The sequence below is a fragment of the Juglans microcarpa x Juglans regia genome, chromosome 4S (genome assembly GCF_004785595.1).
Source record: "Juglans microcarpa x Juglans regia isolate MS1-56 chromosome 4S, Jm3101_v1.0, whole genome shotgun sequence".
NCBI lineage: Eukaryota > Viridiplantae > Streptophyta > Magnoliopsida > Fagales > Juglandaceae > Juglans > Juglans microcarpa x Juglans regia.
In genome coordinates this window covers 6995515-7067603 of record NC_054601.1, presented here as the reverse complement: position 1 = coordinate 7067603, position 72089 = coordinate 6995515, and the positions used below count along the sequence as shown (strand labels likewise).

General features: G+C 38.4%; 4 protein-coding genes across 5 annotated transcripts; 3 read left to right on the top strand and 1 right to left on the bottom strand.

Annotated features, from left to right (window-relative positions):
* Positions 1-5717: 5717 nt before the first annotated feature.
* Positions 5718-7489, bottom strand: LOC121263194 (deSI-like protein At4g17486). 2 transcript variants are annotated; one of them, XR_005940193.1, is made up of 2 exons: positions 6497-6732; positions 5718-6374 (listed from the first exon to the last, which is right to left on the bottom strand). XR_005940193.1 is itself a non-coding variant. In XM_041166026.1 (2 exons), the coding sequence occupies exons 1-2, from the start codon at positions 7213-7215 to the stop codon at positions 6154-6156; spliced, it is 348 nt and encodes a 115-aa protein (XP_041021960.1). In that variant the 5' UTR covers positions 7216-7489; the 3' UTR covers positions 5718-6153. The 2 variants fall into 2 exon arrangements, 1 of the variants encoding a protein (XP_041021960.1); XM_041166026.1 differs by lacking the exon at positions 6497-6732 and adding an exon at positions 7089-7489.
* A 23462-nt stretch (positions 7490-30951) lies between these two features.
* LOC121263048 lies at positions 30952-32863 on the top strand. The gene is made up of 3 exons (XM_041165831.1): positions 30952-31165; positions 31278-31613; positions 31717-32863. The coding sequence occupies exons 2-3, from the start codon at positions 31287-31289 to the stop codon at positions 32326-32328; spliced, it is 939 nt and encodes a 312-aa protein (XP_041021765.1). The 5' UTR covers positions 30952-31165; positions 31278-31286; the 3' UTR covers positions 32329-32863.
* LOC121261983 (putative nuclease HARBI1) lies at positions 32686-34161 on the top strand. Its single transcript, XM_041164434.1, has 3 exons — positions 32686-33219; positions 33335-33566; positions 33692-34161. Exons 1-3 carry the CDS (start codon positions 32686-32688, stop codon positions 34159-34161), a joined length of 1236 nt encoding a protein of 411 aa, XP_041020368.1.
* A 3419-nt stretch (positions 34162-37580) lies between these two features.
* LOC121263009 (GDSL esterase/lipase EXL3-like) lies at positions 37581-41177 on the top strand. The gene is made up of 5 exons (XM_041165765.1): positions 37581-37990; positions 39168-39298; positions 39447-39680; positions 40419-40674; positions 40844-41177. The coding sequence occupies exons 1-5, from the start codon at positions 37723-37725 to the stop codon at positions 41032-41034; spliced, it is 1080 nt and encodes a 359-aa protein (XP_041021699.1). The 5' UTR covers positions 37581-37722; the 3' UTR covers positions 41035-41177.
* Positions 41178-72089: the final 30912 nt, after the last annotated feature.

The window sequence follows — 72089 nt, the reverse complement described above, 5'->3', positions numbered from 1 at the left end:
TTCTAACGAAAATTCTTCTGAAGAAAAGGATCTTGATTTACTTGAAAAGAATTTTCAAGATATAGTTTTAAAACCAGTTTTAAAACCTGAAATCTCCAGATTCTCTTCAAAAGGACCCCAACCTATGAGTCTAACGAAGAACCGGTATTCCAGGCCTACCCCTCCTGATTTACAGTTTGAAGAAAAAGTTTTTCAAAACCAATCTTCTTACTCTGCTGACAAGGTTTACGAATGGAATATTGATGGTTTCTCTGAACAAGAGATCATGAATACCATGAGTAAAATGTCCATTGTAGCAAATGCTTATGTAAACAACAATATCAGACAACCTGATATTGTTAAGATTTTAACACAAGGATTTTTCGGTGTTTTAAGAAACTGGTGGGATAAACACCTAACCAGAGATGCCAAGGAAACCATTCAGAACGCTGTTAAGTGTAATGATGAAGGGTTACCTATTTTTTATGAATCCATTGGATCTGCCCAATCTGATGGAGTTAATACTTTGATTTACACAATTTTAAAGCATTTTATTGGCACACCATCTGATATAACCAGTCGCATCAGTGACCAGTTAAATAATCTTAGATGTCATCAGATATCTGATTACAGATGGTACCAATATGTTTTTATTTCCAAGGTAATGCTTCGTGACGATAGCCAGAAGCCTTACTGGAAGGAGAAATTTATTGATGGTTTACCTCGCTTGTTTGCTTACAAAGTGAAGGATGAACTTACTATTGCTGTGTCTCTTAATTACGATGCATACACCTATGGTGATATTTGTGCAGTAATAAAGAAACTTGGTATTAGTATGTGTATTGATCAAAGAATGCTTCGAGAGCAGATGAGAAATAGCAAGAAAGCCAAATACGAAATGGGAACATTTTGTGAACAATTTGGACTTCCTGCTATAGCTCCCTCAAAAAGGAAGCACAAGTTTTCTAAACCTCATGGTGGTATCAGGAGAAAACCCCGTGATGAATTTTATAAGAAAACTTACAAAAAACCACTTTCTAAGCCATTTTCTAAGAAAAAGAAATCTAAAGATTTTTCTCAAGGAAAATGCTTTATTTGTGGCAATCCAGGACATTTTGCTGATAAATGCCCCCAGAAAGCCAAAAAAGATAAAAAATTAAAAAAGAAGCTTAATCAGTTGAATATTGATAATAATGATAAAGAAGAACTATTTCGACTCCTAGAAATAGCTTCGTCTTCATCATCTGATATTCTTGAGTTCAGTTCTAGTGATTCTGAATATCACTCGGAAACTGAATCTCCAGATTCTACTGGTCCTAAGCTAGGTTGCAATTGTAATGATACTTGTTGCCAGACAAACGGAAAGACAATCCATGTCTTGTCCAAATCTGAAGAACAAGAAAACCTATTGCTAACCTTGATTTCTCAAATAACAAATCCTGAGCTTAAGGAAGAATATCTTCTTAAGTTAAGAAAGGTTATGGCTCGCCAAGAACCAGAACCCCCTAAGCAAAGGATTAGTTTTCAAGAAACGTTGGAAAGATTTCAAAAGAGAAAACCCAAGGAAATTTCTACAAATGATTTACAACACGAAATAAATCTTGTTAAAAAAGAAATCGTTGAACTCATATCTGAGGTAAACAACCTTAAGTCTGAAAATGAGATTTTAAAACAAGAATTTTTAGTGTTTAAAATTGATAAACAACTTGATCAGGATATTCCTTCTAACAATGAGCAAACGAATGATTCTGGTTCTAGTCAACATGAGTTAGCTGCTGACAACCAGATTTGTTTAATCCATCATACCATTCCTCCAAAATGGTTTTCAAGGATCACCATTGTGGTCGCCCATGATTTTCAATTTTCTGTTGTTGCTATGATTGATTCCGGATCAGACCTGAATTGCATTCAGGAAGGACTCATTCCTAATAAATACTTTAAAAAATCTTCTGAGAGATTATTTTCTGCAAATGGATCTCAAATGAAAATTACATATGAGCTTAACAACGCTCATGTTTGTCAAAACAGTGTTTGCTTCAAAATCCCTTCTGTTTTAGTCAAAAACATGTCTGACAAAGTGATTTTAGGCATTCCATTTATTTCTGCTTTGTATCTGTTTTTGACTGAAAAAGATGGTATTACTACCGACCCCTTTGGTCAAAAAGTTAAATTCAAATTTGCATCTCGACAAAAGATTGATCAAGATAAAGGTTTGAAATCTTTACTTTTTGCAAAACAAAAGCATCTGAATTTCCTCCAACAGGAAATAAGATACAAAAAGATTTTTGAATAATTATTTTCGCCAATTTTACTTTCAAAAATTGATAATTTTAACAAACGTCTTGTTTTCGATGTTTGTTCTGATTTACAAAATACTTTTTGGCATAGGAAGAAACACATCGTTTCTCTTCCCTATATCAAAAATTTTAATGAAAACACGATCCCTAATAAAGCCAGACCAATTCAGATGAATAGTGAGACTTTAGAATTCTGCAAAAAGGAAATTGCAGATCTTTTGAAAAAAGGCATAATTAGGAAAAGCAAGTCTCCTTGGTCTTGTCCAGCCTTTTATGTCCGAAAAATGCTGAACTAGAGAGAGGCACTCCTCGTCTAGTCATAAATTACAAGCTTTTGAACAAAGTCTTACAGTGGATTAGGTACCCTATTCCCAACAAAAATGACTTAATTCATAGGTTAAGTAATGTTGTAGTCTTTTCCAAATTTGACCTCAAATCTGGATTTTGGCAAATCCAGATATCCGAGTCAGATCGGTACAAGACAGCCTTTGTAACCCCCTTCGGTCATTTCGAATGGAATGTGATGCCATTCGGTCTCAAAAATGCCCCTAGTGAGTTCCAACATATCATGAACGACGTCTTCAACTCGTTCTCTGCCTTTACCATCGTCTATATAGATGATGTCCTTGTTTTTTCTAAATCTATTGATGAACACTGGAAACACTTGAATTCGTTTCTAGATATCATTAGACTCAATGGTCTTGTCGTTTCTGCGAAGAAGATCAAACTATTCCAAACCAAGATCAGATTCCTTGGTTATGATATTTCTGAAGGGAAAATCAGGCCTATTCAAAGAGCCATTGATTTTGCCGACAAATTCCCTGATGTCATTCTTGACAAAAATCAATTACAGAGATTTTTAGGATCTCTTAATTATGTTGCTGATTTCTACAAGGATATGAGGAAACAATGTCGTCCCTTGTTCAAACGACTTCTCTCAAATCCTCCTCCTTGGACAGAAATCCATACTAAAATAGTGAGGAAAATCAAAGCACATGTCAAGACTCTTCCGTGTCTTGGTATCCCCACTTCTGATTCATTTAAAATCGTTGAAACAGATGCCTCAAACATTGATTATGGTGGCATTCTGAAACAATCTGTTTCACCAGGTTCTTCCGAACAAATTGTTCGCTTCCATTCTGGAACCTGGAATCCTGCACAAGAAAAATATAATACTATTAAATAAGAGATTTTATCTATAGTGCTATGTATTTCTAAATTTCAATCTGATTTGTTAAATAAGAAGTTTTTACTTCGCATTGATTGCATGAGTGCTAAATTTGTTTTAGAACAAGATGTTCAAAACATTGCATCAAAACATATTTTTGCACGATGGCAAGGTATTCTAAGTGTTTTTGATTTTGATATTCAATACATCAAAGGCACTAATAATTCTATTCCTGATTTTCTTACCAGAGAATTCTTGCAGACACCCAATCATGAGCGTAAGCAAGAAGAAAGGAAAAGAAAAACAGAGAGTGAACCCCCCACCTCCAATACCCAGTATAAAACTCATCAAGAATGAGTCTGGATCCTCCATTGTGCCCAGTGTCTCCTCAACAGCACTGGATATTGCCAATAGGTTCACACCTCTTGGTAAAATTGTGCAACCGGCGACCTTCGCGTCTACGATTTCTAAACCTTTCGATCCATATACGAAAGCAATTGCATCGAAAGGACCTACTTTGATTACTCCTCAGTTTTTCCTCCCAAAAGGAAAATCTGAATACTTGAAGAAGCCATTTATTACTCATCTGTTTCATATAGAACCTAACCGTTCTAATTCAACAGATCCATTCAAAATAGCCTCTTCCTATTTCCCCCCTAATTTCCGCCGGATACCTGAAGATTCTTCCAAAATCTCCAGTATTATTCCAGTATTTTGATTCTCACCAACTCTCTTGTCATAAAACCCATTTATGATAAGAATGATTCCACTAAATTAATTTACCACAGTGCTTATATACTCCGAGTCATGACCGAGGCCGAATGGGGAACAAACCCATGGACTCTCAAAAGACTCTCAGACTCTGCACTGAGCTATAATTATTTTGATTACATAACTGTCTGGAAACGTTTCATGTTCTTTCAGGTACCAGATATGAGTCATTCATGGTTCATCAATTTTGATACAAGATTCAAAGGAACTTTTCCTTACTGGTTTCTCCAATGGTAGGACCAATTCGGATTAATTCAGCAGAATCTCCCTGAGCAGCTCGTCAGAGCTTTTACATTTTATCAACAAGTTGCTGGTACAAAACTGAACCGGCATTCACAGATGTTTCCTTATGAGCTCCATTTTTACAAGAACTACAAACTACCGTGGATCTTTAAATGGACTTATGAGAAAAATGCTGATATAATTGACCAAGCTTATTTCACAAAATGGTGGGATAGGTTTGGATATACTGAAAAAGTAATCAACCAGATGATTAAAGATTTCCTTCAAGTCGCCCCTGATCTACAAGACAAGAAGGAATTCCCAGCAATCAAATCTGGTTCACCAGTCCCCGAATATCCTCTGATAGTTCGAGCCCCTAATTCACCAACTGCTTCATCAAAAGGAAAAACTACCAGCTCATCCTCAAAGAAATCTTCTAAGTCTGCTAAAGATAATATCCTCAACAGACTTGGTAAAAAAGATTTAATAAAATTGTTGGAGCAGCAACTGTCTAAGTCTACAAGTGATAATTCTGAAAACGATGAGAATTCAGAAGCATCCTCAGAGGCTTCGTACAGTAATATATTTAGTCATGATTCAGAAGGCATTCCAAAGCTGGAAGATGATTTACTACTACTTGAGTTCAAAGAAGACCGACCATAGTCCTCTTTGAGATAATTGTCACTCTGTGACTAAAGCAGCCGCCCACAGAGACAGCTGGAAGACACAGAGACGATCGAATTCTAATTTGTCATCTTGCGCCCAAAGCAGCCGCCCACGAGGACAGCTGGAAAGACACAATGATGATCCCATAAGCCCCATGACTAAATAGTTCTTACTGTTCACTCACGGATTGATACTGTTTTACTTTAATAATTGTAAACAGGAACTCCTTACGTTATAAAAGGAGAACCTTGTTCTGAGCTAAGGCAGAACTCAAACCAGAACTCACTTGAGAGAAACCCTTTGATCCTCTCTATCCCGTTCTTGAGTCTCCTTATTTACCCTGGTTTCTGTAAGTGCAAATCTGCACTACCTTGCATCTGTAATTACTTTAAGCTTGTTAATTTTAATAAAGCTTATATGTTTATTACAATTAATTGTGCATACTCATACATGCATATGGCCGGTTTAACCGCCTGTTTATTTTGTGCTTGCATAATTTAATTATTGTGCAATATATATCTTGTTTCTTCCATCCCCTTCCTTCTCTTCTTCTTCAGTCAGCTTCGGCTTTTCCTTGTCTCCGCTGTCTTGGTATATATATATATATATATACATACACATCCAAAAAAAGTTCACGTTCAAAAGGAAGAAAGCTGTGTTTATGAATTTGAAGGTCTTTTGTTATGCAAGCAGCAGTAATACTTCAAAGGGTCTATTCCAATCGTTGCATCAATGACTTTGCCACCTTGGCAGTTGCAGCACTAACGGCAGTTGCAGAAAGGTGGAGTTTGAGCAATGGCGTCAATTCTGGTGAAAAATGTGGTGTTTTGCCACCTTTGTGAACAGAAAATCTACATTGTTAAAGTTCTAGATTTAAAAGGAAAAAAAGCATTATACAATGTTCTAACAAGAAAGTAAATGGTTCATACATAAAAACAGCAATAGAAATGTAAAAAAATGCAATCTTATGGTCAGTTTCTTACCAAGTCGGGCGAGTCTGTTGACCCACCTAGGAATGGGTTTTCCTGTCAATCTGGTACACACGTCATTTTAGAAATGGTTGCAGTTTTTCGTGATAAGATGGTAAGTGTTTTCACAGTACCCTTCAGCTAATTTCTCCATAAATGCATGGACCTCCTTGGTAACTAGATCAGTTCTTCCTATCAATATCGATTTCCTGAATGTGAAACCAGGACAACGCTTTGGTTCCACTTCAAAAACCTCTGAAGTTCCATGATCGTGTGCTCCAAATGCGCATTCAACATCATGAACTGTACCAAAATTAACAAGAAAATCCCACGACCATCGAAAAAGTAAAAATCTAGAACTGCTTAGGATTTGATGGAGTTAACAAATAAGCATATCTACTACAGAATTTAATTCCCTCATTTACCATTTATTTGGCTGCCGAAAATTAAGGGTCACAAAATAGTTTCGTCCATAATTTTCTTATTTGCTGGAATATTAAGAAACTCGAGCCAACCCAAATAAAGCCACATAGTTAGATATATTTAGTTAATTAAAGTTTTTCTTTTCCTCACTTTCCAAACAAAGAAATAATCATGCATACAACACAATTACTTTTCTTTGGAATATATCACTCCTTACCCGATCCCACAAAAAAAAAAACTAAAGACATATTAATAAAAATCTCCATGATAAATTCATCAATTTGTAAGCATCCAAAAGAAAAAAAAAAAATCTGGGTTTCCATCACTCAGCTCCTAAACAAACAGGCTACAGATCTGAACTTGAACCCAAGGAGAAAAATGCAACGAAACATGGAATAATAGGCATCTTATGACAGCCCCAAGTTCAATTAGTCGTTAAAAACCCAGCTTTTCGTTTCTCTCTTTCATCTTCCTTTACTATCTTAGCACCGAAAACCCTCAAAAACGTTTAAAATAAATAAACGACCCATGATTTAAAAAAGGAAAATAAACAGATAAATATAATATAGCCCATCCTATAAAAAAAAATCTCACCTTGCACGCCGGAATGGTAGACCCCAATGCCGAGCCAGTACGCGTAGCCATTAATCGGCATCAAATCGTAAACATTGAGATAAACTAGTACTGTTCCTTTCATTTTCTTCTTCGCCAGCGATACCATTCTACACAATATTCTTCACCCTCGGTGGGTTCAACTTTTGCCAGTACTCAACGCACTAACACAAATAAATCCATCAGCCGATTTCTTTTCCCAAACAGCAAGTGGTTGAAGCGGTGGAAAACAGGAAAAAAAACAAAATCTGATAAGAACAAAACAGTAGGAAATAAAGAAGATGAAGATCAATCTTATCAGCAAGCGGTGGGAAACAGTAAAAAAAAAAATAAAAAACAAAAAAACAAAGGAAACTGATAGAGCAAAACAATAGAAATTAAAGAAGAAAATTATTCGTATACTGCGGAAGCGGTGGAAAAGGGGGAAAAAAAATCAGAATCATTTAAGATGAAGACACGGGAATTCAACAAAATCGTAAACAAATAAATAAACGTTTAAAATAAATAAACGACCCATGATTTAAAAAAGGAAAATAAACAGATAAATATAATATAGCCCATGCTATAAAAAAAAATCTCACCTTGTACGCCGGAATGGTAGACCCCAAGGTCGAGCCAGTACGCGTACACTATAATAAATTTGAATTTTTTGGACGAAATTATTTAGAAACGAAAAAAATTTTATCCCTAAAAGTCATCTTTTGAGATAAATTTTAAGTTTCATCTTAAAAAATTGATGACTTTACAAAATCATTTGAACGGTAAAATTACTGTTCGAACAGTTTTTTCTGTAACGAATTAAATCGTCTCAAAAAGTTTTTCCCTTTCGAACGGTAAAAAACACGTTCAAACATTAAAAGTATTGGCGGGAAAGTAATTTATTATGGCGAAGAAAGTTCACAACTGTTCGAAAGATAATTTGTTGTATTTGAACGGTTGTAATTAATTTTATGTAATTAATTTAAAAAAATTTTAATAATTTCTTTTATGTTAAATAAGATTTTTAGTTAAATAAATATTATCAACCATACACCACATAATATAAATCAATAATTACTCCAAAAAAGACAAAATATTTAATTTACAAATAAAGCAAATTATCAAAACATCAGATATACTGTCCATAACTATAACAAAAAATAAATAAATAAAAAATAGAAACTACTGTGATGCGAGGTCTCTACACACATCCTCAACTGCAGCTAATTGTCTCTCTACTTGTGCTAGTCGAGTATTGAGCGTGACCTGAGTTACATTATTGGCATTAATCTATATACGTAACTCATTAACCTCTGTACGTAACCCAGAGATGGTAGCCACAATCTCTGTACGCAACTCAGACATGGCAGTATGCACTGCAGTATGCACTACATCAATCAATGCTTATGTGTGTATGCCGATCTCAGCATGCAATATGTCGGACATCTCCTCACGAGTAAATGTGCGTGATGCCTCGGCCTGTGCAGATGTCTCACCAGCCGGTACTCCAGTATCTCCCGACTGTGCATCTCTCTGAATCTCAGCCCTGTCAGGAACAACTCCATGAAAACGAAATCTCGAGTGTCTCGTGCTCCATGACAGGGTGGTGCTGTTGATCGGTCCCATCGACTCCCGGGAACGCTCGGCATGTTCGGGCACGATCCCGGCATGTACCAAAAATCGAGTGATGAAGATCCCAAACGACAGTATATCTGTCGTAATGAACCATGCCTCTAATCGGATCCTCTTAAATATATAACTCACGAGATCGATCGGGATGCCACGAGCAACCCGTATCATAAATCTCGCTCGATCCATGCCGACTTTGGTCTTGTGCTGCCGAGGGTCAATATTGTTGGCAATGATCAAATTCATGATCTTGAAGAAATAAGATAAATATGTCTGCCTAATACTATTCGTTCCATCATATACCAAAGCATCTGGACCAACAATCAAGTCTCTAACCTCATGATCAACAAGTGTATTGATTTCATCTGTGTATACTGGTCCCTCGTCCTAAGACATCTCTGCATCACTTGAAGGATCAGACTCTCTAGGCTGCAGTTTCGGATAGGCATCAAGAAGCTTAGGAATACCCAGATATGTAGAGAGTCCGTCTGCTGAAAATATAATAGGAGCTCCTCAAACACAGATCCTGTATGCCCCTTAATCGTTTGGGCTGGCACCACCGAGCTCTTTATAAAACTCAGTAACGATCTCAATGTAGGAAATGACCTACATTCCTTCTTTTTGCCGATCAAAGATTGGTGCCCAACCACGATCATTGAATACTGATGGGAGGGAATGATCCCCTCATATAAGAGCCACAAAATCAGATAGTTTTACCTGTTGCTCAAGTAAAACAGTCCGCTCTCGAACTGTTTGGATGGAAGGTTCCTCTGATCTACCACGTTTACGGCCCTTATAAGACATTATTATGAACCTGAAATTATAAAAATAAAATATATATTCAACATTAGTGATAAAATCTAATTACGATGAAAAGATTTACAAAATTATATACTTTAATAAATTAATTGATAAAACAATTCAATGAAACGATGAAAATAATTTAATAAGCTAATATAAACAAAATGGTTCGAAATTAATATAAAGCGTTTGAACTAATATAATATGTGGTCGAACGGACAATTAAAACCGTTCGAACGTATAAAAGTTGTTCGAACTAAAGGGTTAAATCGTTCGAACGCATTCGAACGGAAACCAGATCGAACTCGGCCATGGCTGAGTCAACTCAGCGACCATGAAAACACCCAAAAATCCATCGATTCCGTGGTTTCTTCGACAAAACACATACTACTCTTCATTTCTAAACATTCTACAATAGATTAATGGTGTTCTACGGTGACTATTGATGAAAAAATATAATTTTTTTAGAAAAACCATAAAATCATAAAATAAACGGTAAAATAGCTTTTAAAATGCATACCTTCATTTGGGAGGAAGTGTGTTTGAAGTGGGTGCTGATTACGGCGGCAGACGGCGACGATTGATTGGCGTTCAAACGTTTTCTCTCGTTTTCAAATGGTGGGGATGACAGCATGAGAGAAATATCTGTCCGCGATAACTTATATGTGCATAACCGTTCGAACGTTATATTGTACCATTCGAACGGTTTTACACTATTATTCGAACGTTAATATTTAATGTTCAAACAGTATTTTTATTAAGTTTTGTAAAAATTCATATTAAATGTATATCATATTTATAATCCTATAAATTAATATAATATATATACTATTATAGTAGATTATATATACTGTAATATATATGTAATATTATAATATATATTATGATAGTATAATACTTTAAATGAAAACATAATAACTTATATGTATTTTATTATAGTATAATAGTAATATATCATAATATTTTACTATCAAAGTATTATATATGAGGTTGTAATATATATATATATATGATAGCATATAGTACTATATGCTATGAGTTTATACTTAACTAATATATATCATATTATATATTCCATTATACTTTACTATATAAGTTATATATGATACTATACTTTATTATATATATAGAGTATAGATTACTAATATTCATTCATCTTATAAATTTCTCTATACTTTACTATGTGATCTTAGTATATTTGAGGCTATATATATGTGAGTATATATTACTAATATATTTTCCTTTATACTAACTTAAAATAATATAATATATATGATACTATATATATGATATATAGTATATATTATTAATATATATAATGGTATATATTACTAATAGTTATCTGCATCTTACATTAGGATAGTATACTTTAGTATACTATACTATATCTATGATATTTAGTATAGATTACTAAATCTATGGTAGTATATATTACTATATATATGATAGTATATATAACTAATACATATGATTTTACAGTACTTTTCATTTAATGATAAAAAAAATATATTTAAACATTAAGGTGATGTGTTCGAACGATACTTGTAAACCGTTCGAACACAGTTTTTGAGTTTGAACTTATGAAAAAAAACATTCGAACCGATTATTGCAATGGTGGGAAAACATCCCGCCAATTAATGACTCTGTATAACCGTTCGAATGTTATTTGTTACGTTCGAACGGATTATTGCAGTGGTGGAAAAATATCCCGCCAATTAAAGACTCATGGATTACCGTTCGAACGTAATTTTTAGACGATCGAACGGTTTCCAGAAATTTGTGCGTGCAGGAAAATTGGCGCGCTGAATTTTTCGCATTCGACCGCACTTTATTTTTCTCTCCTCTCTTTCACTCTTCTCCGTTTTCTCTCCAAAATCTTACATTTTGTTTACACAATCCTTCATTCTATCATCTTACAAAAAGGATTACTTAGTATATTTTGCTTAAAGGTATGACTTTCTTTATCATTTTACTTCTAAATCTATCATTTTTTTTTATTGATTTTGTAGTTTATATATATATATATATATATATATATTGTGTGGGTGTTTGTTAGATTAAACACAAAATATGTTTAATAGAGGGTTGCTATTCGAAGTACATATGTTGTATGTTTGTAGTGTTTTATGAATAAGAGTTTGTGATGATGTTTTTTGAGATAGTACTCGTCTGAACTGGCTGGTGTTTGGAATCTAGGTTCAGACTGTTCGAACGTGGTTATGTACCGTTCAAATGAATAAACATGTTCGAATGGGATATAACCGTGTTCGAACAGTTGTAAAACTTTCTTAAACCTTAATATAAATATGTAATATTATAGTAGATTATATATAGTATATATATGTAAAAATTAATAATACTTAAGCTCATATTGATATTTAGAAGATAATAGTTGTAAAAACTATCTTACAACTAATTACTTAATATGTGTTAAAATTATATTATAAAAACATAAGGATTATTAATACTCAAACTTATATTAATATTTAAAAGATAATAGTTGTAAAAACTATCTTACAACAAACTTAAAATGGATAAAATTATATTATAAAAACATAAGAATTATTAATACTTAAATTCATATTAATATTTAAAAGATAATAGTTATAAAAACTATCTTACAACAAACTAAAAGGGATAAAATTATATTATAAAAACATAAAAATTATTAATACTTAAATTCATATTAATATTTAAGTATTAATTAAACTATGAGGACTAACTTAACAAATAATAAAAGATACTTAATATTAAACTATGAGGACCACTTAACAAATAATAAAAGATAATTTTAATTAATACTTAAAATTAACTATAATGTATAATTAAGCTAATAAGTAATACTCATGATATATTTAGGATACTTAAAATACCCATGATATATTTGGAGTTATCATCTTGTATTTTCGCATTTTTTTTTATTATTGTTGTCTTTTAATATTGTATCTTCTACTTGGCATTGAAATAAATCTTAGACCCGTTCGAGAGTTATCAATCATGTCAAACTATGATTGATAACTCTTGAATTGTCCAGAGTGGACAGTTTGGGATTGTAAGATCATTCTCACAAAGTATCAAACTATATATGTTGCATCCGACATTATGATTTTGGTAGAGTCATCCTTTATTGTTCTCAGGATATGCAGTTTCGGTAAATGTGCATTGACAATGTATTACTCGTCGGTGTGCACGACCAAACAAGCATATTTGGAGAACTATGAGGAGATGCTGCTGAAATTTTGTTGGACGTGACAGATAATAGTTGGTAGGTTGGTTGGCGATTATGATCTTAGAATCCCGAATGGGATAGGACCAACTACCCGGTGAAATGAAGAAATTGCACTACATGTTAGATAATTGATTGTTTGTTGTTGCACGTGACTGTTTGCAATAGGATATTAGACATGGATAAGAGTTGGATGCGAGTTAGAGATCGGTTGAGTGAGGATTACAATGTATACGCTGAAGGAGTTAAGAAATTTTTGGAGTTCGCATCCTCTACAATTGACAGTGACGGTCGTATTAGATGCCCATGCCGACTTTGCAAGAATTTACGTTCTCATAAGATAGAGTTGGTGAGAGAGCATCTGTTTGTCAAAGGTATTGACCAAGGTTATACAGATTGGGTCTTACATGGAGAACCGTATCCAACGTCATTTGAACTTCGAGATGAAGAAGAAGACATCGATGAAGATATACATCCTGAGTCATCCCTTGGTGACGATCCCGAAGAGGATATGGAGCAAATACTGGGCGACATTGGTGCAGGAATGTTTATGGATGAAAGTGGAAAAATCCATCAAATTCAAATGATTCATGCCATGACACTTTTACTCGGTTGTGAAATGATTCACAGCGTGAGTTATATTCAAGGTGTAGAAGGCACAATAAGTTGTCATTTACAGTTAGACTGCTTCATATAAAATCCATGTGCCGAATATCTATTAAGGCTGTCAATATGTTGCTCGAGCTGTTTAAAGAGGTACTTCCATCAGACAATATTTTATCCCGCAACTTTTACGAAGCAAAACAGTTGAAAAAAGGACTCGGGTTTGATTACAATGTAATACATGCATATAAGAATGATTGTGTTATTTTGGCAAGAGAATGAGCAGTTGAACGAGTGCCCCATTTGCCATGAATCAAGATGGACAACTGAGAAGCAGAATGTGCCGCGGAAAGTTGTACGTCACTTTCCATTGATACCTAGATTATAACGGTTATTTTTGTCACGTTCAACGGCTGTGGATATGACATGGCACTCATCATCTAGAGTCAAGAATGATCATGTTTTATCACATCTTGCAGACTCTCAAGTTTGGAAGGAATTTGACTTGGAATACCCATGGTTTGCTGAAGAACCTCGTAATGTTCAACTTGGGTTAGCAACAGATGGATTTAATCCATTTGGGAACATGAGTACTAGTCATAGTACTTGGCCAGTTGTACTTATGCAATACAATCTACCACCGTGAAAGTGTATAAAAGATCCATATTTCATGATGAATTTGTTCATTCCAGGTCCGAGATCACCAGGAAATGATATAGACATACACTTGCAGCCACTGATAGCAGAATTGAAAGATTTGTGGGAGAATGGAGTCTTGATATTTGATTCATCAACAGGCAAGTCGTTCAAGATACGTACTGCGGTGTTATGGATAATAAATGATTTTTCCGCTTATGGAAACTTGTCAAGTTGGAGCACTAAGGGGAAATTGGCATGTCTGACTTGTAACAAATATACCCAATCCGAATGGCTTACGTATGGGAGGAAATTATGCTTCATGGGTCATCGTCGATTTTTACCTGGTGACCATAGATGGCGTAGAAATGATAGGATGTTTGATGGCACTGTTGAATGGGGGCACCCTCCACCATTATTGTCTAGCAAAGATGTTATTGCACAGTTTGTGAATGTCAAAAGTAATGATTTTGGTAAAAAACAACGGAAGAGAAAACGAAGTGCGAATGAGTTGAATTAGACAAAAAAAAAGTATATTTTTTGAACTCTCCTACTGGTCGATGTTAAAATTGAGGCATAGTCTCGATGTTATGCATATTGAAAAAAAAATGCGAGTCCATGTTAAGAACATTGATGTCAATTGAAGGTAAAACGAAAGATATATAAATTCACGAAAAGATCTAAAGCGGTTGGGAATAATACCTGAAATGCACTTGCAAGAAATGAATTCGTCTGTTTACATGCCAATTGGGAGGTATACATTGTCAAGGAACGGGTATGCCTCGAATTTTACAAGGTGTGTGCGAACAAATGATTGGAAAATTATTGGACTAAAAAGCTATGATTCTCATGTATTTGTACAACGTGTCTTGCCTGTTTGTATCCGTGGGTTCTTGACCAGAGATGTGTGAGTTGCGTTAATTGAGCTTGGTGCATTTTTTAATATTTATGTGCTAGAACGTTGAATGTAGAAGCTTTGGAACGAGAAATTGCAGTTATATTGTGTAAGTTGGGAAGTATTTACCCACCGCCATTCTTCGACATCATGGTTCACTTAGCTGTTCATTTGCCACATGAGGCTCGACTTGCAGGACCAGTCCAATATAGATGGATGTATCCCATTGAACGGTTTCTTTGAAAGTTGAAATGCACAGTGGGTAATAAAGCTCGTCCAAAAGAATCAATTACAGAAACATATATTGATGATGAGTGGCATACATTCTATTCCAAATACATCCACGACGTTGACACAAGCTTTGATCGGCCGGAAAAAAACTTTAATGTTGACCAAGCAAGACAACGGAACGGATTTTTTGTATTTTCCCAACAAGTACGTCCACTTGGTGCTCAGCGTGGTTATGATTTGTGTGAAAGGGAGTTCGAGAAAGCTTAGTGGTACATGCTTAATTGCCTAGAGATAGAGAGCATGAAGTAAGTTCAAATTAATTATTAATTAATCATTAAATTTACTTATTAAACAATTATACGAATATACTTATTGTTGGTAATTTTTAATTTCAGTGATCATATTAACGTGCTAAAAGAACTAGGAGTAAATGATATAGACCAAAGACATGAACAGGAGTTCCCGAAATGGTTCAAACAACGGGTAATGATATTAATATAGATGCAATTTTGCACTAACATATTTTAAATAGAGATGATTGTTAACGGTTGAGTGTTTATACTTTATTTAATATGTAGTTATACAAATGTATGCGAATAATCCGAACAATATATCAGACGAATTATATGCACTGGCGCGTGGCCCCTCGAAACACGCTGCTCAATATTCTACATGTATTTCTTGAAGAAGTAGATATCACATAATTGATCGAGAACTTTATAGGAAAACACAAAATAATGGTGTTCTTGTCGAAGGGAGTCATGATGAAGATAATGTTGATTTCTATGGAGTTATCATAGATATAATTGGAATGAGATATGTGGGAGAGCTTTTGGTTTATATATTTAAGTGTGATTCGTGGGATTTAAGCAATCTTCGAATGGGAAAATGTCAGGATGAATATTTTCTAAGTATTAATACATCAAAAAAATGGTATGAAGATGATCATTTTATTTTGGCTTCCCAAGCATCTCAAGTATTCAGAAAGGAAGTTCGCATCCCATCTTCACCTGTTTCTAGCTCTCCGTTTGACTCACCATTAGAGATTGACTCTACGAAACAAGGTAAATATCTAATACTCATTTTTCCCTTAAGATATATGATAATTGATACAAGGTAAATAACTAATATTATTTTATAGAGATAACAGTACAATCTCGTCACGGACGAGGCACTACTAAAGGCGTGACGTTGGAGAAATATCGTAAAATAGGTCAGATTAATGTTAACATTCCTGACGAACATACCGGAGGTGAGGGACAACAAGCAGCTTAGCTTGCTTCACATGTGGGTGCTCTTACACGAACTTATGCACCTTTGGCTACAAGTTCATGGCATAAAGTCCTGCAAGATGTGAAAGAGCTTATAAAGAAGCGTTGTTTGGTACGTGATATTTAAATAATAAATTTTTATTAATATTATTTAATATTCTAAATGATAATATCTTTATGTATATACTTTTTCAATGATGACTTCAAACTAAATTTTGGTCGAAGAGAGGAGCGTAGGACTGTCGAAGAGCTGATGTGTAATGCATTCCGCAAGTATAAGGCGAGATGACACGAGCATTACAAGAAGTACAAGAACAGGGAAGATGCACGCCAACATCCTTTTCAGGATGTCCGACCTGAAAAATGAGAAAAATTTTGCGACATGTTTGAGAATCCATCATATAAGGTAAATCAAATGAATTCTTGTAGTTATATTTGTAATTTTTTGCTTGCTAACTTTTACAACTTATATGCAGGAGCAAAGTTCTATAAACAAAACGAATAGATCAAAGTTAAAGATTCATCATCATGCAGGCTCAAGATCTTTCCATCGCCTCTCTCAGAAATTGGTAATGTATTTTTTTTAATTTTTTTTATTCTATGTAGTTTGTTTTTAATATAGACTTTATATCTTAACAATGTATCTTCTAGAAAGAGTCAGACACCAATTTTGATCTGACAAAATTATATGCTGCATCACATACTAATAGTAATGGAGAGTGGACTCATCCCGATGCTTGTGAGAATTATGTAAGTATTATAATTTCTTTTAATTAACCATATTTAAATTATTGTGTCAATATTAATTTTATATGTAGTGTGTAGGATAAAATGGTTGCCCCCCGTGCTGAAACTGCATCAGATCATAATTCATCAACAAGTGATGTTGAAATTTTTACACAAGTTCTGGGTCAACGTTCGGTCTACTTGAGGGGTTTGGGTCGCTGTGTAAAGCCTTCAGGCTCTTCATCATCGTCAAGCACTACTGTCATTGCGTTAGAGAATACAAATTCTATAATCGAATAATTGGTGGCAAAACAACAGGAGTTAGAGGCTCAATTGACGAAACAAGTAGACATGGAGATGCGCATAAAACAACAAGAAGATCAACAAAGAGAGCTGCAACTCCAAATGCAAGAATAACAAAGACAGATGCAGCTTCAAATGCATATGCTTATGCAACAATTCAGGCGTCCAAACAATTGAATTTCATTAGAAGTTTTTTTACATATTGAACAATTATATATCACGTACTGATAATTTTATTAGTATTATTAGTATTTTATTTATTTAGTTCTGACTTATTAGATTAGTATTATTTATTTTGAACAATTTGTAATGTATTTTGGAAATATAAATATCTATTTTGTTTTAAGTATTGTCCAAGAAAATAATAACTGTTCGAACATAGATAAATCGGACACAACCGTTCGAACATTGAAATTTAGAGTTCGAACGGTAAAAAAATTTCGCGTTGTTCAAACGCTTTAGTATAACTAATTCACTATTTGTGTTCGATCATCAATTTTTTTGTTCAAACGTTTCTTCATGTGTATTTGGTCGAATGGACTGGTATTGATTGACCGGTCATGAAATACCCGTTCTAACGTTATTTTCGACGTTCGAACATATTTCCGAGACGAATTTAATTTGTCCCAGAAAAAAAATCCGTTCAAACTCGATCGAATGGTCCAGCTTAATTTCGTTCCAAAAGATATTTTTTTGGATGAATTTGTGATTTTCGTCCCAAAATACCTTTTGGAACAGTTTTAAAGGGATGAACTTGGGACAGTTTTTTTTTATCTCAAAATAGTTTTGGGACAAAATACCAGTCTTTTGGGATGAAACTTTCCGTTCCAAAAGACCTCATTTGTTGTAGTGGTAGCCATTAATCGCCATCAGATCGTAAACATGAGATAAACTGGCACTGTTCCTTTCATTTTCTTCTTCGCCAGTGATACCATTTTACACAACATTCTTCACCCTCGGTAGGTTCAACGTTTGCCAGTACTCAACCCACTGACACAAATAAATCCATGAGCCGACTTCTTTTCCCAAGCGGCAAGCAGTTGAAGCGGTGGAAAACAGGGAAAAAAAATCGGATAAGAACAAAATAATAGGAAATAAAGAAGGTGAAGATCAATATTATCAGCAAACGGTGGGAAACAATAATAAAAAAAAAAAAAAAAAAAAAAAAAAAAGAAAGAATCTGATAGAGCAAAACAATAGAAATTAAAGAAGAAAATTATTCTTATACCGCGAAAGCGGTGGAAAAGGGCAAAAAAGATATTCAGAATCTTGTAAGATGAAGACATGGGAATTCAACAAAATCGTAAACAAATGTTGGACGGAAACACTTAGGGAGAGAAAGGAGAAACAAATACAACTCGAGGGAGTGATCTGTAATATTTTATATAGCATCCAAACGGAGCGAGCACCGATTCCATTACCAATCATTTCACTTTTGGCCTTTATGTAATTTCCATACTTAAATTGAGACGAGCTGAATTTCGAGAACCTGAAAAATCGAAGGTTATCGGCAAAAAGAGAAGGAAAAGCTCTAGACAAGAAGACAAAAAAAAGCTCTCGAAAGCTTAAGGATGGAAGCCTCTGGAGAAGAAGACAAGAAGACGAATTGAAAATGGAGAGTGGGAAAACAATAAGACAAGAAATTAGGAAGACACAACCAACAGATAAAAGGGACAGAGTCGGAGGACGAATTAAAAAACAGGGACAAAAAAAAAATAATAATGTACGACACCTGCCTGGTTATTGGCGCTTATTATATATAAGATATAATATAGTATATATACTATACTATAATATAGTATATATATTATACTATATATTGTCTAGATTACTCATCATGGCATCCATCTCTAATAATCCTAAAAATAAATCTTTTTCTCTTCAATATTCACAAGTAATTGGAGATGATGTCCAAATACACACATTGAGTAAAGAAGATTTTAATAAATAACAAAGAATATCTCGAATAAACGGGTTATATGAAAGAAGAAAATAGTCACAAAAGGTTAGCATTTTTTACAATTTTCAAAAATAAAAAGAGATTATATTGAAGAGAAATATTATGAGCATCTAGAAAAAAAATATATATATATAACTATTATATATATAAATACTAACTATTGAATAAAAGTAACGTTCGAGCGTGGATTTTTTACGTTGGAACGTTAAAATAAAAGTGCGAGAAATTTTTCGCTCGATTTAGGGACCTCTGTGATGATCTGAAACATTTGGACGTTAAAATTTTACGATCGAACATTAGTTTAAACGTTCGAACGCCAAATTTTCTAACGTTCGAACATGAAAATAAAAGTGTGGAAAATTTCTCGCTTGATTTAGGCACCTCTTTAATGATGTGAAACGTTTGGACGTTAAAATTTTAAGTTCGAACATTAAATGACGAAAATCATTGGAAATTTTTAAACGTTCAAATGCCAAATTTTCTAACGTTTGAACATGAAAATAAAAGTGCAGGAAATTTTTGGCTAGATTTCGAGCGCTGTCATAGGAAGATACGTTCGAACGTGTATAGAAAACGTCCGAACGTTATCAGTCGAAAATTTACCTGAGTTTTTTAACGTTCGAACGTCACCTAAAAATTGGGCGGGATAATATAACGTTCGAATGTTCCATCTAAATATTTTGTGATTAAATGAATACACGCACGGGAGGCAACAGACTCATTTTTGTTGTTTCTATCGTGCGCGCAACTAAGCCACAAAGAGAGACGGTGAGGGAGGGTCTTCATGGGTTAGAGAGAGGAGATTAGTGTGAGAGAGTGTTAATTAATATTTTGAAATTCTAGTTTCATTGATTTGGTAAGGAAAAACGTTTTTTCTTTTGAATTTTCTTGAATTTTATGATATTTGTCTTGTATTTTTTTAAAGGATTGGTTATTTTGGCAAATTGGAAGCTTTTGATTTGTAAAAGGATATTGTGAGTGTTACGTATATTTCTAAACTTTAGCAATATGTTTATAAATTTTATACTTACTCTTGAAATATTGTGCCAGTTCAAGGACATTCCACTGTCTTGCTGAAAAAATGGCAATTAAAAAATTATAGTATTCATTTCTTTTTAAGTACTAACATTATCTTTTTAAAATTGCTAATGTCACTTTGTTAGAAACGTGATGATCCTGAAAAATTTTCTCTCATTCATGTATATGCTGCTGCTCACACTAATGAGCGTAATGAGTGGATGAATCCTGTCGCTGCAGATAATTATGAAAGCAATGTTAATTTTGTTAAATAAATTATACAACATATGAATAATTTATTTTTATTTCTTTTTTTTTAATACGTTACTTATTAACGATTATTACCTTTCAAATTATAGGAAAAAATGATGGAGATGCAGCCGGCTTCTGGGGAATCCTCTCCTAGTGACATAGACATATTTATGCAAATACTCGGGCCGCAGTCTAGTATAGCAAGAGGTTTGGGACGATCTATCAAGCATAGATGTTCATCCTCCTCAACCTCAACGACTTCACAAATTAATAATTTTACCAAAGATTTAGAAGCTGCACGGCGTGAGAATGAGTATATGAAGTCGAGACAGCAAGAGTTAAAATCTCTCTTAAAACGGCAATCTCATTTAGAGACGCGTTTGCAGGACCAACAGAGGGACCAGGAGTAAAGAATACGCAATAAAGTCCAAGAGCAAGTGTAGCTGAAAGTGATGGTGCAAATGGAACGTGTTATATCATTGCAACAGAATCGCGGTGGGCGAGGAAAAAAGAAGAAATAAATTTTATCAGGATATATAACTAATTTTAATATCTACTTTTAAAATTTTATAAGACATTATTAGTTGTTAATTGATGGTATGTAATATGATACAATTTGTATGTTTTAAAATTTTATGAAATTAGTATTTCTGATCTGTATGTTCGAATGTAAATTAAAAACGTTCGAACATTGGTTCACATTCGAACCAAAGCTAGAACGTGAATACATAAAATTATACAGTAACATTTGAACGTAGGACTCTACAATCAAACGTGCTCACCCTCAAACAACTTAAACGTTCGACTAATTAAACGATTAACGTTCGAACAAACTTTCGAACGTACCACTTGCATTCGAACGCTTCTTCGTTAACATTCGAAATAACGTCCGAACGTTAAACCCGTTACATTTGAGCATTGGTTCGTTAATGTTCAAACGGAAATTCGAGCGTTGATTGTAATTTACATTCGGACGCATTAATGTTCAAACGTAAATATGATACGTTTGAACTACAATCAGCGAACGTTAACTTCTATCATTCGAACGCCAATCGGTTGGGTTGCCGTTCGAACGTTCAATTGGACGTTCGAACGTTACCTTCTGTGACAGATCTCAACCATTACAAAAAAGGAGAACGTTCGAACGTTAAACCAAACGGAACACCTCCAACCATCACTAAAAATATTTTTAGTGATGGTTCAATAATAAACCATCACCAATTGTTTTATGTGACGCACATTAGGTGACGCTCGTGGTGACGGTTTCAAACCGTCACCAAATATTTTTAATGACGTTTTGGTAATTTTTTGTGACAGTTTCCTATGTCACAAAAGACAAATTGTGTTGTAATGATATATTGTATATCATCTTCAAGAAGTTTTTAAATTTTCTAATACCAGTATTTGCTATATATATATTTTTATGTCCAACATTCATTTTCGAATTCACTTTGACCTTTTAGTTGGGGAATTTGGAATCAAAGAGTTTCTGCCCGCATATCTAACTGGCGTATGCTTCGCTTCAGGTGCCGCGGGATTTGATCCCTTGACATCCAAAATAACGGTATAGAATTGCTCTTTACATATTTTATCTAATTGCTTACACTACAAGAAATTTTACTTTCAGGGATGAAATTTGTTAGGGACGAATTAAATTTCATCCCTAAAAGCACTTACTAGAGACGAAATTTAAATTTTGTCTAAAAACTGTATGAGTTTCTAAATTCGTTCGAATGGATAAATATCCATTCGAAAGGATTTTTTGGGAAGAATAAAATTGTTTAAAAAATGCACAATCGTTTGGACAGGAGAAAATAGATTCAAACATGGAATTAATATCTGTTCAAACATTATATAATCTGTTCGAATAATAATCTTGGCGGGAAATTAATTTATTTTTCCCGTGAAAAGTTCATAACCGTTCGAACTTACATTTTTTTGTTCGAACGGATGATATTTGGTGGGAAAATGTAACGGCAAGGTTGTTGGACCGTTCGAACAAAACAAATATCGTTCGAACATATTTGAACACCATATTTAATCATTCGAACGATTGATTTTGGTTGGAAATTATATTTTAGTTGTTTATCATCGTTAATTTGTGTATATATTTTTTTTCCATTAATTTGTTATCATTTTCAAAATATAAAATACTTGTATATATTATATAATATTATTTACAGTGAGTTAAATATTTATAAATTTATAATTTAATTTTATGCAATTAATTTCAAAATTTTATAGTGATTTCTTTTAACTTTAAAGATAGTGTCATCTTTTATATTATTATGAACGGTAAGTAAAATAAAAAAAAATAAACAAGGTAGCAAACACGAGAAATAAAAACCATACATTAATATCTCAAATATATAATGTTCTATACAACATAAAAAAATAAAATAATCACTAAAACGATTTACTTGCTAAGTAGATCAAAATCCTCTTGTAACGTTTTAATGTGTCCATCGAGATCCCTAAGCTTCTCCATGATCGGCTCAACAAACTCCACAAGTAGAGCTCGTACTTGATCCAAAGTAGCAACAACAAGCTGTATCTCAACACCAACAGTACTAGTACTAGAAGCTGGATCGATCGGCGTTCCACTGGGTTGTTCTAGTGCAGTCTTCCGCAAGTGTCACTTGCTTTTGATGAATATGATCTTGTTAAGGGTCTCCATCTGTGGCGACTTCTGCTCAATTGCAGAACGATTATTTTGGTGTTAGGTTTTCAAAAAACACCAAAATGGGGGATTTCAGATTTGAAATTCATACCCCCCGAAACGGAACCCAAACTCCACAAAAATTGTCACAATAGAATAGGAGACTTACTATTCGAAACCCAAACGGACAAGAAATCTATTCGAACGGTGATTATACTAATATATTTCTAATTATATTACTAATACTAATAAATAATAATACTAATATTACAAAGTACAAAATTAAAAAAATAATACTAATAATAGTATTATAATACTTGTATGTAATATACCTAGTATATATTATAAACACTTAATTATATAGCTACTATAGTGTAAGTATTATATATAGTTACTATATAGCTATAGTTATTATAAGTTATGATAACTTATATACTCATATATGTTATATAATATTATAACACTAACTTTAGTTACTATATAATTACTATTAAAAGTTACGATAACTATACTTATTATAAGTTAGATAAGTATACTCATATAAATTATATAATAATATAACACTAAGTATTGTTACTAGTTACTATTACAGCTATAGCTATTATTTATAATATACTTATACTATTATAGTGTATATATATTTATATATTATAGATTACTATATTATATATTATAGATTATTAATCTATTATATATAATAAATTATTATAATTATATATATGCTTATAAGTATAATAATAATAATAATAATAATAATATTAGTTTGAACAAAATAAAGTCTAGTTTGAACGGACTTTATATTCCCCATTCGAACGCACTTGTTGAATTTGGTTACGGAAATACTCTATGATCTTCTCTACATTTGAAGAATATGCCAAGAAATATTCTGAGTTGTTGGTTCAAACTACTATATTACCCGTTCGAACGTTTGCGGTTGAATTAAATCGTGGCAAAATTTGGCGGCTTTTTCACATTTTCGCGTTCAAATGCGTAAATTTCACGTTCGAACGAGACTTCACAAATTTATAAACTTTTACCTTAAGTTCATTTTCACGCATGTACATCTTTTTCTTTGGATTAGTACAACCCAAACTAGATCACCAACCTCAAAAAGTGTCTGGCGGCGACAATTGTCGACATGAACCTTGTACTTCACATTGTTCACCTGAATCTCCTTTTTGACTTGGTCGTGTACTCTCTGAAGGTGCTCTGCCATCTCCTCGGCCTTGATGTTCAGGTGACCAATCTAGGGGACAGGGACCAAATCAAGGACGCAGGGCAAATTCTGATCGTACACAACTTCAAATAGACTCAACTAGGTATGTAGTTCGATTCTTGGATCAATTGTAAGTAAAATTTCCCTACGATATGATGAGGTCCCACTATTTTGGCCTAATACCCGTCAAACTTCTCAGGAGGTTGCCCAAACTTCGATTCACCACCTCAATTTGCCTGTTCTTTTGGGGGCCCTGTTTGGACTCAGAGATAGTTTCATCTCATCTCATCATTACAACTTTTCCAAATTCTCACACAAAATATAATAAACAATTCAACTTTTTCAAATCTCAAAACAATAATAATTTAAAAAAATAATATTCTAACAATATTTATTCAACTCATCTAAAACCATCTCATCTCATTATCCAAACCAGCCTCTCTAGCTTCGTTCCTAGCTTTTCCCATAAACTCTTCCAAAAATTACTTATAAACTTTGTATCCCGGTCCGAGGTGATAGACCAAGGAACACCATGCAAGCGAGCAATCTTCTTGAAATAAAGGTGGGCAATGCGGGTGGCGTCCATGGTCTTTCTGCAAGCTACAAAATGGGTCATTTTAGAAAATTGGTCGACCACGATGAAGATGGAATCCATGGCTCGTTGGGTTCTGGGTAAGCCTAAGATAAAATTCATACTGACGCCAAGCCATGGAGCATCAGGTACAAATAACGGAGTGTAAAGGCCGGCATTGGTGAGGGTTCCATGCGCTCTCTGGCACACGAAACATCTCGCCACGTATTGTGCCGCGTCACTAGTCAACTTGGGTCGGTAGTAATTTGCGGCGATTAAAACCAAGGTATTTACTCGCCCAAAGTGCCCCTAGCCATGCAATTCTCATATAATGTGCTCTTTCAAGGAATAGTATGGGATACACAACTGTAGGCAACAGAATAAGAATTCATCGTGCAAGAGAAAATCACTTTGCCTTCTCTCTGTTACTTCCTTAAGAATCTTTCCAAAGGACGGATTTCCAGCGTACAAATCTTTGAAAGTGTCAAAGCCCTCCACTCTAGTACTAATGGTGGTAAGGAGTGCCACTCGTTGGTTTAACGCGTCTGCAACCCGGTTCAAGCTTCCCGATTGGTGCCTCAGTGAAAATGTGAACTCTGCAAGTATGCTACCCACTTAGCATGTCACCTGCTCGACTTGTGCTGGCCAATGATGTACTTTAGGGTCTCGTGGTCAGTGATAAGGATGAACTCCCTTTGTACTAGGTAACGACACCAATGCTTTAACGACTGAACTATGGCATAGAACTCTAGATCACAAGTGGAATAATTCATCTTCAACACTGACAACTTCTCACTAAAAAAGGCTATCAGCCGCCCCTCCTGACTTAAAACACCACCAATGCCAATCCAAGATGCATCACAATTGACTTCGAACGCCTTATCAAAATCTGGAAGTACTAAGACTGGTACTTTTGTCATTTTCTAGTTGACTAGTTGAAAATTGGTCTCTGCCTCCTCAAACCGCTAGAAGTCACACCCCTTGAGGCGCTCTATGATAGGGGCAATCAAAGTGCTGAAGTTTTTGATGAACCGGCAGTAGAAGGACGTTAATCCATGGAATAACACTTCTTTTGATTGATGAACAGACTCTCCGTTCTCAACATCTCAAAAACAGCTCGAAGGTGGTCAAAGTGTGATGTTCATGTCGGACTATAAATGAGGATATCGTCGAAGTAAACTACAACGAATTTCCCCATGAATGTACTTGGCGCATTGGACAACCTGAAAGGCATGACCATCCATTCATACAACCCATGCTGCGTCTTAAATGTTGTCTTCCATTCATCTCTAGACCTTATCCTGATTTGGTGGTATTAGCTTTTAAGGTCAATTTTTTAGAAGACCTTAGAATCGGATAGTTGATCCAACATATCATCTAGGCATGGAATGGGAAACCTATACTTCACTGTGATTCTGATGATTGCTTTGTTGTCAACACACATATGCCAAGAACCATCTTTCTTCGGTACCGCAAAGATTGCACATGGCTCATGCTCTCACGGATGTAACCCCTCTCTAATAACTCCACCACCTGATGCTATAACTCTTCAGATTCTTTAGGACTAAGGCGATATGCAGGTTGATTTGGCAAACTCAATCCCGGAACAAGGTCGATCTGATGCTGAATATCCCTCATAGGCGGCAACCCAGGAGGAAGATCTTCTCGCATCAGGTCAGAAAACTCTGCTAGCAGCTATTGCACCTCTGCTAGTAAATTTGGACTCACGTCTGCTGCACTATTCCCACAAGGTAGCAAGGCGTAAATCACATCTTCATGCTCAATCTCCTCTAGAAACCTAGACAAGGAAAGCAGGTTAGTACTAATGGCTACCGAGGTAGGGGTGGTTCCTTCCCTGTAAGGTGCCAACACAATCTTCTTCCCTTTGATGCTAAGGGAATATGTATTCTTCCGCTCGTCGTGAATAACACTGAGATCATACTGCCAAGGCCTGCCTAACAATACATGATAAGCATCCATAGATACAACATCACACCAAGCGTTATCAAAATATTTTCTGCCGATTGAAAAAGACACTAGGTATCACCTATCTACTGTTACCTCACTGGCTTTATTCAGCCACGACAATTTGTATGGCTTGGAGTGATAATCTGTCTTCAACTGTAATTTCTGGATAGCCTATTCAGACACCACGTTCTCACAATTGCCACTGTCAATGATCATCTTGCAGACTTTATTGGCTAATGTGCAGGTCGTGTGGAAAATATTGGTTCTCAACCAATCATCCCCTGAATCACCCTTGGGAGTCAATTGATTCTTGCAAACGACAAGGTCTTATGGCCATAACCATACAACACGTCTTCATCCTCATCATCATCTTACATAGGCTCTCCAATCTCCACAGTTTCTTCTATCACGTCTTCCTCAATCAGGAGATTTTCGCCTTTCTTATTAGAAGGCTTCCTGCAATTAGTCGCTCTATGCCCCTGTTCACCAAATCTAAAACATATAATATTAAAATTATAACTCTGACCATGTGGTGATTGCTAGGTGAGACGAGGTTCTTCAGGGCGAACTGCTCGGCTGCTTTGATCGCTTATGATCACTAGCCTCATGTTCTACTGCTTGTCCACTACGAGTGCACGTTGGTATGCTTCAGAAACTGTGCACAGCGCATGAAGGTTGAGGACATCTTGCAGGGACTACTGTAATCCGCCCAAATACCGCGCCACCTTTTTTCTTTGATAGATCATTCCAGACTATCAATTGATAGAACTCTTATGTGTAATCATCAATCGATCTCATGCCCTGCCTCAACGAGTGAAGTCATTGAAACAGAGTTTGAGTATAGCCAAAAGGAAGGAAATGGCCCTTCATCCTCATTTTCATCTTCTCCCAATCAGTGATCTTGGTCTTGACCTGCCTGTCTTATGATCGCCTCAACTACTCCCACCACGCAGATGCTCTACCCTTGAGTTTGATGGTGACCAATTTCACTTTGGCATGATTTGGGACTTCTTTATAATAAAAAATATGTTCCATTTCATTCAACCAATCAATGAACCCTTCAGCCTGTAACGTACTAGAAAACTCGGGCAGATCTATTTTGAAACCGAGGTCCCCATGACGCTCCTCCCTACCACGGTGCTCCCAAAATAGAGCACGGTTGTGATACGAGTTTTCGAAACTAGATTCAGACTCTTGGTCATAAATCTGACCCTCTAGGTTTTGCGCCTTTATATGCTGGGATAATTCTGCTATTTGCCTCTACAAATGTGCAATCATCACGTCCTGTACGTTACAATTGAGGGGAAGGACTTTCTCATTCGGAGCATGTCCATGTCGACTACGACCTCTACCTCCAGCCATGCAAACTGATGATAATTCACCCTAGGAAAACGCTACAACTCTAATGTCAACTGATGCCGGAACAGAATAGGAGATTATTCTGATGACTAGTTAAACAACAGAAGGTAGAGATTGAAATTGAGAAAATTCGTAAACAGAGAGAAACTCTAAGATAAACACTGAGATTAAGGTTTTACTACAAAAAATAAATCAATCATCTTCTGAAGCCCATAAGTCGGGCTTAAATAGCTAACAAATAACGGAAACACTGTAATTAAGGCCAAACAATAGAATAAGAAATAATATAACTATGACTAAGCCCCGGTTTGGATTCGAAGGTGACTTCGAATATATGAGGTATGTGAGGATGATTTCGTACGGTAAAGTGGTCTGTCAAACCACACTCATCTCAGAGCAAACTCTTGCATAAGACAAATGTGATTTATGACCGTTGCTTTTCAGCTTTTTCACTTTTGACTGTAGGCAACTTCACATCGAGTGTAATGGCTCTGAAGGCCCTCCCACCCACCCTTCACCCATTCGGTTCAGGCACAATCAGCGAACACGCAAGACACGAATCGCCCTCATCGAAGCTCCTCAGGCTCAGCGGTCATCTCCGCGCAGACCTCGTCTCAACTCTGGGTAGTGATACTCCCTGCCATCATCAACGCCAGACCGAATGTTAAGAGCCGTTTATCACGGCTTGAATGCAGCAGCTCATCTCCAATCTCCCGTAATAGGCGTGTTCGAAGGCAAGCCGAGTTTCAGAAGCAACAAAATTTCCCATGGCCAGAGGCAACTCAGGGAGGTCAGTCGCGTACAAGTCTCAGTCCAAGCAACCGATTTGATGATCTTCCATATCTGGTAACCGTACCCAATCACGTCCCCCTTCCATTACAGAGATTCCCCTGCCCCTGACCCAAATGCTGCGACCCTTTGTCTAGGGTTTTCATGATACATTCGCATCAAACAGTGTAGATTTAGGTACGTGGGAACGTGGGATTTTACATTAGAAATTGATTGTGTCCCCCTCACAAATGAAGGCCACAATTCTGAAAACCACCAAACACCCCACCTCAAGAACTCGATTCCACCATAAGCACCTTCGGGGTACCCGTATCACCACCACGGCTCCAACAACACGATCCTTCCAAGTATGTGTATCTCATCTCAATTCATCTACTACCGTGTTCCTTATGCGAAATGTGTAAATTTGAGTGGGCATTACTCTTGTTTTTTGAACATGAATTTGACCCTAATTTGGTTCGGCTTGTTGTTATTGACCGAGATTAATATGAGTTGAACAGAAAGCATGTTATCCTTAGATTAGATGAATCGAAAACTTTCTTTACTCACAAATTTCCGTGGATGCGCCCGAGCCTTTTATTTTTCCCCCATTTTTGGGACCTGAAGCAAAACAAACTTATATATATATATGTATTATGGGATGTATCATGCACTTTCATTTTAGTAGCTGTCAAACCACTTTATTTGATTCGCATGAGCTTATACAAATTTAGAATAATGAAGATACTGGAGCTCTATTCCAACTCTCCAGGACAGTTGAACATTGCCTTTATTCCCCACGTATTGAACTTGCACAATAAGATTGTACAAATGAAATTGATCCCCTAGTGGTTTTTGGCCTGTAAGTCTCCATTGAAGAGAGAATCATGGTTTATAATTTATAATTTGTCACTACCTTGATGTGCTTTAAGCATATTGAATTATGTTTATATAGTGTTTTTTATTTTTTTTATTTATGGTATCATACATAAATAATATAACATTTTTCTGTGTTCGAATGATCTTTTTCCTGCAAATTACATATTTTTCCTTCACCTAGCAACTTATAGCAACTTACTTTCTATCTATCTAAAGTTTACATAGTGCTCATTCTCAATATATGAACGTGAATCACAACAGCCATTCCATCCTTGACTATGAAGACAAGCACACAAGAAAATGGCCATAACAACTTGACCAAAAAATAGACGTGCAAAATTGAAAGTTTTAACTTTAACTTGGTAAAAAAAAAAAAATACCCATGTTGGAAGATTATTCATTGTTGGCCAATTAAAAGGTACCCCTCAAGGTAGAAGACTCCGTGCTTGGCACTTCACTGGTGCTCCGTGTGAGTATCTGCACTGACCACAGGGTGTGCATTTCTCCAACTTCACACTGTTTTCCAGTGTACAAAACAGTGTGACTTTGTAGTTTGTAGTTTGTATGAACATCTTGAGACTTTTGAGTGCTACAGAGCTCACATATTGGAGCCAATGGCTGCAGTGATAGACCATCAATCATTCGCAATGTTTCCTTCTCTTCAATATACTTATTAACAAACAAGTTTCCTCTCTTGAATATACTTAAATAATATCTATAGTACTCACTCATTTTACAAGCATCTGTTTAAATTCTTGTTTTTATCCTGACATGTCAAAAATAATATAACCAAAAAATCTGCACCATGGGAATGCCTATATTAATTTGTATCAGCTTTCCTAATAACCAAAAAATCTGCAATTCTTCCAAGTTTGTTAATTTCTATCATGGCCCTGTGTATTTATTAATGTTATGTTTCTGGGGTTGTTATTGTGGTACGCATGTAGTTGAATGTGGTAGTGGAGTGTTTCGATTTTTGTCAATTCTCCTCTACTACTGTTGTGTACTTATATATAACAAATATATATGGGGATTAATAAACTTCCGTCATCCATGTTCCCATAGCGATACTCATTACGCTCATCTGCTAGACATCAGCCGTATCAACAGGTATGGCTCATTTTTAATTCCGGGTCATTACTCATATTAACGCATATAACGTAGCGTAGTTGACATGAATTTTTTTTTTTTTTTTTTTTTTTGTCTTATATTACCATTTTAGCTATTTGAAATGGATGACCCAGAAGACACGAGCCGGGATAATGTGCTTTGGGGCGATGCCATGGAGGAGATATTCATCAACATGCTCTACCAGGACGCCCTTCAAGGTAGATTAAAGGGCGGAAAGATAACGTTTAGAGAGCATGGAGTTTATGCACAACGACTCACCGCTGTTGGGAAGAAAGTGTTTGACGGGAACCAGGTTCGTGGAAAATTGACGAGGTTGAAGGGGATGCAGCGCTTGTTTACCGATTTGTTGAGCCAAACTGGTATGGGTTGGGATCCCGACACAAAGACAGTAGTCGCGAGTGACAAGTGCTGGGAAAATGCCATTAGGGTAAAATTTTAATTAAAGTTAACCATCTTTATTGCACCAAACAGTACGTTTGAGCACTCGATGTCTGATTATTAACTGGGTATGTTTCTTCTGTAATTGTTAGGTTAAATCGAAATGGGGGAGGTTTCGTACTTTTGGCTGCCCAAAGTACGAGGAGTTGTGCACCATATTTGGCGCTTCAGTTGCATACGAGACTATGCAACACGCATCAACACAGCTACCCGCAGATAGCGACGAGGAGCGGCGCCTGGATGAGGAGATGCGAGCTCGACGCCCTCCCGCACTAGGCCATCGACAAGGATTGCCCATTGACAATGATGGCTTTATTGACTTGATGGGGATCGGGTCACCTTCAGTCGATGCAGTGACACAATCATCACGTAGGCCGAAGACAAGAAAGAAGAGCGATTTTGAGGTGCAGCTTTCTGAGGCCGTGGAGGAGGTGAAACTGACGCAGAGAGCGAGGCGTAAACGATATGAGGATCAAGAAGCTGTGGAATCATCGAAGCGCAGCAAAGAGTCACAGCCTAGTGATGGGACCAATGGGGGGTATGATCCGATTAATCATTGTGCGACATTGCTCAGCGAGCTTTCCCCGAGGTTGGAGTCATCCCAACTTGTTCGCGCAATTAAGGAATTACTAAACCCAGATATGCGACAGTTTTTCTTGTCCTTGAATGCTGCAGGGAGGGACGATTGGGCCCGTAATTATTAAAGTAGGCTCATTTTTAATTGTTAGGTTATATTTTCGATGGCATTGTCACCCTTTATTTTTCATGAGACCATTTGTATTCCTTTGATGAGTTTATAAACAGCTACTTTTCCAATGTGGGTTGTCTGTTTGATTTGTTGTAATCTCATCGAAATGAGGACGGATTATGAATGCCCTGTTTTAGGCTCTGTTCGGATTATGTATGATTATATTGGATTATGTTTAATTATTATATGGTTATCGTAATGCCCCCTTATTATTTTGTTAACTTGAGAGAGATTATTTACAACTGTTGTAAAGATAAAATGTACGAATTAACCCACTGTGCACAATGGGAATTGGTCAGCAGGAAGCTACTCGATGAACGTGAATCGAGATGCAGATGATATGTTCCCTAATGTGTGTTGGACTGATAGTAGTGAAGATGACCTTGCAATTGATGATCTTGAGACACTCGCATTTCTTGTGAGGGCTGGTAGAGAAGCACAACAACAGCTTAAACAGCCACAACACAATATTGGATTACGGGGACATCAATATATTTTGGAAATTTTGAATGGGAATCCAAGAAATTGTCGCGAGTTATTCCGAATTGAGGTTGATGCCTTCCGCGCATTATGCAACTTGTTACGTTCAAATAATTTTTTGAAGGATACTAGAAAAGGGCTGACCGTCAAGGAACAAATAGGCATGTTCACATCGGTAGTGGCGGCTGGAGACGAACAACGGATTGTGGGGCAGCGATTTCAACATTCAACGGAAACTGTTAATGCCCATGTAAGGAACGTTATGAAGGCCCTGTGTAGGCAAGGGACACATCTTATTTACCCAACTCACACATCTGGGGTGCACCCAACAATCGCAGGCAATCCGAGAAATTATCCTTGGTTTGAGGTAAGTTGTTTATGGTAGATAATAAAATATAATTATGATTATATTGGGTCATTGTTTTGTAAATTACTTGAACAGTATGGAATCATATGTATCATGTCTGGTTCTTCGTTTGCAGGGATGCATTGGTGCAATTGATGGGACCATGATCGACGTTGTTGTACCTGCAAAGGTGCGTGAGGCATATCGCAACCGGCATGGCAAAGTTGCCCAAAACGTATTGTGTGTATGTGACTTGGACATGAAGTTCACATTCCTGTACACTGGTTGGGAGGGAAGCTCGCATGATGCACGTGTATTCATCGATGCATTGTCTCAGGGCCGCAACGCATTTCCAATGCCTCTCGATGGTAAATATTTAATATTATATAATTATTTTTGTCTAAAAAATTTTGGGTCTTTATATCTGCTGTTGTTAAATCTGTGGGATTCGTTGCTTGGGGCCTGATTATCTCAGAATGTTAATGGTTGACAGGTCATTATTATCTAGTCGATTCGGCGTACCCATGTACTCGAGGATTTATGCCCCCTTACCCTAGAGAGAGATATCATAGAAGTGACCGTCAGGGTCAGCGGGGATTTAGGGGGTATAAAGATTATTTTAATCATCGTCATTCATGCATTCGTAACGTAATAGAACGTACATTTGGGGTCTTGAAATCACGATTTAGAATTTTAAGACTCATGCCTGGTTATAAAGTTGGGAGGCAAGGGGATCTGATCATGGCATGTTGTACGTTACACAATTTTATTAGAATGACGAGCCCGAATGACTGGTTGTTCGAGGAGTGGAGAGATATGGAGCTCAGTCCAAGCGGTCGTGCATATAGCGAGGCCGCAATTTCAGGAAATCATCCTGACATGACCGCCAAATCAGCCCAAGCTATGGCTGCAATTAGGGATGACATTGCCAAACGTATGTGGGAAGCTAGGAGTGGTCATTGACTTATATTGATAAATATTGACATTATTATCAATATAAGGGTGTAGTTAGAGATTCAAATGTATTACAAATTTGATTTTGGTCTGGCAATATATTACTAATCTATATAGATAGGGAAGTTTGTAGCAAATTTATTTAGAAATATGGTTGCTAATATTATAAGCTATATACGTAAATTTAGTTTCATAAATGATTGGTCGATATGTAAATTTTATCGTACACAAATTTACAAGGATTGATTTTATAATTTAATGATGTTATTTTCCTAATTGATTATCACTGACTATAATTGAAAATTAGAGGTAGGCAAAATGAGCATTACTACGGTGAATATGGGAAACGAATTTAAGCACAGCTATTTGAAAAAAATTATTTTATATATATTAGTATTATTTAACGTTTTTTTGCAAACAATTACAATTAGGATTTTTGAATAAATGATTATTATTATTATGGAAATTTTTTTGTAAAATTTCATTAGAAAAGACTATTGTAATCTAAAAATTTTTATTATTCACTTCATTAAAAAAAAAAAGTACCTGGGTAATTTATAATTTATTATTACTTCTTTATGAATAATTTATAAATAACATTAATATAAAGTTAAAACCATATCAATTCATAAATAAATTACAACTATTTATAAATTATTTCAACTCATCTCATTACTATTTATAACTCATCTCAACTCATCTCAACTCATCTCACTACTATTTATAACTTATATCAACTCATCTCACTACTATTCAAAACTCATTTCAAATCATCTTAAATCATCTTAACTCATCTTCGAATCCAAACGACTCCTAAAATGTAGACTAAGAATCCGGAGTAAAATCGTAACTAAAGATAAATATTACCATAAAAGAAAATTAACCAAAAATGAAAGAATTGACTAAAATTGACGTTTCTGAGGTAAAAATGGCTGATTTTAGGGTCTACAAGGGGCCCACCAAGTGAAGCATGGTGACCATGACATGCGCGCCAAAGAGAGCTTTCCGGATTGGGGTCATATGCACGATTCTGACATTTGTAGCCAAAGTTATAGTTAAAATACGGATGTCGCCACTTTTCCTCACCTAACCAACCGAGGGATAAGCCTATCACCCAACCGAGAGATAAGTCTCCTCGCCTAAGTCTTTATCTCTTCCTACGGTGACCACGATGTGCGCGCCAAAGAGAGCTTTCCGGATTGGGGTCATATGCATGATTCTGACACTTATAGTCAAAGTTATAGTTAAAATCCGGATGTCGCCACTTCTCCTCGCCTAACCAACAGAGGGATAAGTCTCCTCACCCAACTGAGAGATAAGTCTCCTCGCCTAGGTCTTTATCTCTTCCTGCCTACTTAAGTCTCCTCTCCCAAATCTATCACTCATCACCCAAATCTATTTCCGCCTACTTTGCACTGGTCTACCTTCTCGAAGTAGTCCAATGCTTTTAATGTTGCATCTGTCAACTGAGCCTCATCGGTCTCGGATTCAGACTCAGATCCGGATCCCCCTACATTAGCAAGTTGCCTTTGTTTGGCTCCATTCTTCCCCACACATTTCCTACAATGCAACAATAATCCTCACTTTGGCAAGAAGAAACGTATTCTTGCTGGGACTCGCTCTGGGAAGTTGCACAATTTGAGCTGAACACTTCGTCCAAAGGCTACACTTGGAAATAACATGGTGCCCAAACGAGCAGTGTTTTGGCTTCTTTGGAATTGGATTTACATATTAGCTTCAAAATATGATTTCATTTAGGCGATTTAATTTGAATTAGTCCTAAATCAAGTAGACTTTTATGCCCTTTTTCCATCGCATAATTGATTTAATTGGCTGATTGAGATTGATTCTAATCGATTAGACTGAATTAAGCTGTCAACTCCAACCTAATAAAAACTATATTTATTTTTAAAATTGTGTTTTAGAGAGAGATTCATTACTTTTGCTTGGCTCATCAATAGAGAATTAAGGGGAAAATGGAACACGTGATCATGACACAACAGATAATCTAAACATGCAATTTATCCATTGCAAAACAAGTTTATAATGAATTAGTAAATAGTTTTGTGATTTTACTTCTAATCATTTCCCTATTTTCAGTTATTTTAAAGTGTATTTCATTCCACTGTTCGATCGATAACCGATAGAATAGTACTGGGCTTTTAGTTCCATAAAAAACATTATAGTATTTGAGTTAATGATGATGCATTTATGTTCGAGACTTCGAGTATTGAAACGAAATGCTTTAATTCATCAATTTATTAAAATGATGCATTTAGGTTCCATCACTTTAATTCATTGCAGTGATCAAATGCATGGTACTTCAAATGTTACACATATTTATATATTAATATATTATATAGAAAATTTTATTTATAAGTTGATAATGAAGTGTTTATTGGATATAATCCGATTTGAAAGAGAGATTTAAAAATTTAAATTTTATAAATCAAATCTTATTGAATTAAAATAATATGGATGATGTGATGTTCTATACACTGACTTATAAATATGATAACTCATATATCACTTCGGTAAAAAACTATAGTGAAGTGATGACTCATTGGTATGATAATTCCATTTATCTCCCTGCATATAGATTAATAATCCTAGTGGAAGCTCCCGTCCAACCAATTATTGATCGGTGCACCGAGCATTTGCATTTATTTCGTTTCAGCTGTCGGTTGGGAGTTTTGTGCATTTTAGTCACCATATAGAAATTATTATCCTTCTCAGGTTACGTCTTTTCTTATTTATGCACTAAATTCCTAACTGCATTTTGATTGATTGGCTCCAAATCAGATAGCAGGATTTAAAAAAAAATATGTGATAGAAAGATAGGGAGAGAAAAATAATTAATTAAATATGTAATTTTTAAATTTATAAAAATTTTTGAAAGTCATTATAGTTAAATTTTAAATATTAAGAATTTAGCTAATCTATTGTGAGTATATTTTGATCTCTAATAACTAAATACTCAATAAATTTAACTTTTAACTAATTCATTGAAGATGTTCTTTAATGACAAGTAATTGGGAATTGACCTGATAAGATAAAATATTGTAATAATATGATAAAGATAAAATCATCCGGGGCCAATCTTTCTTTCCATGTTCGCAAAAAGTACTTTTTGCTTACGATCAAGATCGTTAGAGTAAAAAAAAACTGTTAAAGTTGTAAAATTAGGCAGGTCCAAGTTTAAAGAGAGACAGAGTGTAGGTGTTTATATTTTGAGTAATGTTAGGTTTAAATTTTAAATAAATAAGTTTTATATAAATTTTTTTTAAAATACCCAAGTCTTATTAATAAAAAATAATTTTTTTATAGTTTTTTACGAATTTTATAGGATTTGGCTATTTGAAATTTGTACAAATTTTCATTTCTCTTATATTTTTTAGTCCTGCATCAGCTTATTTACGTGTCAATAAATCACAAAAAAATAAGCCTGCAGGCTGTAGCAGATATAAATATATGCGTCATCGGAACTCCCTGGCCAAGACTGAGAAGTGAGAACTAACACAAGTTGAGAGCAAGCAAGCAAAGAAAACACTGCACTTTCTCTTCTTTAAAATGTCGTCTTCTTCTTCTTCTTCTTCTGTATTGTTTACTCTGATAATTTTTTCTGTTCTTTTCTGCAATTCCAAGGCTGTCATACAGCTGCCACCGAATGAAAGCATTCCAGCAGTTATAGCGTTTGGTGATTCAATCGTGGATACGGGCAACAACAATTACCTGAAAACTCTTGGTAAGTGCAATTTCCCTCCCTATGGGCAAGATTTTAAAGGAAAAGTTCCCACAGGCAGATTCGGGAATGGAAAGGTTCCCTCAGACTTGATAGGTACGTACGTAGGTCTCTCTCTCTCCGTTTCTGGTACTCTTGTTCCCCTTTTGCTCTGTTTTGTATCTGTAGCATGTTATTGTTTGAATTGCCATATCTGAAGGGTATAAATGTCGAGATAGTACTTCAAGAGAAAATTACACTGATTGGAACTTTATTAGTTACACATATCCAACAAATGAACAAATGAAACCTATCACATCAACAATATTAGCTTTCAAACAACTTTATTTTCTAGGTTTTAATATCAATCTTATAAAAAGTGGCACGAACTATTTTCAACCAAGTAAACCAATTCAGAAGATAAGCTTAACTAGATTGGGTTCAATTCTAGATCCATGCGATTTGTGCGACGTTTCTGATCATGATATAACCGTTTATGAACCTTCCTCCATAGTTTTGCGCCGGGTCATGATCTTCCTTCAAATGCGTCGTTGATCCACTTTTTAAAGTTTGAAGAGACATTTATTTATTGTTATTAATATTATTATTTTGAGAGTTTGGAGAGACATAGTTACAACACGTAAGCCTTAATATAAGTATCATGTAATGCTTATAAATATATGCGTTATGGGAACAACCGTACCATTCCCTGCAAAAAGCAATTTCAACCGAGTCGTATAAATTACCTAAATTTTTATCATCTCTAGGCTCTAGCTAGTTACATATTTTGATGTAACATATTTTAGATGAATTCATCACGTGTCAACCGAGTCGTATATATAAATTACGTGTCCAGCGACACCTCCATATATGAAACCAAAATCATACTCTGTTGCCATAACCCCACAAACCAGTTGACATCCCCATTTATAATTAATGGTCGGATTTCAAAGATTATATCAAAAAAGAAAAAAAGAAATTAATGGAGGCATGCATTTAAGTTGATATATCGATCGTGGTTGGCAGTTAAGTGGATAGGAGTACCTATCATGGGTGGTTCTGCCCATTTATAAATCTATTGTCCCAAAGGAATGACGTTGACATTTAACACAAAATAAGAAAATTATACTGATTTCGTCATGTCCTAATTGATCTCTTATCTTCACGTCATTTTTTTTTAACCTTAATTTAGTCATTTAGTTTTCATGCAATCAATAGAATAAATATTAACTAGACGAATAAATTTGAATAAAGTTCACTAATTAATTAATTATTGTTTCATGCACCTTTTCAGCGGAGGAATTGGGAATAAAAGAGCTTCTGCCAGCATACTTGGATCCACTTCTTCAACCTCAAGACTTGATCACAGGAGTATGTTTCGCTTCAGGTGGCTCAGGATATGATCCCTTGACAGCCAAACTAGCGGTACTTTTTTCTTTTTAGGTCCATATATATAATTTCATCTATATTCATGCATGCATGCATGATATGCTTGATTCGTTCATACGTATAACTTCCACCATTAATTCTTTTTTTTTTTTTTTTTCCTTACTTTTGACTGCAACAAAAACAGTCAGCACTATCAATGTCCGATCAATTAGAAATGTTCAAAGAATACATAGCGAAGCTTAAAGGAATTGTTGGTGAAGAGAGGACAAACTTCATCTTGTCAAAAAGTCTATTTCTGGTGGTAGCGGGAAGCGATGACATTGCCAATACATATTTCCTTAGTCATGCACGGGAATTGGAGTACGATATCCCTTCCTACACGGACCTTATGCTCGACCAGGCTACCACATTCTTTAAGGTAGCAATATTAATTCCATCATGCATATATATTTCACTTCTAGATCATGATCTGTACGTATATATATATATATATATATATGTTATCTGTCTAATTTTTAATGTATTAAATTATATATTTGTCACACTTAAATTACAAGCAGCTAGGTGGCTTCATATATATCTTTTCGAACATTGTCTATTTTCCTCATTTATTCATTGGCATAATTAAATTTCATTTTGTTTTATGTTAAGTGGAGAAAAACCGGCCGGTTGTATATGATCGATCAATTCAATATTGCGAAAAGATTTCTCTTATAAGTTGGTGTGAATGGCGCAGTACCTTCCAAAACATTAATGGTAGGAGCTAATTTGCAGAGGCATGACGAGAATTTTGTTCTCTACACCGACTTTAATAGCACATGATCATTCTAATTTTCTAAAGAAATAATGTTTCTATGCCGAGTTATTATGATTCGATCTACATGCAATGAGTTTTTATTAAATCAAATATTTAAACTAGTCGGACCGGATTTATTAGTTTATAAAGTTTATATCAAAATTAAGTTGAAAATAGGGACAACACATATTATACTTTTGCTTTCTGCATTAATAACAACTACATTAATAAATATTATAGCTTTCTGCGATTAATGGCATGCATGTAATTAAGAAGAGCTAGCTATAAATATTCTTTCTAATGTGATATCAAATGGGTTAAGATCAATAGAATTGATAAATTCTATACAATATTTTGAAGGAAATATATGAGCAAGGGGCACGAAGGATTGGAGTACTGAGTGCACCGCCGATTGGATGTGTGCCGTCACAAAGAACTCTGGCCGGAGGAATACTGAGACAGTGTTCGGAAAAGTACAACCAAGCAGCAAAACTGTTCAACATTAAACTGTCGGCAACTCTGGATTCCCTTAACAGAAACCTACCCAACAGCAAGATGGTCTATCTTGATATTTACAGCCCTCTACTCGATCTCATTGAAAACCCAAAAAAATATGGTAAACAAAGAATATTTTTCGTTCATGACCTAGCTAGCTAGCCAGCTCTTGTTTCTGGCTTTAATCACGTCCACGCATGCATGCATGCTACCCTCTTAATTTGTCATATTTTTTCTCATCTTTATTTAATTATATATTGATTACTCCATTTCAATATATAATTATGCAGGTTTTGTGATTGCGAATAAAGGATGCTGTGGTACAGGGAATATAGAGGTATCTATACTATGTAACCCAGCGTCTGCCACCTGTACAGATTCATCTAATTTTGTTTTTTGGGATAGTTATCATCCCACGGAAGCAGCATATAGAACCCTTGTTCGTATAGTCCTCGAAAAGTACCTCAGTAGCTTCTTCTGATCGGATGGCAACCCAGGCATATAATGCAGATCAGCTTATTCAAGTTGAAATCTTCCACCAGTCTATTCTGATTGGTCCGTTAATTTCCTTCCATCAACTGTAATATTTTATTTATAGAATAAATTGAAGAACTCATCTGATGATCAGAAAGAATAATTTCCTGTATATTGTATTTGTATCCAAAGTATGTTTGACGCGCATGGTAATTTCGACCAAAAGAAATTGTTTGTTCTCAAAGTATATAACGGAAGGTGTCAGCAAATTAAGATCCATGAAGGCCAAATACATGGCATTACGAGTAATTATCCACAATCGGGATTTTAATTAACAATATTTAATTTATTTTTAACGTGCCTGGGATTTTTAATTATGTAAATTTTAAATTGTTTTTTAATGAAATTTCATAATTAATACCTGTTGAGGGAAAAATGAGTTAATTGGCATATTCTTGTGAAAACCTATGTAAAGTTGAGTTGTAACAAGTGTTGATGCATTGGTACATGAAAAAGATTGAAGTGTGCTCAACATGGCTCGACTGGCGCTCGAGCGGAACCTTCCAGAGTGGTTCGCTCGATGTGCGCTCGACGCAGCGCTCGAGCGGAATCCAGGCAGAGTGGTTCTCTCGAGGTGAGCATGCCGTGGCGCTCGAGCAGAACCTATCCAGAGTAGTTCGCTCGATGTGTGCTCGACTCAGCGCTCGAGCGGAAACCAAACAGAGTGGTTCGCTCGAGGTGAGCTTGACGTGGCGCTCGAGCAGAACCCATCCAGAGTGGTTCGCTCGATGTGCGCTCGACTCAACGCTAGAGCGGAAACCAAACAGAGTGGTTCACTCGAGGTGAGCTTGATGTGGCGCTCGAGCGGAACCCATCCAGAGTGGTTCGCTCGATGTGTGCTCGATGTTGCGCGCGAGCAAAACTCATCCAGAGACGTTCGCTCGACCTTCGCTCGACACCTCGCTCGAGCGGTTTCAGAAGATAACGTGCGCTCGACCTTCGCTCGACACCTCGCTCGAGCCAATGTTCAAGACAACCTAAAGATTCATGTTTTGAGCGACGTGACTTACTGGGACTATAAATAGAACAGATCATTTCTGTTCTATGGTGTGGAAAAATAGTGCAAAACCCTAAGTGTTTCAAGAGCCAAAGAGAGAAACCTATTCCTCTCTTGTGAATCTCTCTTGGACAAACACATATCCACCACACCACACTCAAGATAAAATCTCATTCAAAGTCCATTGAAGTGGACGTGTTGTTGGCCGGAAGGTTTCCGGAGCTGCTGTTGATGCAGAGATCGAGAGGTTCTCGTGGAAAGCTATAGAAGGTCGGAGTTCCGACACTACATGCGTGTAGAGATCGAGTGGGTCACTCGTGATGTTGTAAGCCAAGTTTAGGAACTACAAAGGTTTTGTGAGTGTCTCTAAATTGGTTGTAATAAACTTTTTCTATAGTGGATTTTAGGTGGTGGCTTACACCCGGAGTGATTTTAGAATTTGAAGACGTTCTTCAAATGAGTTTCCACTTCGTGACCAAATCCCTGTGTTGATTATTTGTATGATTTGTGTCATCTTTTATTTGCTTCTTGCCATTAATTTTTATTAGTCCACAAAATTTGAACTGCACCTATTCACCCCCCTCTAGGTGTTGTATGGGATAGAACCACTGCTTTTTCAATTGGTATCCGAGCGGGTTCACTCCGCTAGGATTCAGTTCCTGAGTGTGTTCCTGCTATAGTGGTTTAAATGGATAAGTCTCAATCTCTCACATCACCACCATATTTTGATGGAAACAACTATGATTATTGGAAAGTCCGAATGAGAGCGTTTCTAAAGTCTGTGGATGAATGAGTGTGGGTTTCCATAACAAAAGGATGGAGAGAACCAGTTGTTATCATTGATGGAGTTCAAACTCCCAAAAGTGTGGATAATTACTCTAGGGATGAAATAAGTGAGTGTGGTTGGAATAACAAAGGCCTGAATGCGATTTTCATGGCTGTGTCCCAGGAGGAGTTCAAGCGAATCTCCATGTGTGAAAATTGTAAACAAGCTTGGGACATTCTTGAGGTTACCCATGAAGGTACCAAGGCTGTTAAGAATTCTAAGCTTCAAATGCTGACCACGAGTTTTGAAGAACTTAGAATGAAAGATGATGAAACTTTTGATGCCTTATATGCCAAACTCAATCAAGTTGTCAATTCTAGTTTTAATTTAGGGGACAAGATCCCTGAGAATAGAATTGTGAGAAAAATTCTCAGATCTCTTCCTAAGAGATTCCGTCCCAAAGTCACTGCCATTGAAGAGAGCAAAGATTTGGACAATATGAGAATTGAAGAGCTGGTGGGCTCTCTACAAACCTATGAGCATACTCTTCCTGTGGATAAGAAAAATAAGTCCATAGCCCTCAACACTATCAATGAGTCATCTGATGAGTCGTCCAATGAGTTGGCTATGAGTGACAAAGAAGTAGCATTTTATGCTAAAAAATCAGGAAGATGTTTGTATCTAGAAATAGAAAGAACTGGGGAGATAAGAAGAAAAGGTTTGAGAGAGTTAATAGAAATTCCAGTTCAGGAAACAAGGAAATGAACTCTAAGAAATATACTAGAGCCACCAAAGACAGGGTACAATCTGATATTCAGTGTCATGAATATCATGGTTTTGGGCACATTCGCCTTGAGTGTGCAAATTACAAAAAGGCCATAGAGAAAGCAAAGGTGCGTCTTTAAGTGATAATGATTTTGAGACAAGTGACTCTTCTAAGAGTCCTTCTCCAAAGAAAAATCGCAACTACATGGCATTCACTTCTTCTGTTGGTGGCCAAAGTCACAGAAGTGAATCAACATCTGAAAATTAGAGTGTATCCGGAAGTGAATCCAGGGATGATGATGAGTTGGAGGAAATCCATGAGAAGTTGTACAAAGAATGTGTAAAATTGAGGAAACTCAATAAAGCACATATTGAGAATATAGATATTTGTAAAAGAGAAAATGAGGATCTCCAAGGTAAATTGAATGAAGCCATTTGTCTAACCGATCAGTTGCAAAAGAGGAATGTGTCACTCGAGAATAAAATGAAAATGCAGGGAAGTGAGTTGATTTTGTTAAACGATAAGTTGAAAAATTTGTCTACTGGGAAACAAAAGCTTGACAAAATCCTAAACTCAGGAAAGTCCTTTGGTGACAAGAGAGGTATAGGATATATTGAAAGGAAATCTGATGTGGCTTCAACTTCAAAAACCCCATGCAAAAAGGTAAAAAAAAATAATGTTTGTTCCTGCATCGAATGAGAATGGCAAAGCACAACTTTTGAAAAAGGGTAAGAAACCCCTACATGTGCAAAAGCCTGTCCCACCTCCCAAGAGACAAGGAGCTCGCAACACAAGCCCTATATGTCATCATTGTGGGAAGGTTGGTCATGTTAAACCAGATTGCTTCAATTTAAAAAATCATTATGATCATACTCCTACTTTCTCTAAAAGTAGGATTGTCTATCCTTCTAAAAAGAATAAGAAGTTCTTGAATGCTTCTAGGTATGTCTCACCCTTCATGAGACATGAAGTTCACAAGGCAAACCACATTTGTCACAATTGTGGTAAGATTGGTCACATTCGACCAAACTGTTTTGAGCTTAGGGACCATCCTAAGAGAATTGAAAAGCCCTACTCAAGAAAAGGGCATCAAAACTTGTGGAGCCAAGTCATGGTCTTGACCAAACAAAATGAGATTATCAATGTGAAGTTAGACCAATTGGCTACTAGCCAGAAGGTTGACAAGGTGAATCATCCAAAAGTGAGACAAGTGTGGATGAGAAAGGGGGAGGAGCAGACCAGATATGGTATAGATTGATGGTCATGCATTCATGCATTTTTTTAGTTGTTCTTCATTTTTTTTTGTTTTGTTAAAAGCATGTTGTGTGTGTTCCTTAAAAATCATGAATAATGTTTTGCACTTGCGTGGGATAAAGAGTGTTAGTGATGTCAATTCTGAAAATTTTAGGTACTTATATCTTTTGAAAATTGTATCATGTACCGTTATAAGTTACAAAGGTTTAAAACATATGTACTATTTGTAAGTTGTGATCTGCATCACACACTACACTTCCAGCTCAAACAATTGTTGTTTTGCCACCTGTGAGTTCTTAGGGAGGCAATCAAAGATGTAAGGGAGCTCTACGTGTATACAGAATTGACCACGGGCTAGATGACCTCATGATTATATATCAAAATTCCTCTTATGAAAATTCTCTATCAAAAATAAAAATAAAAAATAAAAATAAAAAAAGGAGGAAGAAGAAGAAGAAGAAAAAGAAAAAGGGGTCATATTACTCAATAGGCCAATCCTAATGCATGAATTCAAACAGAACTATTTAGGTCCTAGCAGCATTAGGTTTTACTTTCTGTATCGTGGAAAGGCTCTCCATGCACTTATGGTTTCTTGTTTTAGCCTAACCCCACTCACATATCTTGGTTGAAACTTCTTGATTGAGTTAGGACTCACAAAACACGCATGTTCATCTTACCTGTGATACTCTGTTTTTACTACTTGCGTAAATTGTGATAATATGATGCTCTTTTACATTTGATGTGTTTTTCAAGCTTCAAAATTGACTTCATTAATGCTTGAATCACTGAATGAAAATTTTGAGTATTAAGAATTTTGGGATTCCGCTCGAGCGAACTTAACTGCCGCTCGAGCGAAAGCGTTTTAAAAACCCCCGCTTCACTTTCTTTTCCCCAGCCCATTTCTCTCCTCTGCGACTTTTTCTCTCTCCACTCCGTGCGACTTCTCCTCTGATCTCCCTGTGCTTTTCACTTGATTTCTCTCAAGAAATCCCTTTTCTAATCACGATAAGTCTCTAATCTTTGTTTCTTATCAATTATTTTCGGTTTTTATGTTGAATTTCTTCACGCATTTCCATACACATGCATTTCAGAAATTAGGGCTTTAGATTTGGGGATTCCGAAATGGAGCATTTTTGTTGGTTTGTTTGGTGTTTGGTTGGACCTTTTGGTTGTCCATTTCTATTCTCTTTGTATTTAGGAGGTTTATAGAACCCCCAATGGATTTTTCATTCGGTTTGTACTTGGATGCACTCCAAGTGCTCGGTGAATTGCTTCAATAAAGTTTGATTTCCTATTTTCATCATGCTTTGGCATTGCCTTGTCCCCATGGTCATTTTTGTCTATTCTAGTGATGGGATAGTGTTTGGCATTGAGGCTTGGGACCTCCATTGGGTTTAAAACCCAATCTTGGTTTAGTTGAGTTTGAAGTGCTCAAAAATGCCAAATGGGTGGTTATATTGTGTTAGTGGGCATATGCATTGTGCATTGTGCATTTTGACATAGTTTTGGCAACATTCATGACTTGTTTTTGAAATTTTTTTTAACCTAAGTTTGGCTTGGTTCAAAATTAGGCATGTGCATTCATCAAGCATTGGGCATTTCACATTACCTTTAGCCTTGTCTAACGGTCACTGATTTTGTCCAGCTTCTGTCATGTCTCGAAGAGTTCGTTCACGCCAAAATCCTCCAGCCCCCGCTCAAGCACATTTCCGCAATCCTCGTGCAAGAGAACTTTACACTCAAAATTTTTCTACCCATTCTCCTATTGTTGAGCGGGAAGTTCTCCTTGGTGAGCTTTCTGAGACTGTTATTCCCCTCATTTTTGAGTCTCGCCAGTGGCTGGCCTTGACCACTGGTCATCCCACTCCTTCTGTGGAGTTGGTTAAGGAGTTTTACTCCAATATTGATGTCATCTCTGATGATGGCTCTTTTGAAGTCAGTCTCAGGAACATTGTCTTCCGGGTGACTCCGGGCATGGTTGCGGACTTGCTAAATGCCCCGTGAGTGGCAAACCCCACATATCCATATACACGGACTTCTCCTCCTAGTCCGACTGTCATTGTTGAATGTTTAATCGGTCCATTTTCGAGTTGGGATGGTAAGTCACCCATTCTCACCTCACGTTTTACACCCGAGTTTCTCATTCTCAGTAGGATAGTCCTTACAAACCTATATCCTACTGGTCATCAAAGTGATGTCGGTCCTGACCACGCCACTTTTTTGTATGCATTGATAAATGATGTCTCCATTGATCTGGGGAGTCATCTCTGTCGGGTTATGCTTAAGGCGTTTAATTCCCCGAAATTACGGACTGGCTTGCCTCTCGCCTGCCTCATCACTAGGATAGCCCTCTCTCAGGCTGTTATGCTTCTTCCTAATGAGCCTAGAGTTCCTCTTAAGGCTCCTATTGGGCGTAGGACCATGCAGCTGAGTCGTGCTCACATTACCCCTCACCCACTGAATATTGAGCATCCTCCTGCATCCTCCTCCCAGCCATCCACGTCTCAGCCATCGAGCTCTCGGCCTTCAAGCTCACAACCTCATAGCTCGGTACCATCCACATCGGCACCTGGTTTGACCGAGCCCAGCCTTCAGCAGGTCGTTGAGTATCTTGCCCGTCTTGAAGCCCGGTTTGATGCATGGTTTGATAGTCTTGATGCTAAAGTTAACAGCCTGCAGCAGCTTGTGACTCAACGCTTCAACGATATAGAGGAGCGCTTTGATGATGATGGCAGTCAGCCTGATGGTGATGATGATGGCAGTCAGCCTCATGGTGATACTTGAGACCCTTGGCGTTTGTGACAAAAAGGGGGAGTATAGATTAAGGGGGAGTGGTATAGAGATTTAGGGGGAGTAGCAAGAAAGCTGTTGGGGCAGCTTTTGTTTTTGTTGTGTGGGGGAGCAGCTATTTTTATTTGTATCACATGCTGCTCGTGCTACTATTGTTTGTCTAAATTGAAAACAATGTCTGATTTAATTCTTAATGAAAAGTCTTTTCTGAAAACTGTGCTACAGACATTGTTTATGCTTATGAGATTATTTCTTGCATATTATTATTGGTATGTTTAACCGTTTGCTAAGTGTTTGCAGAAATATCTCAATGTGCTCAAGACCTTTTGCCTGAAAAATGGGAATCCTGATTTGCGTGTGTTAGGATTAAGTCCTATGTATAGGTTAGAGGTTTTGTCACAGAAATGCCAAAGGAGGAGATTGTTGAGGGCAAAATGAGTTAATTGGCATATTCTTGTGAAAACCTATGTAAAGTTGAGTTGTAACAAGTGTTAATGCATTGGTACATGAAAAAGATTGAAGTGTGCTCAACATGGCTCGACTGGCGCTTGACTGGCGCTTGAGCTGAACCTTCCAGAGTGGTTCGCTCGATGTGCGCTCGACACAGCGCTCGAGCGGAACCCAGGCAGAGTGGTTCGCTCGAGGTGAGCTTGACGTGGCGCTCGAGCAGAACCCATCCAGAGTGGTTCGCTCGATGTGCGCTGGACTCAGCGCTCGAGCGGAAACCAAACAGAGTGGTTCGCTCGAGGTGAGCTTGACGTGGCGCTCCAGCAGAACCCATCCAGAGTGGTTCGCTCGATGTGCGCTCGACTCAGCGCTCGAGCGGAAACCAAACAGAGTGGTTCGCTCGAGGTGAGCTTGACGTGGCGCTTGAGCGGAACCCATCCAGAGTGGTTCGCTCGATGTGTGCTCGATGTTGCGCGCGAGCAGAACTCATCCAGAGACATTCGCTCGACACCTCGCTCGAGCGGTTTCAGAAGATAACGTGCACTCGACCTTCGCTCGACATCTCGCTCGAGCCAATGTTCAAGACAACCTAAAGATTCATGTTTTGAGCGCCGTGACTTGCTGGGACTATAAATAGAACAGATCATTTCTGTTCTGTGGTGTGAAAAAATAGTGCAAAACCCTAAGTGTTTCAAGAGCCAAAGAGAGAAACCTATTCCTCCCTTGTGAATCTCTCTTGGACAAACACATATCCACCGCACCACACTCAAGATAAAATCTCATTCAAAGTCCATTGAAGTGGACGTGTTGTTGGCCGGAAGGTTTTCGGAGCTGCTGTTGATGCATAGATCGAGAGGTTCTCTTGGAAAGCTATAGAAGGTCAGAGTTCCGACACTACATGCGTGTAGAGATCGAGTGGGTCACTCGTGATGTTGCAAGCCAAGTTTAGGAACTACAAAGGTTTTGTGAGTGTCTCTATTGTTGGAGATGATCAAATTCATGATCTTGAAGAAAGAAGATAAATCTGCATGCCTAATGCTTTTCGTCCCATCGTACACTAGAGCATCTAGACCAACAATCAAGTCTCTGACCTTATGATCAGCAAGTGTATCGATCTCATCTGTGTATACTGGTCCCTCGTCCTGAGACGTCTCTGCATGACCTGAAGGAATAGACTCTCTAGGCGGCAGGTTCAGATAGGCATCGACTAGCCTAGGAATATCGAGATATGCAGCGAGTAGGTCTGCTGAAAATGTAACAGGAGCTCCTCGGACACAAATCTTGTATGCCCCTCCATCATCTGGGCTGGCACCACCGAGCTCTTTATAGAACTCAGCAATGATATCAATGTAGGAAATGAGCTCCACTCCTTCTTCTCACTAATTTAAAATTGGTGTCCAACCACGATCATTGAATACTAATGGGAGGGAATGACCCTCCAATATAAGAGTCACAAAATCAGATAATTTTACCTGCCGCTCAAGTAAAATAGTCCGCTCTTGAACTGTTTGGATGGAAGGTTCTCCTAATCTACCATGTTTACGGCCCCTATAAGACAATATTATGAACCCGAAATTTTAAAAATAAAATATATATTCAAAGTTAGTGATAAAATCTAATATGAGAAAATACTTACAAAATATATACTAATAGCAATTTAATAAATTAGTTGATAGAACAATTTCATAAAACGATGAAAATAATTTAATAAGCTAATACAAAGTAAATCATTCGAACGTAATGTAAAGTGGTCGAACGACAATTTTTATGTTCGAACGACAAAAAAAGTGGTCGAACGGAAAATAGATTGTTTGGTTCAAACCGTTTGAACGTTTAAAAACGTGTTCGAATGGCAAGTTAAACTCGTTCGAACACTTTCAAACTAAAAACAGATCGAGCTCGCCCATGGCTGAGTCAACTCAGCTGCCATAAAAACACTTAAAAATGCATCGATTTCGTGGGTTTCTTCCACAAAACGCATACTACTCTTCATTTCTAAATATCCTACAGTAGATTTGTGGTGTTCTACAATGACTATTGATGAAAAAATATAATTTTTCTAGAGAAAACGAATAAAACCATAAAAATAAACGGTAAAATAACTTTTAAAGTGCATACCTTCACTTAAGAGGAAGAGTGTTTGACGTAGGTGTCGATTACGACGGCAATTGATGGACGTTCAAACGTTGAATATTATTTTCAAACGGTGGGGACGGCGGCGTTCAAGAAACTTCTGCCCGCGATAACTTAAATGTGTGGAACCGCTCGAACGGGTTATTTAACATTCGAACGGTTTTAAATTACTATTCAGACGTTATTATTGTTTGTTCAAACGTATTTGTTTCAATTTTAGTAAAAATTTATATTATAGTTTATTATATTTATAATCCTATAATTTAATATAATATATATACTATTATAGTAAATTATATATAGTGTAATATATATGTAATGTTATAGTATATTATAATATATATTGTGATAGTATAATACTTTAAATGAAAACATAATAACTTATATATATTTTATTCTAGTATAATAGTAATATATTATAATACTTTACTATCAAATATTATATATGATAATATATGTATGATAGTATATAGTACTATATATATGAGTTTATACTTAACTAATATATATCATACAATATATTCCATTATACTTTACTATATATGTTATATATGATACTATACAGCATATATAGAGTATAGATTACAAATATACTATCATCTTATAAATTTCTCTATACTTTACTATATGATCTTAGTATATTTGAGACTATATAGATGTGAGTATATATTACTAATATAATACATATGATCTTATATTTTCCTTTATACTTTAGTATATAGTATAATATATATGATACTATATAGATGATATATAGTATAGATTATTATATATCATATAGTATATATTACTAATATATATCATCTTGCATTTTCCTTTATACTTTAGTATAGTATAATATATATGATACTAAATATATGATATATAATATAGATTACTATATATGATAGTATATATTACTAATACACGTGATCTTATATTTTCCTTTATACTTTAGTATAGTATAATATATATGATACTATATATATGATATTTAGAATAGATTACTATATATATGATAATATATCTTACTATATATATGATAGTATATATTACTAATACATATGACTTACAGTTTTCATATAATAATAAAAATAAATATATTATTTAAACATTAAGGTGATGTGTTTGAACGGTTTCCATAAACTGTTCGAAGGCTTTATTTGCGTTTGAACATATAAAAAAATATTCGAACGGTTTATTATAGTGGTGGAAAAATATTCCGCCAATTAATGACTCTGGATTACCGTTCAAATGTCTTTTGTCATTATTGCATTGGTGGGAAAATATCCCGCCAATTAATGACTCTGAATTACCGTTCGAATGTCCTTTGTCATCGTTCGAACGGATTATTGCAATGGTGAAAAAATATCCCGCCAATTAATGACTCTTGGATTACCATTCGAATGTCATTTGTTTCCGTTCGAACGCGTCGAAAAAATTTGTACAGGCGAGAAAATCGGCGCGCTTAAAATTTTTCACGTTCAAACGGTTAGTGAGAATTTAGTATCTACCCGCACGCCTTCAGTCCCTCATTTTTCTCTCCTCTTTTTCTCTCTTCTTTGTTTTCCCTCCAAAATCTTTCATTTTCTTCACACAATCCTTCATTCTATCATCTTACAAAGAGTATTGCACACTTATTTTGCTTAAAGATATGACTTTCTTTTTTATTCTACTTTCAAATCTATTATTCATTCTATTATATATATATATATATATATATATTGTATAGGTGTTTATTAGAGAAATATATACTTTAATATAGTTGTTTATTGATTTTCTAGTTTATATATATTGTGTAGGTGTTTATTAGATTAAACACAAAATATGTTTGTTAGAGGGTTGTTATTCGAAGTATATATGTTGTATGTTTGTAACATTTTCCGAATATGAGTTTGTAATATTTTGTGAGATTATGTTTCATCTGAACTGATTGGTGTTTAGATTCTGGGTTGAAACCGTTCGAACGCGTTAATATTCCGTTCAAACGGATAAACGAGTTCGAACAGTCATTTAAGTGTTCGAACGATTGTACTCATGAGTTATAATATAAATCACTTAATAATAATAAATATAAGAATTATTAATACTTAAAAGTTAATAGTCGTAAAAACTATCTTACAACTAACTTAAAAAATAATAAAATTAAATTATAAATAACTTAAAAATAATAAACATAAGAATTAATAATACTTAAACTCATATTGATACTTAAAAAATAATACTTGTAAAAACTATCTTACAACTAACCTAAAAAATAATAAAATTAAATTATAAATAACTTAAAAATAATAAACATAAGAATTAATCATACTTAAACTCATATTGATACTTAAAAAATAGTAGTTGTAAAATCTATCTTCCAACTAACTTAGAAAACAATAACATTAAATTATAAATAATTTAAAAATAATAAACATAAGAATTAATAATACTTAAACTCATATTGATACTTAAAAAATAATAGTTGTAAAAACTATCTTACAACTAACTTAAAATGAGCTAAAATTATATTATAAAAACATAAGAATTATTAATACTTAAATTCATATTAATATTTAAAAGATAATTAATTAAAAACTATGAGGACCAACTTAACAAATAATAAAATTAAATTTTAATTAATACTTTAAAATAACTATAATGTATAATTAATCTAATAGTAATTAAGTAAAATTTAATATACTAAGGATACTGAAAATACACTTGATATTAAAAAAACTAATATAATTAGGATACTTACAATACACTTAATATTAAGGATACTTAAAATACCCATGATATAAATAGATACTTAAAATAGTTTAATAATTAAAATACATAATTAAGATTTGTGGATTCTCGTATTTTCTATTCTTGTATAATCTTGTATTCTCGTATTTTTTTATTATTATTGTGTTTTAATATCGTATCTTCTATTTGCCCTTGAAATAAACCTTAGACCTGTTTGAGAGTTATCAATCATATTGAATAGTTGATTGATAACTCTTGAATTGTCCAGAGTGGACAGTTTGGGATTGTAAGATCATTCTCGCAAACTATCAAATTATATATGTTGCATCCAACATTATGATTTTGGTAGAGTCATCCCTTGTTGTTCTCTGGATATTCAGTTTCGGTGATAGTGCATCGATGTATTACTTGCTAGAAAAAAACTTTGATGTTGATCAAACAAGACAACGGAATGGATTTTCTGTATTTTCCCAACAAGTACGTCCACTTGGTGCTCAGCATGGTTATGATTTGTGTGAAAAAGAGTTCGAGAAAGCTCAATGGTACGTGCTAAATAATTGCTCAGAGATAAAGAGTCACTTGAAATAAATTCAAATTAATTGTTAATTAATCATTAAATTTACTTATTAAACAATTATGCGAATATACTTATTGTTGGTAATTTTTAATTTCAGTGATCATATTAACGTGCTCAAAGAACTGTGAGTAAATGATATAGACTAAAGACATGAACAGGAGTTCCCGAAATGGTTCGAACAACGGGTAATGACATTAATACAGATGCAATTTTGCACTAACATATTTAAAATAGAGAGGCTTGTTAACGGTTGAATGTTTATACTTTATTTAATATGCAGGTTGTACAAATGCATGCGAGTAATTCGAACGATATATCATATGAACTATATGCACTGCGCGTGACCCCTCGAGACGCGCTGCTCGATATTCTGCATGTATTTCTCGAGAAAGTAGGTATCACACAATTGATCGAGAACTTTATAGGAAAACACAAAATAGTGATGTCATTGTCGAAGGGAGTCATGATGGAGATAATATTGATTTCTATGGAGTTATCATAGATATAATTGGAATAAGATATATGGGGGAGCTTGTGGTTTATATATTTAAGTGTGATTGATGGGATTTAAGCAATCCTCGAATGGGAAAATGTCAAGATGAATATTTTCTGAGTATTAATACATCAAGAAAATGGTATGAAGATGATCTTTTTATTTTGGCTTCCCAAGCATCTCAAGTATTCTATTTAGACAATCCTCAGTTAGGAAATCAATGGCAAGTAGTACAAAAGTTTTCTCCTATAAATATTTATGACATTATCCCTGAGGCGGAGGGACAAGATGAAGAAGAACAAGATCCTTCTACTCAAGAAGCATACCAAGAGAGTCAATCTGCCTTTAACTTATTTGTAGATTTGAGCCAATATGAGATGATCTCATTACATAGGGAAGATATTGAGGCTGAAATAGTTGAGGCGACAATTGATCAAAGTGTTAAGTCATCTGAAGTATCTACAGATGATGAGAGCGAATCTATAGATGAAACAGATACATATGATTGATCAGTTTTGTGTTCACATTATATAGTATCTCGCAATTATGCCACCAAAGAGGAAGAAAGTTCACATCCCATCTCCACATGTTCCTAGCTCTCCGTCCAATTCACCATTAGAGACTGACTTTACGGAACAAGGTAAATAGCTAATACTCATTTTTTCAATTAAGATATATGATAATTGATACGAGGTAAATAACTAATATTATTTTATAGAGATAACAGTACAATCTCGTCACGGAAGAGGTACTACTAGAGGCGTGACGTTGGAAAAATATCATAAAGTAGGTAAGATTAAGGTTAACATTCCTGACGAACATACCGGAGGCGAGGGATAACAAGCAGCTTGGCTTGCAACGCATGTGGGTACTCTTACACGAACTTATGCACATTTGGCTACGAGTTCATGGCATAAAGTCCTGCAAGATGTGAAAGAGCTTATAAAGAATCATTGTTTGGTATGTAATATTTAAATAATAAATTTATATGATATTATTTAATATTCTAAATGATAATATCTTTGTGTATATATTTTTTCAATGATGATTTCGAACTAAATTTTGGTTAAAGAGAAGAGCGTAGGACTGTCGAAAGGCTAATGTATAATGCATTCCGCAAGTATAAGGCGAGGTGTCACGAGTATTACAAAAAGTATGAGAACAAGGAAGATGCACGCCAGCATCATTTTTAGGATATCCGACCTGAAGAATGGGAAAAACTTTGCGACATGTTTGATAATCCATCATATAAGGTAAATTAAATGAATTATTTATGTGTCATATTTGTAATTTTCACTTACTAACTTTTACAACTTCTATGCAGGAGCGAAGTTCTATAAACAAAACGAATAGCTCGAAGTTGAAGATTCATCGTCATGCAAGCTCAAAATCTTTTCATCACCTCTCTCAAAATTTGGTAATGTACTCTTTTTTTATTTGATATAGTTTGTTTTTAATATTAACTTTATATCTTAACAATATCTCTTTTAGAAAGAGTTAGACACCAATTATGATCTGACAAAATTATATGATACATCACATACAAATAGTAATGGAGAGTAGACTCATCCCGATACTCATAAAAATTATGTAAGTATTATAATTTCTTTTAATTAAACATATTTAAATTATTGTGTCAATATTAATTTTATATGTTGTGTGTAGGATAAACTGGTTGCCCACCTTGCTGAAGCTACATCAGATCATAATTCATCAACAAGTGATGTTGAAATTTTTACACAAGTTCTGGATGAACATTCAGGATATTTGAGGGGTTTGGGTCGCTATGTAAAAGCCTCCAGGCTCTTCATCAACGTTAAGCACTACTGCATTGCGTTAGAGAATGCATATTCTAGGATCGAAGAATTGATTGCAAAACAGCATGAGTTAGAAACTCAATTAATAAAACAAGCAGACAAAGAGATGCGCATAAAACAGCAAGAAGATCAACAAAGAGAGATGCGACTCCAAATGCAAGAACAACAAAGACAAATGCAACTTCAAATGCATATGTTTATACAACAATTCAGGCCTCCAAGCAATTAATTTTCGTTAGAAGTGTTTTTGCATATTGAACAATTATATATCATATACAGATAATTTTATTAGTATTATTAGTATTTTATTTATTTAAATTAGTTTAGTTTTATTTGTATTGAACAATTTGTAATATATTTTCGAAATAAAAATATCTATTTGGTTTTAAATTAGTATTGTCCATGAAAATAATAATCGTTCGAACTCTCATCAAACGTTCGAACATATATAAATCGGACACAACCGTTCGAACGGTAAAAAAGTTGAACGCTATTCTAACGCGTTCGAACAGGCAATTCACTATTTACGTTCCATCATCAATTTTTTTGTTCGAACACTTATTCATGTGTATTTGGTCGAATGGACTAGTATCAATTGATCGGTAATGAAGTACCCGTTTGAACAGTCCCTTTTTGTTCGAACGTTATTTACGTCGTTCGAATGACTTTTCGAGACAAACTTAAATCGTCCCAAGAAAACAAATCCATTCGAATGCGATCGAACGGTCCAGTTCAATTTCGTCTTAAAAGATATTTTTTAAGACGAATTTATAATTTTTATCTTAAAATACCTTTTGAGATAATTTTATTGAGACGACTTTGAGATATTTTTTTTTTTATTTTAAAATATATTTTGAGACAAAATATCAATCTTTTCATACGAAATTTTTCATTTTAAAAGATATTATTTGTTGTAATGGTTTATATAGTTGATGTTACTCGCCATTAATTATTTTGATTGACGAGAAAGTTTGCGTTGACAAAGGACCATGCCGACTTGTAGTGTCCGGTGTAGACATATATATACCTAGCCATTTTAGCTCATGTGCAATAAAAGTACAAGTATCGATATTTTTACTTTTTATAACTATAATATAAGTAGCATATTTAACACGATCGACTTGCAAGTCATGGTAGAATCATTGTGCAATAAATGACATGATTTCCCTGCCGGCTTTGTAATTAGTATAAATACTAAAAAATCCACGGCAGAATGCAGCTTAACTACTACCTAGCTTGCATATAGCACGTAATAATTGGTCACAATAGTATTACTTTGGGCAATGAGTAATTTAATTTTATTATATATATATATATATATATATGTATTTGGATATGGTTTGGATAGAAACTGTAGAAATTAGCTAGAGTACTCATGAGTTCTACAATATTTATATTTTTTCAAGTAAGATTTTTTAAACAGTCTTAAATGTTCAATAAATATTATAGGCTCACTTTATATATTTGTATTTTTTCCACTTTAGGTCTTAATTAAAGTTCTTTTGAGATTTGTATCCAATATTACATATTATAATTTAATTCGATATTTATGACAGATTATTTTAAATGAGAATGACTATTTGTGATAAAAATATATTCATTTTAATAGAAAATAGTTATTTTATAAAAAATAACTAACCACAAATAAATAATTTTGATTAAGAATCTAAAGTTGCGTGAGAAATTCACTCGGGTGGCTATAAATATTCTAGCTAAAACCTACTTGATCACCTCATTCTCTACCTTTTCCACTGTATATAATAAACCCTAAAGTTCATTTATAAACTCTAAATTAAGCTAGCTAGGATCTAAATGAATAATTTGGAAATAGCCGGTAATTAATACGTTTTATTTAATTTAAACGAAATGGTACGTACGTACTTAATTCACTGATGATCGATATATGCTGCGTGCACCCCAATTGTTCCTTTTAAAAAGAATATATATATATATATATATATATATATATTATATCCAAAGGCGAATTTCATTCAAATATTATCTACATTATAAACAATTAATATTATATAATATCGTATGAGCTGAGATATTATAGATGTATTCATTTGACCCACCATTAATGTTATCTGGAGTAATTAGCGAGATAGAGGAATTATTTATTGGTTTGCGTAATTTGATATTAATTTTTTTCATCAATATATGATACTGTGATGTATCGACAATATTATTCCTGTGAGGGAAGGTCCGCTCCCGAAGGACCCAAGCCTAAGAAGGTTGAACTACGAAATCCGAGCCCGAGTAGGCAGCCAAGGACTCAGGGCGAGAGGATCGAGAATTAAACTAAGTGCAGGCCCGGTCTGTCCGGGCCTGTCAACTCAAGGTCCGGGAGGATCGGGGTCTACAAATTAGCGAATCAAGTTATCGGGCCGGGTGGGCACAACATCATTATGCACCCGACCCCAGAATCCCGAATCCCAGGCACGAGCCAACTCAGATTGATGTCAGGACGGCTCGCTCGCAATCTGACATCTCCTAGCATGATAGAGAAGTGGAGGCCGTGCAGACGCAGGACAACAGACACGGCGCAATCTCTCGTTAGGCTGCAAACCAGCCCCCACTAAGGCGATAGAGAATGGGTGGTGGCAGGCCTGGCATCCGACATGCCACGATCTCCCTCAACTGAAAGACCCGACTCAGGTATAAATAAGGGATAACCCTCTTACGGGAAGACCACGATTCAATCTACATAACTCTTTACTTTGCATTGTGTTTTCTTTCTCCAAAGAGCAACCTACTGACTTAGGCATCGGAGTGATCTCAGAGGCCACAGGAGCCTCACTTTCTTCTTAGTTGCAGATACCTGAGAGCTTGGGCTTTGCGGAACTGTTTGGGCTGTGAAATACAATATCAACTGTGGCGTCATCTGTGGGAAGAGTTTTCCATAAAAACATGTACTTCGCATGCCGGCAGCGAGACGATCCTAGGCTACAAGAAAGGAAGACCGCGAGGAAGAAACAATGGAAGCACGACTCGCAAGCATGGAGGAGACCATCAGGAAACTGACGGAGGAAGCCGGGACGCTTCGCCAAGAAAACGCAGCCCTCAAGTTCACTAATGAGGAGCTAGCGGAAGGCGCAAAGCCAAGTGGCAACAAGCAAGAGGGTTCGTGAAAAATTCCGGGGAACACTGCGGCGGAAAAAGAAAGGCGCGAAACGCATCTCAAAATCGGAGAGTTGGAAGACAAATGTGCAAAAATGGAGAAGAAGATGGACACCCCTTCAACTGTAGACCAGCTGCTGATCAACTCTGACCTCCCTTACAGTAAGGAAATCTTGGCTATGCCCCTTCCTCCCAAATTCAAAGTTCTCCAGATGGAAGCCTACGACGGGTCCAAAGATCCCTTACAGCACCTAGAAACTTTCAAGGCCCACCTGACTTTACACGGCTTCCCAGGAAAGGTCGCCTGCCAAGCCTTCCCCCTAACAATGAAAGGAACGGCCCGAAGCTGGTTTGGGGGGCTGTCGTCAGGAACGATAGGAAGCTTTAAGGAGCTTGCGCACCTCTTCATGACACAGTTTATGGCCAGCCGTAAGAGGAGACGCCTCGCGGCCTACCTCCTGACGGTCAAGCAGCGGGATGGTGAGAATCTGAAGTAGTACCTCTCGCGGTTCAATCGGGAACGCATGACCACGGACGACCAGGACGAAAAGATCACGTTAGCAACACTCCTAGGGGGTATCTAGCCGCTGAATCCATTCATGACCGAAATAGCACGGAAGTCCCCCACCACGCTGAGAGAATTTACGGACCGGGCAGATGAGTTTATTAATGCAGAAGACACTCTAGAAGCACTGACGGCCCCTCGAGCCAGCATAAAGGCGCCAGCGCAACGTCCCAACCGTGATAACAGGGAGGAGAGAGGCGGGGAGTGTCAGATGTGAAGAGAAAGAAAGAAGCACCGGCTCTGACTCAGGGAGCGAGCCCCGCCCACGCAAACTTGGTAGTAGAAGGAAACTTTCGAGTGGAACCCAAAGGAGAATGCCCCCGTGGAGTGGAAAGCTACCCGTTTTGTAAGTATCACATGAACAACCGACACAGCACGCGCGACTGCTACGCCCTAAAGAAGAAGAACAGAAGAAAGGGCACGTTGGCTGGGGAATGAAACAGACTGGTTCGAAGATAGGCGCCCGAACTTTCGACATGGAGAAGTCCTGAGAAGATGGGAGGTCAAGGATGGCAGGCGAAGAAGCCCCATCATGGAGGATGGGCTATTTAGGGAGATCAGCACTATCACAGGGGGCTATACAGGAGGAGGAGTCACCTCTTCGGCCTGGAGGGCGCACGCTCGGAAGGCGCGTTACAAGGTAGTCTTCAGTGCGGTAAATGGAGTAAGCAGACCGCAACGACATTCCAGAAGTGTTGCGATAACCTTCGACGAAAGAGATACAGAAGGCATCCTCCACCCGCATAATGATGCATTGGTGGTGAGATGCAAATTGAGAACTTCCGAACTCGGAGAATCTTGATAGACAACGGCAGTTCAGCTAACGTCCTGTTTTAGGACACTTTCATCAAGATGGGCATCAATCCGAATCGGCTACGCCCGGCCCCAATGTCTCTCAAGGGTTTCACTGGAGATGTCATTTATCCAGCAGGTGTCATTACTCTCTCAATCTTGGCCGGAACGGCACTCAGGACTGCCACCACCATGACCAATTTCCTGGTTGTGAAGGCCCTATCCTCATACAATGTCATACTGAGGCATTCGACCCTGAATAGCTTGAAGGCGGTGACGTCTACCTTTCACTTAAAGGTGAAGTTCCCCACCGACTCGAGAGTCGGCGAAATCCTCGGCGAACAGGTCCTAGCCCGGGAATGCTATGACAGGGAGATGAGACATGAGGCACCAGTCGTAGCAGCCATAAAAGCACCAAAAAAGACCCCACGCCCGGATTACCCCCGGTCCTGACCGAATAGGAAGGGAAAATCCGTGACGAGCAAGTCCTCCGACAAGCCACGCCCAATGAACCACTGGAACTCATAATAGTAGACCAACAGGAGCCCGGACGGCAAGTCCTAATCGGCATTAGGATGGGCCCGGGTAGGAGGGCAGCACTAATATCTCTCCTGGTTGAACACCAAGATGTGTTCGCTTGGAGCCACGAAGACATGCCCAGAATTAACAACTCCATCATCGAGCACCAGCTCTGTGTTAACCCAATGGCCCGGAAAGTGAAACAGAAACGACGCAGCTTCAGCACTGAGAAATACGGGGCGATAGCAAAAAAAGTGGATCAACTCCTCGCTGTGGGGTTCATCCGGGAAGTCCAATACCCGGAATGGCTCTCGAATGTGGTTCTGGTGAAAAAGCCTAATGGCAAGTGGCGAACGTGTGTAGACTTCACCGACCTGAACAAAGCCTGCCCAAAAGATAGCTTCCATCTGTCGCACATCGATCTGATCATGGATTCAACGGCGGGACATCCACTCCTGAGCTTTATGGATGCTTATTCTGGATACAATCAGATAAGGATGAATCCAGACGACGAAAAGAAAATAGCGTTCATCACCAACTGAGAGCTCTACTTCTACAGGGCAATGCCCTTTGGACTAAAAAATGCGGGGGCCACCTACCAACGGCTGGTCAACCGAATGTTTAAACAACAAATTGGCCACAACATGGAAGTATACGTGGATGACCTGTTGGTAAAGAGCAAAGAAACACAGAAGCATTTGGCAGACCTGCGAGAAGCGTTCTTCATCCTCTGACAATATCGGATGAAGCTTAACCTGCTGAAATGTGCGTTCGGGGTAGAGACAGGTAAATTTTTGGGATACATGGTCTCAAAAAGAGGGATCGAAGTGAATCCCGAAAAAATAGAAGTGGTGATGACAATGTCTTCCCCGCATAACGTCCATGAAGTCCAAAAGCTAGCCGGGAGGGTGGCGACCCTGAACCGGTTCATCGCCTGATCCACTGACCGATGCCTACCCTTCTTCAAGGTACTGAGGAAGGCGCAAAAATAAGATGAGGCGTGTGAGGAAGCCTTCACCGACCTGAAGTCATATATTAGCAAGCCCCCGCTGCTGAGCCAAACGAGACCAGTAGAGACCTTGACGATGTACTTAGCAGTGTCGCCACACGCAGCATCAGCAACGTTGGTTCGGGAAACAAGAGGAGGGCAGCGTCCCGTATACTACATGAGCAGAGCCTTCCGAGGCGCAAAAGCAAGATACCCCTGAATGGAAATGCTGGTATTCAGCCTCATTGTTGCAGCCCGGAGATTAAGGCCGTATTTCGAAGCACATCCGATTAGAGTACTTACCGACCACACCCTCAAATAGGTACTCTAAAAACCAGACACCTTGGGGCGGCTAGCCAAGTGGACAATCAAGCTCAGCAAGTTCAACATAAAGTACCAACCCAAGGTCGCGATCAAAGGACAAATATTGGCAGATTTTGTCGCCGAGTTCACCAACTTCCCAGAAGAAGTATCGGTCGTACCTCAAGGAAAACCCTGGCAGGTCTACGTTGACGGCTCGTCCTGCCTGGCTGGCAAGGAGCGAGAGTGCACATCATCACCGAGCAGGGAAAGGAACACAATTATGCGATCAGGCTAGCCTTCAAGGTAACAAATAATGATGCCAAATATGAGGCACTTCTGACTAGAATGATGATTGCACGGCTACTTAGAGCAGAGGAAATAAAAGTGAGAGCTAATTCTCAAGTCGTGGTCAACCAGGTCCTAGGGCAGTTCGCTACAGAGGGGGAAAGGTTGAAGAAATACCTCCAGTTGGTCTCTAACGAGCGGGATCGTTTTTGCTACTTTAACCTCCAGGAGGTTCCAAGAACGGAGAATCAGGAAGTAGACCATCTGGCCAGGGCTGCGTCTGGGCAGGAGGAACTCCAACTTTCAGAGCATACCGTGACCAGGACGGTCAAAGCCCCGTCCATTAGGGAAGAAGTATCTGTTACAGCCCCAACCCCCCCTGAATGGGCAACGGACATCCGAAGGTTCTTGCAAGAAGGACAATTGCCCAGCAACCCGGAGGAAGCGCTAAAGGTCAAGAACCGGGCAACCTGATTCATGTTGCTCGAAGGGGTACTATACAAAAGGGGTTTCTCCGAGCCACTCCTTAGGTGCATCTCACCAGACGAAGCCTAGTAATTATTGGCCAAAATCTACGAAGGCATTTGTGGTAGCCATTCGGGAGGGGAGCGCTAGCTGCGAGAGTAACCCCAGCCAGATATTACTGGCCCTGTGCCCTCAGAGATGCAGAGGAATTCTCCAGAAAATGTAAAAAATGCCAAGAGCAAGGACCAGTCTCCCACTGTCCGGCAAAGGAATTGACCTCAATTATGGCCCCGTGGCCCTACGCCCAATGGGGCCTGGACCTGATTGGCCCTTTCCCGGTGGCAAGAGAGGGGGCAGGTTTGTCATGGTCGTGGTCGACTACTTCACCAAATGGGTCGAGGCGGAAGCATTCGCAAGCATCACCTCCTGTGCCATAACAAAGTTCTTGTGGAAGTCGATAGTCTGTCGATTTGGCATACTACAGAGCTTTGTCTCGGACAATGGGAAGCAGTTCGATTGTGCACACTACCGAGAATGGTGTGCAGAACTCGGGATTAAGGTAAAATACTCCTCGTCGGGTCACCCCCAAGCCAACGGACAGGCCGAGGCAACCAACAAGACTCTCCTCTCCACCCTCAAGAAAAGGATTAGGGCACACAAAAGGGCATGGGCTGAAGAGCTCCCGAGCATGTTGTGGGCATATCGGACTACCGTCCAAACCCCCACTGGTGAAACACCCTTCGCTCTCACTTATGGGAGTGAAGCTGTGATTCCTGTAGAGGTCGGGATGCCCACCTTCCGTGTCCAGCATTTTAAGCCAGACACGAACAATGAGAGGATAGCAAAGAACCTGGATGCTCTAGAAGAGAGAAGGGAGGAAGAGGCTATCCGAACGACAAATAACAAGCGAAAGGCGGAGCAATATTTCAACAAACGAGTCCGGCCACGGTCATTTAAAGTGGGTGACATGGTGTTACGAGAAGCGGAAGTAACCACCCCAGAAGAAGGGAAGTTGGGAGCGCAATGGGAGGGGCCTTACGTGGTCACAACAAGCAACCGACCCAGTTCCTACCGCCTCAAAGACAATGAAGGACGCGACCTACCTCACCCTTGGAACGTTGAACACTTGAAAAAGTTCTATGTATAGAGACTTTACCGCGCCCCATATGTGGCAGCAGCATGTACGGACAATTGCTAATGAATGAGAATGATGAAACGTTCTTTTGCAAATCTCCTATTGTACAAACAAAACTAAGTCAAGTCCTTACACTTGCAAGAAGACGGGTCCTTTGACTCAATAAAGCTGCAGGGTACCTTCCGTGTCCCAGGACTCGGAACCGGACCCCACCCCAACTAAGTCGAGTCATTACACTCGCAAGAAGACGGGTCCCTTAACTCGATAAAAATTTGAGTCATTACACTCGTAAGAAGACAGGTCCCTTGACTCGATAAAAAGTGGAGTCCTTACACTCGCAAGAAGAAAGGTCCCTTGACTCGATAAAGTTGCAGGGTACCTTCCTTGTCCCAGGACTCAGAACCGGACCCCGCCCCAACTAAGTCGAGTCCTTACATTCACAAGAAGACGGGTCCCTTGACTCAATAAAGATGCGGGGTACCTTTCGTGTCCCAGGACTCAGAACCGAACCCCGCCCCTACTAAGTCGAGTCCTTACAAAGAAAAGGAAATATGGGAAAAAGTATAAGAGAAAGGAATCAAGAGAGCGAAGTCCTTTGCATTATCAAAATTTTGTTATCAAAATATACAGAGTATAAGGGGTTATGCTTGCCAAATGAAAAAATAATAATACATATGTAACTATTACAAGAGGCGCACGGAAAGCCTATCGCTAAGATGGAGGAGCTAAAGGACCGTCAGGGAGGAACGGTGGATATTCAGGCTTCCCGAAATTTCTAACGAAGGCCTGCTCCTCAGGACCGAGAGGCAAAGACGCTAAGGACAAGGCGCGCAGGTCCAGCTCGGGATGCTGTAGCAGGTGTTGCTGCATTCTCTTCAGGCCGTCGCTGTAGCCGTAGGACCAAGCAGCATCACGGATGGCGTTAGTATTCGCGATCTAGGACCAGATCTCTTTGGCGAACCGGTCGACATCGCCCAGTTGAGACTTCAAGTTGGCAATTTCCCGATCACGCAATAGAAGATCGAGATTCTTCTGGATCCCAGACTGTGCGAGCTCGCTGACCCAAACCATAGCCCGTCGCAACTGATCTCTCAAGTGTCGGGCTTCGTGAGAATGCCTAAAGGTCTCAAATAGCAACCTCGAACGCTACCCAACCGTAGAGGCCCGAGCCTGGCGAAACTCTTCAATCTCCTTCTGGAGGGATTTCGTCTCTCCCCGAGTCCTCAACAGCTCTTTCCGAACCAACTCCAACTGAGCCTGGGAAGCGTTCAGCTCAGCTTCCCACCTGATCAGGGCTAGCTCAGAGGAGAGGCGGGCCTCCTCGAGCCCCTTTTTCTCCTAGACTAGGCGAGACAGTTCTAGCTCAGCATCGTGAAGGAGGCCTTTGAACCTTTTCTTTTTCTCCTTTTGCCTTTCAACAGCAACCTCCAGGTCCCAGTTCTGATCCTTAAGGAGCATTATCTCCTTCAACAAATCCATCTGCTCGGTCTTTAGCTCCTTTGTCCATCGGGTCACTTGCTTCAGCTTAAAGTAACCGAAGCGACCCAAGGAACTGAGCCCCCGGTTGGCCTCTTCCAACTCCCCCAGCTCGTTCCTGATTGTGCCAGCAAGTTGGTTTGCGGCCTATGAAGACAGGAAGAAACAAAGAATGGGGGAAAAAAGCTCAGTCACAGACGACATAAATCGCAGCCTGGAATGAAGCAAGTTTGGGAAGAGCAAGCATACTTGGGTGAATAAGGGCCTCAGCATGAGGCCAACCCGCTCAGTAGCCTCAACCCGGGCTTGATCCAGACCTAAGGGCAAAGGCAGTGAGCCCGGGCTCCCGAAGAGGATGAGGGACCGGCAGTTACCAGCTGCCAAGAAAAATTGGGAAGAGATCCCCAAGTCTCGTCGCACTGCCCGGGCGCCACTGGAGTTGAAATCGGGGATTCCTCGTCGTCGCTCAGATCAATGACCGGGAGAGCAACATTCGACATGATCCGAACTGAGGCGGGAGAAGCGTCAGGAACCCGATCCTTGGAATTATCGCCCCCAACACTCCATCCCTCTTCGTCTTGAAGGGGAGACCCGACAAGCCCCTCATTAGGGCTTCTAGTTTCGAAGGGACCAAGCTCTGTCTCCCATAATCCTAATTCACGCATGGATTCAGGAGGGCTTGGCACAGGGGCCAACTCATTGCCCCTAGAACCGGAGGCGGGCGAAGAGCTTCGCACCCCCTCACGAGGCCCAGACCCCAGGAAGGTATCGTCTCCCTCATCTTCAGTTCCCCTGGGGGCCGGATTTTTGAAATGAGGTAGCTAGGCCGTTCGTAGCCCAATCGGCGAGTCGTCTCGAGCAGTCGCAGCAGCAGTCTCCTCCTGGAGTGTATCCTCGAAGGAGAAGAAGGTTGTAAACGAGCTGGGCTCGTGGGGAAAGGGGTGCGCAAGGGAGGCAAAGAAGGCCACCTGGAGGTCATAAGCCTCCAAGTCTTCTTCAAAGCGAGGCAGCGGGCTATCAGAGGCTCCGCAATGCGAGAGCTGGTGGAGATTGAAGGACCGTCGACAGGAACTGGTTCCCTTGGGAAGGAGGTGGTCCCCCATTATGAGCGGCGCGCACTCCAGACTTTCCAACCCAGCTCATGGGTGGAGTAGAACCCTTGGCAATGCTGCTCGGTGTGGGAGAGTCGTGCCACACCCTTGGTCGTTTGGCCTGACCACCAGAAGGGCGTGCGGCTCTCTTTTGGCAAGAGGAACGGACGTTAGGAGGAGGGACACTGCCTAGAAAATTCCTTCCCACGGCATACAAGCGGTCGGGGGATGAAAAGTAGCCGTGGATGTTTTCGTCAGAGAGTACAACATCAGTATTCGACTCTCCGGGATGGGCCCTCTCCCAAGCCGTAACCAATTCCTACCAAGCCTCCTCCCTCCGGTTGAGGGTGAGCTCTAAGCTCTCGGCTGATGGAGGATACCCCAACTTGCCAGGACGGGAAACTCTTGGTGAGAGGCCTCCCCTTCAGGGTACTCCTAGCCTAGGCCGGACACGAAAAAGAACTTGCGCAACCACTCTTTGATACTCGAGTGACGCTGCTCAAGCGAAGCTATCTTGCAGGCGGAGGAGCATGCTTGGAAGCTGACAATGTTGCCCAGGCGGTAGATGAGCCGATACGCATAGAAGAATTCCCGTGGCGTCAGGTCGGGATATTCTTTGGGGGTCTTACTCAGCACCATCTTGTAGATGATGCAACTGGAGATCAAGAGACACCACGCATTGAGGTGCAGCTGCACTAGGGCCAACCCAAGAAAGTTCAAGACTTCCCGATCAGGACGACAGAATGGAAGGTGGAGGTCGTTGGCAAACATCAACTAAAACAAGGCTATCCACGTCGTAGTGCCGTCGGAAACCACTACGTGTTCGCTCCGTGGCATCTCCAAAACTAAGGAGGAAAGAATCCCGTACTTAGAGCGAAATGCTCTGAGGTCAGGGCCAGTAACGGAGGATACCCAGCGCCTCCCCCCAAAGAGCGGAGTAGCGATGTCCATGGAAGCCATCGAGGGTGCAAAGAGAAGGTTGTCGAACGAAAGGAAGTGAAGAATGAGAGAATGGCTGGGAAACTGAGAGCGAAAGAAAAAGACGAAGCAACAGATGGGAAGGCAAAGGTAGAAGAAAGAAAAAATGGGGGGATGAATGGCTTAAATAGCGAAGAAAACATGCGGGAGGAAGCTTGGGAAGCAAAATGACGCCAGGGTCAGTAACGTCCGATAGCGCCACGCGGCACGGATGGCAGTCGGAGGGGCGAAGGAGTATAAGACATGCACCATAAAGGTGTCAGAAAGGTCAGAGGCGCAGGCCGCACGTCTCATCAAGTCTCGAGAAGCGGGACGGTCACAGGAACGAAGAGACGCATTTACTGACCCTCGAGAAGGAGGAGCCGCCCGCGCATCTCATCAACCCTCGGGAAGCCGAATCGGCAGGCATTGAGTCGCCTCCAAGAAGCAACAGGAGAAAGGCTTCAGAAGACCTTAAGCGAAGGGGATCAAAGGAACCGACCAGGATGAGGAAGGATGGAATTCCCACCATGTGTTCGTGGTAGGAATTCACGGGGTACTGTGAGGGAAGGCCCGCTCCCGAAGGGCCCAAGCCTAAGAAAGTCAAGGCCCACTTTCGAAGGACCCAAGCCTAGGAAGGCTGAACCACAAAGCCCGGGCCTGAGTAAGGAGCCAAGGACTCGGGGCGAGAGGATTGAGAAGTAAAGTAAGCACAGGTCCAGTCTGTCCAAGCCTGTCAACTCAAGGTCCAGGAGGATTGAGGTCTGCAAATTAGCAAATCAAGTTATCGGGCCGAATGGGCACAACATCATCATGCACCCGACCCCAGAGTCCCAAATCCCAAGCACGAGCCAACCCAGATCAATGTCAGGAAATCCGGTGCGCAGTGGAGCATCCCAAGAGCCAAGGACGGCTCACCCACAATCTGACATCTCCTGGCATGACAGAGAAGTGGCAGCCGCGTAGACGTAGGACAACAGACAGCGCGATCTCTCGTTAGGCCGCATACTAGCCCCCACTAAGGCGACAGAGAATGGGTGGTGGCAGGCCTAGCATCTGACACGTCACGATCTCCCTCGACTGAAAGGCCCGACTCAGGTATAAATAAGGGATAACCCTCTTATGGGAGGACCTCGATTCAATCTACGTAACTCTTTACTTTGCATTGTGTTTTCCTTCTCCAAAAAGTAACCCACTGACTTAGGCATCGGAGTGATCTCGGAGGCCACGGGAGTCTCACTTTCTTCTTAGTTGCAGGTACCTGGGAGCTTGGGCTTTGCAGAACTATTCGAGCTGTGAAACACAACATCAACAATTCCATTTTCCCCTTAACCTTAGAGATACAACATAACCGTATTTGATATTTTTATTTGCAAGAGGAAAATAATGAATATAATTATATATATATATATATGTACTTGTTAATTAGTTGAAAATAGCTGAACCTAATATATATAACTGTATATATTCAGGAATTATTTGATCGACATAATAATATATTCTAAATGTGCATATATAACACATGATGACCGGCATAAATATTTTAGCAAACTATATTAATTTTCATATGCATGTTTAATTTCTTTCAGTTATCATATATGCTTGCCTTTAAATTAGTACGTAGTAGTAGTATTGTTAAGATCAAGGCTATCTTACTTTATAAAGAATTGGTCTATTTCCCTGTATTAGATGTAAATAGTTTCTAATTTTCTATTAAGATGGCTGGTTGGAAGCTTTGATTTTTGTCTGAAAAAGGGTACGTGTTTGCTCCCACCTATACATATATACATATATATACATATATATATATATGTATGTATGTATATACATACATATATATGTGTGTGTGTATTGTGAGCTTTAATTATATAAAACTTGTTAGTGATTGTTGATGTCGCGTTTCGCAGCCCGAACAGTTTCGCAAAACCCAAGCTCCTTGGTGCCCTGTAACTAAGAAGAAAGTGAGGCCCCATGGCCTCCGAGGTCACTCTGATGCTGGATAATCCTCTGGTGAAGGATAAGGAAATATAGAACAATGTCGAATTGTTATGCAGATTGAATCGAAAGTCTCCCGTATGAGGGTTTTCCCTTATTTATGCTTGATTCGGGACCCTTCCGTTGAGGGAGATCGTGGCGTGTCAGACGCCAGGCCTACCACCACTCATTCTGTGTCGCTTTAGTTGGCGTCAGTCTATGGCCTAGCAGGAGATCGCGCCATGCCAGTCGTCCTACTTCTGATTGTCCACCACTTCCCTGTCGTCGCCAGATTCCCTGGCACTGACCCGGGTTGGCTCATGCCTTGGGTCCGTGACTCTGGGACTGGGTGCATGTCAATGTGGTGCTCGTTCGGCCTGGTGATTAGACTCGTTAATTCACTGACCCCCGAAGCGTTCCTCCTCTCCCGAGCCTTGAGTCGACAGGCCAATCTTGATTTGGCCTGCACTCACTTCCCAATCCTCTCCCTCAGGTCTCCCGACTTCCTCCGACGTATAATTTCGTATCTCGGGCCCTCCTGCAAGGTGTTATGCACTCGGTCTTCGATCCTGTGGCCCAGGGTCTTTAGCTCTCCTATTCCGGCCCGGACTTCGTGGTTGGGTTTTCCTAGGCTCGGGCCCTTCTCAGGTGGGCCTCCCCTCACATTACCCCCCCGAATTCCTACCACGGCCACGGGGTGGGAATTCCACTCTTCCTCATTGCGGTCAGCTCCTTTGGCTCCCACCGCTTCAGGTCTCTCGAAGCTCTTCCCCTGCCGCTTCTAATTCTGCCGACTCGATTCCTGTTGGTTTGGCTTCCCGAGGTTCCTTGATGGCTCAATAAATGTGTCTTCTCGTTCCTGGCGACCGTCCCATTTCCCGAGGGCCGATGAGACGTGCAGACTATTCGTATGGCCGCTCTGACATCTTACTGGTACATGTTACACACTCCATCGCCTCATCGGCTGCTACCCGTGCCGCGTGGCACTTGATGACGTTACTGACCCTAGCATCATTTCACTTCCCGAGCCTCCTCCTGCCATTTTTCTCCCCTAATTAAGCAGTTCTCCTCCGTACTTTCTTTCTTCTACCTTCGTCTTCCTATATGTTATTCGCTGCTTCGTCTTCTTCCTTTCTCTCCCAGTTTCCCAGCCATTCTTCCCTTCCTCTTTCCTTTCATTTGACAGTCCTTGCCTTGCACTTTCGATGGCTCCCACCGACGTTGCTGCTTCGTTCTTCGGGGGGAAACACTGGGTTTCCTCCGTTACTGGCGCTGACCTTAGAGCGTTTCGCTCTAAGTATAGGATTCCCTCCTTCGTGGTTCTGGAGATGCCACAGAGTGAACACGCAGTAAGCTCCGATGGCACTACGTCGAGGGTCGCTCTCTTTCAACTCATGTTCGCCAACGGCCTTCACCTCCTGTTCTGCAGCCCTGTTCGGGAAGTCTTGAACTTCCTTGGGTTGGCCTCAGTGTAGCTCCATCCGAACGCGGGGCGCCTCTTAATTTTTAGTTGCATTATCTACAGGATGGTTCTAAGCAAGACCCTCGAGGAATATCCTGACCTGAGGCCGCGGGAGTTCTTTTATGTGTATCGACTCGTCTACCGCCCAGGCAACATTGTCAGCTTCCAATTAGCCCGATCCTCTGCTCGCAAGATTGCTTCGCTCGAGCAGTATCACTCGAGCATCAAAGAATGGTCGTGCAAGTTCTTCTTTCATGTCCGGCCCGAGGTTGGAATAGCCTGAAGGGAGGCCCCTCACCAAGAGTTCCCCATTCAAGCATGTTGGGAGGTATCCTCCATCAGCCGAGAGTTTAGAGCTTACCCTCAAGTGGAGGGAGGAGGCTCGATATGAGTTGGTTACGACCTAGGTGAGGGCTCACCCAGGAGTGGTGTATACCGACGTGATGCTTTCAGATGAAAACATCCGTGGCTACTTGACGGCTTCCTACCTCTTGTACGCCGTGGGGAGAAATTTCCTAGGCAATGTCCCCCCTCTCGAGGTCCACCCCCCTCGTTGAAAGAGAGTCGCGCGCCCTTCCAGTGGTCAGGCCAAACGACCGAGGGTGTGCCACGACTCTCCCCCGCCGAGCAGTGTCGCCAGGGTTCGAGTTGGAGAGTCCGGAGTGTGCTCCCACCCATCTCAGGGCCAGGGGTCCGCCCACGCGGATGTTCCAGCTCCCTCGTCATGGGGACCACATCCTTCTTGAGGGGTCCAGGTCCTACTGATGGCCCTTCCGCTTCAACCAACTCCCGTGCCACCGAGCCCTCCTAAAGCCCGTTGCTCACTTCAAAAAAGATTTGGAGGCTTGCGATCTTCAGGCAGCATTGTTCGCCTTTCTGGCACACCCATTTCCCCAAGAGCCCAGCTCGTTTACAACCTTCTCCTCCTTTGAGGATACCCTTCAAGAGGAGACTCTTATCTGGTCTCTCCAGGAAAATTCACCGATTGGGCTACGAACGGTAGAGCTGCTTCCCTCTAGAGATCTGGCCCTTAGAGGAACCGAAGACGAGGGAGACAAGATGTTCCCGGGGTCCGGGCATCATGAAGGGGTGCGAAGCTCTTCGACTGCCTCCGGTGC

What these genes read in the sequence shown, in the direction of transcription:
- LOC121263194 (XM_041166026.1), bottom strand. Translation starts at nt 7,215, where the DNA reads ATGGTATCGCTGGCGAAGAAGAAAATGAAAGGAACAGTACTAGTTTAT. An exon ending in CTACCATTCCGGCGTGCAAG is followed by an intron (nt 6,375 to 7,088) that starts GTGAGATTTTTT and finishes ATTTTGGTACAG; the next exon opens with TTCATGATGTTGAATGCGCA.
- LOC121261983 (XM_041164434.1), top strand. Translation starts at nt 32,686, where the DNA reads ATGAACGTGAATCGAGATGCAGATGATATGTTCCCTAATGTGTGTTGG. An exon ending in GAAATTATCCTTGGTTTGAG is followed by an intron (nt 33,220 to 33,334) that starts GTAAGTTGTTTA and finishes CTTCGTTTGCAG; the next exon opens with GGATGCATTGGTGCAATTGA. An exon ending in ATTTCCAATGCCTCTCGATG is followed by an intron (nt 33,567 to 33,691) that starts GTAAATATTTAA and finishes AATGGTTGACAG; the next exon opens with GTCATTATTATCTAGTCGAT.
- LOC121263009 (XM_041165765.1), top strand. Translation starts at nt 37,723, where the DNA reads ATGTCGTCTTCTTCTTCTTCTTCTTCTGTATTGTTTACTCTGATAATT. An exon ending in AGGCTACCACATTCTTTAAG is followed by an intron (nt 39,681 to 40,418) that starts GTAGCAATATTA and finishes AATATTTTGAAG; the next exon opens with GAAATATATGAGCAAGGGGC. An exon ending in TGAAAACCCAAAAAAATATG is followed by an intron (nt 40,675 to 40,843) that starts GTAAACAAAGAA and finishes ATAATTATGCAG; the next exon opens with GTTTTGTGATTGCGAATAAA.
- LOC121263048 (XM_041165831.1), top strand. Translation starts at nt 31,287, where the DNA reads ATGGATGACCCAGAAGACACGAGCCGGGATAATGTGCTTTGGGGCGAT. An exon ending in GCTGGGAAAATGCCATTAGG is followed by an intron (nt 31,614 to 31,716) that starts GTAAAATTTTAA and finishes TGTAATTGTTAG; the next exon opens with GTTAAATCGAAATGGGGGAG.